Source organism: Molossus molossus, unplaced genomic scaffold, assembly GCF_014108415.1.
Source record: "Molossus molossus isolate mMolMol1 unplaced genomic scaffold, mMolMol1.p scaffold_m16_p_13, whole genome shotgun sequence".
Taxonomy (NCBI): domain Eukaryota; kingdom Metazoa; phylum Chordata; class Mammalia; order Chiroptera; family Molossidae; genus Molossus; species Molossus molossus.
The window spans coordinates 9,084,654-9,155,725 of record NW_023425348.1 but is presented as its reverse complement, the minus strand read 5'-3'; positions in this window follow the sequence as shown (position 1 = coordinate 9,155,725).

Here is a 71,072-nt window from a genome sequence, read left to right as displayed (position 1 = left end):
CTTCGGGTTATACATTCAAGTAGATGGCATAGGCCCTTGTATATTGTTAAGGCATTTTATGATTGACATTTTATGATAAATATCAATCAGAGAGAACCCGTCTCTCTGGGTTCTACGTTTTTAATTCTCGAAGGGGCCTGTGACAAACACTATAAGCTCATCCTTTGGGTTCTTCTCAAAGCCTCCTTGGTGGGTAAACAATGTGTTCACCAAAAGAGTAATGAGACCAATTTTTATCAAATGACATTTTCTTGGCTTGAACCAAAGAAAACCACCCATCTGGTCCATCTGGCCCAGATACTCTGTCCTTCTGGAAAATTCTGAATCACATCAAACTATAAAAATACATTCTTTGCCCTGGCCAGTGCGGCTCAGCTGGTTGGCTGTCACCCTGCACACTGAAGGCTTGCGGGTTGGATTCCCCATCAGGGCACACGCCCGGGTTGCAGGCTCGACCCTGGTGTGGGGCGTGCAGGAGGCAGCGGGTCCATGTTCCACTCTCACGTCTACATTTCTCTCTCTCTCCTTCTCTCTCTCTCTAAACATCAATGTCAAAATCTTAAAAAAAAATACGTTCTTTATTTCACAGAAGAATTCACACCATCTTCCCATGTCTGGCCCTTCCTGGCTCCTTTATTTTAGTGGTAGATGTTCAATGAACATTGGTTTTATTTCCTTGTTTCCCTCTTATCTCTCAGTCTGAAAGTGCCATGAGGCTGGGCCTCCGTGGTTCTCGTTTTTTACTCTCCACCCTCGCCTTACCCACGCACTCCTGTACATACACAGATATGTTCAATCGCACTTATTAAATCAAGTATGCACTCCCCATGTTGGTTCAATGGAAGTGCCCAATTTTAGAGGATTGGCTGTGGTGCCTCTTGCATTGAATTGTGGGGTGTGCTATCCATATAACATTTGGTAGTTGTATCGAATTTAGAGACTCCTGATCCTCAGCCCCCGAGTCCCACCAGTCTGGCTGTCTGATCCCTTCACACTGACCAGGATCCATTCCCCACTGGCCCCTTGGTATGGCCAGGTAACTGAGGACCAGTGGTGTGCGGGAGGCAGCTCGCCCGGGCTAGCAAGAATTCATTGTATGCTTCTCTTCCCAATTCTGCACTCAGCAGTATCATGTTGGCAGCTCGACATTGGCAGTGTGGCCGTATTTACACCATGGAAACTGGCAAACACTGCCAATCGGGGCTTTCGTTTTCCCCCGGGAGCGGGCTGTAAAACATTCACCAGCACACCCTTGCTGCCAACACTCTTCCTGTTTATCTCTTGGCACGACTGGCTTCTTCGAATCCATAAATTTCAGCTCAAATATCACCTCTTCAGAGAGATCTTTTTATCTGAAGTTATCCCCCCTCCCTGTCACCGTCTATTATATCACCCAGTCTTCCCTTCAGAGCATTGATTTCAGCCCGTAACACCTTGCACATGCATTTTAGGTACCGGTCTCCTGTTCGATGTCCTTGCTAGAAATCTTGTCCTGTCTCGTCTTGTTTCCTGATACATTTCCAGCAGCAGTGCAGGCCCAAACTCAGAGTTGGTGCTCAGGAAACATGTTTCTGATGAACGAGTAGAAAGAATAAATGGTTCCAACAGCTCAGACGTCAGGAAGGCAAAGCGTGGTTGTTTGGGTAGTTGTGTGTCTCCCTGTGCACGCGCAGTGTTTCGGGGTCCTTCTCATTGCATTCCCGGGACCTAGCACAGCGCCCAGATTGTAGTAGATGCTCCTTACATTTTCAGGATGAATAAATATGTAAAATTGGGATCATCCAGTTCATTTAGGTTTTCCTGTCACACTCCAGAGAACTCATTCCTCAGCATAGCATGACCGTCCTTCTGAGAACTCAAAATCTCCAAGGCAGGAGTTCTTCACCCCCAGAATGGCTGAAAAGATGGGGGTGGCATCAATTTATCTTATCCAACCTGTATTTTCTTTTCTGACTGGGTCACAGCAATTCATTATGTCACCCTTAGGCAAGCCACCAAACGGGAATGAGAGAGGCCACAACCCCCGTCTCCTCCAGCGGCGGCGGCGGCGATAGCTTCCCTGGCATGGATGAATAGCTGTGAGCCACCTTTGCCCCAGCCTCCTGGGGAAGGCAGAAAAGTTTTCTAAATGTTTTCCTGCCACACGAATCACTGAATTATGCATGAGGCCAAACCCAGGGAACAGCAAATTGTTGTGGGATGGAGCGGGAGGGTTCACGCAGAAAGGAAAATCGAAAGCCGACTTGCTTTCTCTTTGTGAAGGGTTCCCTCGGCTGATAATTAGTGTGGTAGTATCCCACATCTTTAATAGATTATTGACGCCTTCGGCAGTGATCTAACCCCGGTGTCGAGAGGAATTCTGTCTTTCTATTACGCTGCGCCCACTACGCTCGAGCGAGGCAGCTGGACCCGGGGCCTGGGTGACCACCGCCGATCAGTGCGACCCCGTGCGTCTCTGGGCGCTCACATACAAGGTGGGACAGAGGTGCGTGTTCATGAGTTGCCTCAAACGCGGGAGAGGTCATGAGACGTGGGGAGCCCAATGGCGACACAGCGGAGGGTCTTTTCCCCTCATCTTCGGATGGACGATGCCACAAACCCTGCTGGCGTGCGCCTGTGCTCACTGTGGGTTGTGCCACCCACCAAAGGCGTCCGGAGCTGCGCCCACGCGCGGAAATGGCAAAGTCCATCTCTGTCTCACTCTGCACCCACCTCTGGGTGGGCTTTCTCCAGGCATTTCATGACACCTCGGAATCCCCAGCATCAGACAGAGGGATTCGGGTGAGTACGGGTCTGGCGTCTGGGGGTGTGAATTTGGGGTACACAACAAATGCTAAACCATACAGACAGAGACGTATTGAGGTCAGATGCAAGTATATCGGGGGATCCAACCTGCTTCCAAGAGGGGCCGAGGGACAGCGACTAAGCGAGGGACCTGCGAGCCCAGCTTGTGAAATTCAGGACAGTGGGATCCTGTGACGAGAGACCCTGCCTAAAGCCCACACATCCACGTCCGTGTCCACGCGACGGAGAAGAGCATTGGTATTGACGTAAAATTAAGCGACTTGAGGCCCAGGTGTGATCACCTAGAAAGCAGGTGACTCTCATTAAGTTGCTTCACGTCTCTGAACCTATTCTTCCCATCTGTGCAATGGGAACACTTGTGAATGTCCTACACGCCTCACAGGGGGACGGACACAATGCGATGGTTCATAAGGAGCAATGGTAGCCAAGTGCTACGTGAACTGCAGGGGACATCTGCTCCGCCAGCACCCCTCCTTCTAGGAGCAGAGTCCCCACCTTCTGGGCAAAGTTTCTCCGCAGAAACGAACCTTATGGTTTGAATAACGGCGGCCGTGTTGCTACCCCAAGAGTAGGTATTTGGCCAAAGCCAGGCCGTCGTGACAGCCCTCTCTTGTGCTGTCCTGGTTGATCCCGAAGGCCAAGGGGGGCGCTGAGAGCCCTCCCCCCAGGGAGTCAGTCTGGCTGTGAGGAAGAGTGGGCAGCCGGTGCCCAGGGCTGGGCGCTGTTGGATGTGCGGCCCGGAGATGGTTGGTGGGTCTGCCTCTGGATGGGTGGATGGGCGACCAACAACGGGGGAGAAAATGAAGCCAGCACTCAAAGAAGTCGTGGAACACAGAGCGAGTTGTCACAATGTCTCGGCCAGCTGTCCTGTGGGTCCACGCCAGTCCCTCCTTCGTGGCGTGGACGGGCATGATGTCAGTGTCCTTCCCGTACACCGCTCTTCAGCCAAAGCCAGCTGGAGCTGTAGAGTTGTCACAGCCCCAGAGGCTCAACAGCAGGTGGCTTTCGTTGCTCTGGCCCCTGTCCAGGCTGAGCTGAGGTCTTGCATCGTGACCTCTCGGCCTCACAGTTCACAGGGCTCCTTCTCCAAGGCTGTTCGTCCTTCCTTCGCTCCAGAAGTAATCAGAGAGCTCTCCACGTGCCAGGCCCCCTCTCATACCCACGGGTTCTGATATACCCTAAGGGAAACTCACCCAAGCGCCACACCTTCAAGGCAACCGGTCAATGGGTCCAAGCACTTGTCCTGATGTTCTTGATTATTTACTATTTTTTTTTGTAGTGTACTTTTATGTAGTCTTCTTCCAACCCATCGTGAACGGTTATAACTCACTGGAAATTGCTGAGCATCTACCCTCAGCTGGGAACTATTGGGAAAAAGACACGCTTCTGCCCTTGAAACGCACAGTCTTGCTGAGCAAACAGTGCGGAGCTACAGCACAGTCATAAAAATCAAACCTGGCAAGTTATGGGGCACAGATCATCGGGGATTCACACAGCCGGGAAAGGAACGCATCTGACAGAGACGAGGGTGTTAGGGCGGAATCTGTACAGGATGTGACGGGCTGGAATTGTTTTATTTGGCCAGCACATACTTAACTTTTTTAAATTATCCGTTATCCCTTGAAAATCAGGAGATCTCATATTTTTTAAAAATATGGATTTCTGGTTTCTTTTTGACAAATTAGGGCATTTGACAACAACTCCCACTTGGCAAGAACCAGCGGGAACTGAGGAACTGCGGCCCCTTCAGCTGGGCATCCGCTCCCCAGTTACACGTCGCCAACTAGGTCCAGGTAGAGCCTCAGCCCGGTTTCCAAAGGCTTTGACTTTGCCACCTAAGGCTCCATTTGGAACTCAAAATGTCCTCGCGCCCCTGAAGCCTTGAAGAAGGGATTTTAGGACTGACAGGTATCGAAGGTGGATGCCCACCTTGACAGGCACCCAATTTAGCCTTCATATCATTGGCCAAGGTACCCACACCTGCCGGGAGAGTCTGCACTCACTCACCTGCCTCCAGGTGAGCGGGAGCCCGGGAAGGCTGCTGTGCGGGGGCATGAAGAAGACAGAACCCTTCTACAGGTCCCCAGCTACAAACACGCACCCCCAGAGCTTCCTCCTCCTCCTGAGGGCCCACATTTTTTCACTTTGCTGCACTGGACTGCAGATGATACAGGATGGAGTCCTCTGGCGGCTGCAGTGCCGGAGTGAGCACAAGTGTTTGTGAACCTAAGTGAAGCTGAACGCAGAGCCCGGAGTCTGAGCACGGGAGCTGCGTCTGATATCTCAGTTATTGACCGTGTTCCCTGCAGAACCCAGCGCTGGTTAACCCGTTTTCCCACGGCAGGAAAAACCAGCAGAGGCTGGCTGGGACAGGGGAAGGCCCTCCCCTCCAAACGCCCTGGAATGGTTGGAAAAGACAGCTCCTAGGGCACGTGGAAGGTGCTGCCACCCTCTGGCTGGGGGTGGCATCACACCCTGCTGAGACAAGTTGGCACCCTTGGGGGCCTCCTTGTCTCTAAACCAACCACCCTGAAGTTCCAGAATTGCAGGTGAGTCTGGACTGGCTGGGCTTTCATTTGGGTCCTTGGACAAATGTGCGTTCTCTGCTTCCACTGTCTTTGATAAGAAACTTCTCTTGGGTAAACCCAGACACCCCCACCCCAGCCCTGGCCTAGGAGAGACCCACCGTGTAGTCATGGCCGAACGTGCCTCTTCCTCCTTAGACATGCAGCCCACACGTGACAAAGACCCCGGCAAAACGCTAGCAGTCAGAAGCTGCTCTTCATAGACGTCAAGGAGCCGGTACACAGGCCCCCCCACTAATGACAGCCCACATGAATTAGCATATATTTTCTCCAGAAGGAAGCGATCAGAGTGTGTCCCTAAAAGCAATTCATTCTATTTACAGCTTTTCTGAAGCCCCCGAGAGGGAATCGTCTGGGAGCATGCAGACACCGCACTGAAAATAGTGAAAAACATTCCATTTGAAAACAATTTTACCTCGATTTGTCTTCTCCCCCCTTTGTGAGCCAGCCCACTGCTTCTGCTCCGTGCCCTACCGAAGGTGGTGCTCTCCGCGCCTCCTCTGAGGTCACCATGGCGGGAATGATGCTGTAACCGCGCAGTGTGGCCGGGGCCAGCAAGCGGGAGGACGCCCACCTCCCTCGGGGAGCCCCATTCGCAGACCCCCCAAGGGTGGCGAGGGAGGTGGAGGACGGAGGCTGTAGCGGGTATCGGTGCAACATGGATTATTCTCCAGGAGCTAACGCCCGCTCTTTAAAACAGTGACAACACGAATGTCGGGTCCTATTACCCCATCCTCTGGGCTAATAATAAGATTTTGTAACCATGTCAACAGCAAGAGAAAGGGAGCGAGGAATCCCTTTGATTACATAAAACGCCCAGGTGTCTCGTAGAGCACGTAAACCCCTCGGCTGGTGGGCAGTGCGGGGTAAGTAGTAAGCGCCGACTGTATCCACTGCTCCGAAGAGGAAATGTGCAGAATCAATGAATGTTAAATCAGTGTCTGCCTCTGAAGAAGGTAACGAGGAAGCCAGAGATGAGCCACGCCCAAGTGTGGGCAGGCGATCCGCTGTCCGTGGACTCAGGAGACAGAATCGGGGAGTCCCCTTCCCCCTGGTGGGACAGCCCCTGAGCCTCAGGCCCCTCTGCTATAACACGGGGTGATGGCAGCCGGTTCTGCTGCTCCATGAGCTCCTTGTGAGGATGGGATAAAAAACACGTGCCGTCCAAATCAATAGTGCAATCCTTTTAAAACAGAAAAACTGTATGTGAAACACGAAGATAAAACACGAGTAATGGCTGAGCTGCTGTTTTTGGAGGGGTCAGGGCGGAGGTCTCCCCGACCCGCTCAGCTCAGCCCTTCCAGGGTGGTTTCGGAGGCACCGAGAAATCTAGCGCAGAGACCAAGGAGAAGTCTGACATTGTGTGGGCTTCTGTTTTCATGAATGATCATGCAAACTGGCCATTCGTGGAGGTATTGGGGGAACAGAGAGAAGGGAGAGATCAAGGTGGGCGGCAGCACACTGACCCGTAAATGATGGCAAGTGTCGGCTGGGCACAGGGGCGTGGGGGAGGGTTCCAGGGGAGGGTGCGGACGTGGGCAGAGGCATGGAGGTGGGAAGCACAGTGCTCTGCAGGGGCAGGGAAGAACCCAGCTGGCTAGCGCGGAGCCCGGTATACAGTGGCAGGGCGCATGCGGTTATGGCACGGGGGCTGTGGCACACGTTGGGAATTCGTGGGCAGGTCCCAGGAAGGAGCAGGCTGGGAGTCCTGAGGGCGGGCAGCTGGCTCAGCTGCTCACTCGAGTTGGGTTCATTCACTGGCTTGAACAGCCCTTGTTTATTGGAGTCAAATTTCCCTCACCAAGGACCATTTGCTCTACTGATGACAACACTTTGCTGACTCCGATTCCTAGTTATCCCCTCAGAGCTCTCCATGTGTCCTGCCACCAACCTTGTGTGTGGTGGTCCCCAACCTCCTGCAAGCATTTCCCAGAAAGTCTGTGGACTCAGGCTGTCAGGTCTTCCCAGACCCCACGGAGCAGTCTCAGCCGCAGGGCCCCTGTGCCAGTGGGGAGGGCGTCCCCACTCAGTCCCTCCAGCACCCAGCGAGGACGGACCTTCCTGCTCATCTGAGAACACCGTGTGGTCTCGTCGTCTTCGAAATGCTGGACCGCAGCAAATGCTGGGCCTAAAAGCAAAATAATGAAATCAAGCGAAAGCTCCCCAGTTTCTCCGCCGCCTGTCCTTGGCCTGTGTGGCGCGTGACATGCGTGGTTCAGAGAGGAGCAGCTGCAGTACTCACGGCGGGAATGGGTGTTTCAGGCCCGATCTGGAGGCACGGCCAGGGTGGGCTGGACGGCCCGCCCAGGAGCCTGTGGGCGCCTCGGGGTGCAGGAGCGTCCAGACTTGGCACCGGATCCGATGATTTCACCCACGCGGCTTGTGTCTGCTGCCCAGTCATGGGAAAGAACACCACCGTGGGCACAGTAGGGGGGGGGAGGTCCCGAAGGGCAGGGGACGACGACAGGACTATGCCTACTGTCTGGACGGAGGGTTCCCAGCTGCACCAAAGTCTACAGAATCCGAGGAGCACAGAGTGTCTGCTAAACGAGGACGCTGTGTAAATCTGAGTGCTTGGCGGGGAGGGTCCGTGCCCGCTGCAGTGAGTCCTACTGTTGTCCCGATGCTCGTTCCTGTGACGTGCTGTGGCCTTCGGGAAATGGGGTGCATTTTAGCCCCACCCACCACGGTCAGGCTGGACCATGCGGCTCGCTGGGAGCAGTGGGATGGGGACACGCAGAGGCTACCGCCAGTTAGAGGCTATCACCAGTTAGCCGTGTCCGGCCAGTTCTCCTGCGTCTCTCTCTTGATCCTCTACTGTCAGAAGAGGGGCGGCCCTTTCAGCCGAAGCCCCGAGTGAGGAGACACGTGGGGCATGCCCACAGCTGCCAGCGTGCTCGGCGAACGAGAAATAAATGCTGTGGTTGTGGCCACTGAGATCGGAGGGGTTGTCCGTTACCATGGCAAAGCTGGCTAATACAGTTAATGTCAATCACTGATGAGGAAATTAATCACGGCTGCCTTGAGTTAGGCTTTTTTAAACTTGACTTGGTTTTTTAATTGATTGTTGTCATCTTCACTCGGGATGAATAGCATTGATAAATAAGAGGCGTTGCTTGTTTTAATGAACCCTTGGAAGGATGTTGTTGATTTTCACAGAGTCCCCGTATCAGAACTTGACAAGTGCGGTGGCTGGGCTTCTAACTGGATTTCCCTTTGTTCATGGTTAACTAGGTCTAGACATGGTGTCTAGTTTGTTACCCATTGTTCGCCGTCCATTCACCCTGGGATCCTACCTACTTGGTGTGGACAGTGCTCCTTCTACTCTAGTTCAGTGAAGGCCAACGAAGGCCTTCAGATGCCCAGGGCCCTGGAGCGTGTGCCCATCACCCCACTGGGTCCTGCCCACACCCTTCAATGGTTACATTGTTGCTGGAGACTGAATGTATCCTCCCACATTCATAGTGGAAACCTAATCCCGCCTGTGATGGTGTCAGGGGGCGGGGCCTTTGGGAGGTGATCAGGCCATGAGGGTGGGGCCTCACGAATGGGTGGCCGTCTTACTAAGGAGACCACAGAGCTCCCTCACCCCTCTACCCTTGGGACATGAGGATAACATGGCCATCAGTGAACAGAAGGCAGGGTCTCACCAGACACCAGGTCGGCTGCAATCTTGGTCTTGAGTGCAGCCTTCGGGACTGTAAGATACATTTCTCTCGTTCATTCTGTTCTCGCAGCCCAGGGGGACTGAGAAGATGGTTCTGTACCTCTTGAGGACACCGTGAGTCCACAGGTTTGCCAAGGGCACGAAGCTGGTGAGGACCAGGTCCAGACATTAACCTACACTCTCGGCCCAGGGTTCCCTTCACCACCTCAAGTCCACAGATCGGAGGTGCTTTGCATCAGACTCTCGCCGAGGACCCAATCTGCCAGGAGAACAGGGGCATGGGCTCGTGGGCTCGTAGTGGGCGGTGGGACAGAAGGCGAGGCCCTTTACACTTTATACATTTCTATTACGATTTATATTTTATCCCCGGGCATGGCTTCATTTGCATCCCATTCTCAGAGTGAGAAGACAGGAGCTGGAAGCCTGGAGAGGTAACCTCCCTTTCGCGGAGAGCGCCCGGTGTCCTCTCAGAAGTGTTGGTTGCATTAGAAGTAGATGCCTCTGCCAGCAGCTGGTCTCCAAGGTGGCTGGAACGTTTGAAGAACATTCTGCTGCTGGTTCTCCCTAAGCAGCAACAGTGTCATATTGTTAACAACAACAATAATAATATTAATAATTGAATAATGGCTTCGGCATCAATCAGAATTTTACAAACTGCTTTCTTGCAGTCTCTCTCTGCTGCCTGGGAAGGCTTCAACGGGCCGTTTGGATTTGCCCTGCCGCCACTGCTCACTGCCATCTGTCTGGGCCTGGCTCCTTCCCGGAGTGGGGACCTGGCTTCGCTCGGACCGCCGGGCACAGACTGGCCCAGGCAAGGAGGCAGGCGACGATGCGGTGCGCTGTTCACAGGCAGAGGTCTTGTCCTTGCATCCCCATCCTTGTGTCACAAGGTTGAGAGATTCTCTATGTGAGCCTGGAAGAGGGGCCCTGGACAGAAAATCTGTCTGTACAAATGGCATCTGGCCTGGGCGTCGGAGGCACCCCCTCGACACGGGTGAAGTTGTCCTGCTGCTATTGCACAGACTCAGAGACACCCTATCCTCTCCGAAGGCCGCCCCCAGCCACTCTTAGACAGGAACTGGTTTCTGAGGATCCTGCGTGTCCAGGCCTGGCAGGGTTTCATACCCTTCCTGCCTCCAGAAAGATGGGCCCCTTGATGGCCTGGGAAGCTGGGCAGCCACTGGAGAGAACGCTTTCTACTCCTCGCACCTTCGATCGACTGGACTCGCCTAATACCCCTGGCTTGGGGAATAGGGACAGAGATGGGAGTTCCCAGTCTCCTCCACGTGGCTCTCATACAGTGCCAGCTCCGTGGGCCCCAGTGGCTTCTCCCCAGCCAGCTGAATTACCAACACATGTCCTCAGGGCAAGCGGGTTCCAACGATGGATGTGTCAGCCCACACACAACATGCAGCTGTGGGTGGAAGCAACATCTCCCAGCGACGGTCAGAGGGCCCCACAGATGCCGGCCCCGGGTCCTGGGAGGGAAGGGTCTCGAATGGACTTTTCCTCCACCACTCAGTGTGAAGGAGGGGGAGACGGGTGGGCCACCGGGGAGCTCTCTGAATCACCGGGTGCTGCCAGACAGCTTCTCCCGAGTGCTGCTAAGAGGTTACAGACGTCACGGGTCCGGTGGCTGGAGGCAAAGCTAGCAGTCCTGTTCGAGACCTTCCTTCACGCCTGTGTGCTCACCTCCGCAGCTCGGTCCCGGACCTCTGCACCTGGACCATCTCTGCAGGCTGCCTGCTCCACCTTGAGAAGTGCTGGGTCCTCTGCACAGGCTGCTTCCGGGCCAGGCAGGGACTCACATCCAGCCCTGGCCTTCTGAGCCCTCGCCGGTCTGCCTTTTGTGTCGGGACCTGGGGAGTAAGGCAGGTGGCTGCCTGATGTACCGCCTCCTCTCCCAGGGGTCAGCCCTGCCCCCCAGAGGGTGACTGTCCAGATCAGTCCGATTCGGCCTCAGAAGTTCGAATGGAAGCGGTAGGGAGACGAGCTGGTGAGTGAACTGGAGGCTGTAGGAGCCGAGGAGCCAACACCGAGAGTAGCCCAGTTTCCAGAGAGGGGCACCCCAGATCCGGGCAAGGCCTGCCCCTGCAGGCATGCCCCAGAGACCCTGCGGAGGACTCCCATGCGTGTCCTTAAGGGGCTGCATTCCTGAGATTATTTTTTCTGGAAATTATGCACAGAATGCACAGTTGAGAAAACGGCTTTACAAGGCAGAGCACAGCCATTGGCCAGAGGCTCCTCGGACCCCTGCCACTCAGGTTCCTCTTGGGGGCCAGGCTGAGGTTGGTCTCGGGCCCTGCATGAGGGGCAGTGGTCTCCGGGGGCCTCAGGGCTCTGCTCTGGGTCGGCAGCTCTGAGGGAAGTGAGGCCCGCAGGGTGGGACAGGATCCAAGAAGGCACCCCTGTCCCGCTCTGAGCGCAGGAGGTGAGGGTGGTGAAACAGCGATGGGGCTGGGGACGGGGCTGGATGGGCTGCGCGGACAGGATCCCCCTGTCCCGGTCTCAGCTCCTGGCTCAGGCCCAGTCAGACAGTGGAGAGACGGATGGAGTGGGCGCCAACCTCTGGGCAGCCTTTCTAGCCTCTGATTTTTACTTCTCTTCTGATGTCCTCACCTCACCTTCTCTGCAGCCAAAGCTGAGCCTTCCTGTCCCTTGGGGAACACAAGATCTGTGTGCCCAAAACCTCAGTGGGCACAGCGAATGGAGAAGCAGGCGGCTTCCAAAGCCCACCTCCTGCAGGAAGCCCTCCGTGCTTCATCCCAGCGGCACACTCTTTTGACAGAGCACCGGGGAATGTGGGAGTCGGACTGGCCGACCGGGAGCATCAGGACCAGAGCCGCATCAGCCTTGCTCTGTGACATCTTGTGCCTGGCCCAGAGAAGAGGCTCAACAAACAGTCACTGATGAAGGAATACACTCTTTTTCAAAGGCCAAAGTACCCTTCTGTTGAATGAAGTAGTATACAGCTGTCAGTATGTACAAGCAGAGTGATGAACTGGAGGAACGGCAGAGGGTGGAGGACTCTGCACCCTGGCCACCCCATCCTCTGTCACCACCCCGAGGAGTCTCTGCACACTTTGAAGTTCAGGGTGAAGCTCCGCTCTGTTCCCCACGAAGAAACTGGCCCCCAAAGGACAAGTGGCTAGTCTGAGCCGGAGCAGGCTCCCTGGCCTCCTGACCCAGGCTGAAACCGAGCGTACCAGGTGCACAGGGAACTGGGGGTGAACGAGCACTGGGGGTGCGGGAGGGAGGGCCCGTTGATCCCCAGGCTGTGCGAGCTGGCAAGAGTCACGAGCGACACCCGGCGTTGAAGGGTCTGCGCCAAAATAAAGTGTTGTATTTAAATATTCCCGAGTCGCTTTGTGTATTTAAGTCTTAATTCATCTCCTCTAAATCTCTCCCCGCTCCATTAATGTGACGACTTTGACAGAAAGATGAATCACATTGTTAAAGAAGCTCGTGAGCAAATGCACTCACGCAGGCTTCCGTTCACTGGCCCACCTTGCTGTTCCCACCCCTGCCGGCTCGATGCTCCCAGGTCTGGGTCCCTCTGGTGCTGCAGGGCGTGGGACCTGGAGGTCCGAGGGGGGCAGGCAGGCAGTGCACACCCTCTCCTGATCCTTCTCCTCTCCTTTGGAAGAGAAACCTTTGAGCCAAACCCCAGGTGCGGCCAGGTTCGGGCCGGAGAGGGGGGAAGGAGAGGCAGGCCCGCCTTGGGGAGCAGCCTCCAACAGGGCTGTGGAATGGGGAGCCAGTATGGCCAGTGATCGGGCGGGGTCCTCCTCAGGGATGCACGTCTAGGGGGAGGCACCCCTTCTACAAAATTCTCCTCTGGGGCTGCTGCCAAGCTGACACTCGTCAAAATGCTGGCTCGCGCCCAGCGGAGGCGGCCCTGGGAGCCGCATCGGCCCTGGTCCTCCTGAGCCCTGCTTGGCCTCCCCGGCTGGGGACGTACTGCCCCCTTTGCCAAGCCACCCTGATCGATGGCTTCCAGGGTGGCAGTAGGGTCAGTGGTGTCCCTCTCCCTGGAGTCTCAACCTTCTGTAAATCATCGCTCAGGTTGGCAGCCGTTGGTTCGCTCCTGACAGCCGCCTGGGCTGGCCGCTCCCTGTGTGACTCCCTGGGAGGGCCAGCGGCTGGAGGGCTCTCCTCTGCAGCCTCTCGGGGGACCCCACCACTTCCTCACCCACCAGGCCCTCTCCTTAGGTCGTCTGAAGTCTGAGCAGCCAACCTCGGAGCCCAAAGGCCACCCCTGACCGAGCGCTTCACCAGGTGTGTTTTGTTCTGTTTTTTAAATATGTTATTGATTTTTTTTTTAGAGAGAGAGGAAAGGAGAGAGAGACAGAAACATCAGTGTGAGAGAGAACATCGATTGGCCGCCTCCTGCACGCCCCTCACTAGGGATCGAGCCCGAAACCCGGGCATGTGCCCTGACCAGGAATCAAACTGGTGACCTCTCAGTCCAGGGAAAGATGCCCAATCCACTGAGCCACACCAGCCAGGCTGCACTAAATTTTGAAATTGTGCCATGGATATAACTATTTCAGAAAACTATCTGGCCGTAACACACATATGCTCCGTGACTCGCCTTGGTGCACACTCAACAGAAATGAATGCTTCTGTGTATCCGAAGACATGTGCAAGAACGTTCACGGCGACCGGACTCCTCTAACGGGGCCAACATCAAAATAACCCAAGTCCACCAGTGGTTCTACCAGTAGGATGAGCTAGTAAAGTGCAGGGCATTTACACAGGGATTTCACTGCATCGGTGCCGTGCAGGAAGGGGGAAGAATGAGGTGCTGGTCACACGGCACAGGTGTGTGCCGCAAACAAAATGTTCACCCAAGAAAACAAAGACTCAGAAGAGTATATATTGTCCAATTGCATTCGTGTGAAGTTCTAAGACACACAAAACCGAAGGTTGGTGATTAGAGGTCAGAACAATGACTCCTTGAGGGTGGGTGGTCCTGGTGACTGCTGATTGAAAAGAGATACAAGGAAGCCTTTTAAGGTATTGAAAATGTCCTCATCCTGGTCTGGGTGGTGGTTATACAATGTACACATATTTAAAAATTCACTGGCTGTGCGCTTATTACCTGTACCTTTTACTGTATGTAAGTTAAAACCTATTAAAAGCGGTAAAGAAAATGTGGGTCCCAACCTTTTTGCATTAAAATTCATGCCTCGCCGTATTTGTAGTCTATCTTCTGCATATCCAGAATCACGCAGTACTCTTACACTGAGTTTTCTCTCTGTTTTCTGTAATGAAAGCAGCCGATACATTACATCTGTGTTTTCTAACCACACAAAAGAGTGCCCTCCAGAAATTTGAACATATCATCCCCCTCCCTAATACCTGGAGTGAAAAATCACTGCATTAATGTATATTTACCTGTTAGCTCCGAAGAGGTGTCTTGTTTCCCAAGACCATGTCTCCTTAGAGTGAGATTGTAGGATTAGCGGCTCCTAAAGGTAGGGGGCACTTGGGGGGGTGTCATAGAGCATAAACAAGGGGTCCTGTGTCTACGAACCTCAATATCGCTGAGAGCTCTGAATTCAAGGGCTTTTCCCAGAGGAGCAAAGTGTACAGATCAACCCTTACTTGATCTCAGCTCAATTCTCTGGAAACCAGTCCAGGTGCCCTGTGAATTCAGGCGCCTGGAGAGACATGGGGCCAACCCTCGGAACCACTGGCCCGGAGGAGGGGAGAGAGGAGCTATGTGGAGAGAGAAGGCGAGGTGTCCAAGCTGAGTCCAAGGCAAGGCCTGGCTCTCGGGAATAGAGGCAACCCGCATGGGAGACTGCAACTTGCCTACTGGCTCACCCCTTGCTTCCAAGATCTCACGCTAGAATCCTAAGACGAGGACCACCAAGGACATTTTGAACTAGTTTATAGAAGTGTGAGGTCAGCTTTGATTGAAAAGAACAAACCGTAACTGGAATTAGCATCGCAAAAATGGTAATTTAGTAGAAGAAAGAGAATGCACAGTCAGGACTATGGTTGCATCCCCCCCAAAAACTGGAACAAAGGTCCTAAAATCCACCAGGCCTCTCTCGTCATCATTTTTTAAATTACTTTGAGTCTTAGCACTATTGTGTGTCCTCACCTGTCACCGCAGACGAGCATTCGCCACGTGGTAGAAGACAGAGCTGCAGGGAGCCCCTTGGCCCAGCAGCCTCGGCCTGGGTGTGAAAAATCTCAGAGGAGAATCTGGTTGGCTCAGGCTGAGTCAGTTGCCTATTTTTAAAGCCATCCGCTGAGGATGAGGAGAAGGACCAAGCATGTTAAACGGCTGCTCCTGCATTAGACATAGGGGTGGTCAGTGCTGGGCACTAGGGAATGGTCAGTGTCCCTAAAGGCAGGGTGGGACAGAGACAACACCATAAGTATCCTTCACAACAAACCTAGACATCAGGGGACTCTTCCTCATTGTCCAGTTGGAGTCGGAATGAGATGATCAGGGCTTTCTCCTAACGCCGTGGCCATATTTTACCTACTTGGTTGGTGGAGCCTATAGAGTCGCTTCTTTTGTGGGGAGAGCCTGGTCATGGTTTGATCTTGTTTGGTTCCACAGTTCTTCCGTCTGTTTGCCATTCGGCACCGTAACACATCAGTCTTGTTTGTTGGTTAGTTGTTGTTGGTTTTGGTTTGGTTTTTGTTTACAGTTTCTTGGCCGGCTCCAGTCTCCATTCACCCGAAGACAGCCTCCAATTGCCGGACCCTCCCGTCAAAAGCCAGCGGCATGGTGGCAGAAACTCAGTTGCACATCGTTGAGTTGCTGACATCATCTTGATAGGTGAACAGTTTCTTCCTGGGTAAATTGCTTAACTTGAGTCCTATTTGTCTTTAGCTAATAATCAACTACTATTGATATGAAATTCCATCTGCCCCTTCATTGCTCCCCTTCGCTTGATCCTGTACGAGAGGCTCAGTGACATGAAATTGGCAGATATTTATCACAACCCTTTCCTTACCTGGAAGAAACTGAGGCTCAGAGAGGCCAAACAAGTTGTCCAAAGTGATAGATAGCAATAGTGAGGGGTAGATCTGGGATTCAAACCCAGGTCCCCTGATTACAAATCCTCCGTTGGCCTCAGTATAAGATGTTTGAAACAACCAGGTGACTTTCAAGGTTCCTTCTAGATCTGAAATCCCTGATTGGATAGAAAAATAGCAATATTAACAGGAATATTGACTACCATGTAGTCAGTGCTTGCTACGTTCCAGGACTGTTTCATGCATTCTACATATATAGCTCATTGTATTCACATAGTACACATATGAGGTACATACTATTACTGTCTTTGTTGCACATACGAGGAAACCAAGTCATCAGGATTCAATTACCTTGCCCGAGGTCACACTAGTAAGTGGTAGATCTAGGATTTCAGCCCAGACCTTCTGGCTCCAGAGCTCAAGTTCTGAACCCCCACTGCCTTTGAGGCGACGAGCAGTAGACAAAGGGAAGGTCCCTCTGGACCGGCCCCCCACAGCGGGAATGTCACACCCGACCCCAGCGTCACAGGGCAGAGCCTCGCTGAGGTCAGACGCTTCCTTGCCAGTGGGGCCAGGGCTCCGCGGAGGGCACTGCAGCAGCTGACATCTCTGAGAACTGGGGTGGGGGTAGAGGGGTGCAGGACGAACACCAGGGGAAGGCATTAAGCCACGCTCACTGGGGGGCAGCCAGCAGGAAGAGGGGCACAGGCATTGGGGTTCAGGGTGGCTGGGATCGAATACTCACTCTGTGTTTGACTTAGGCTGAGCTGCTCAACACTGCTGAGCCTCGAACTCCGCACCCGTAAAATGGCAATGACAGTACTGCCCCCTTCCTCCTGGGTCTGATGAGAGGGTCACGGATTATGTAATGACACAGCGGCGTCCTCAGCATGGAACACAGCATAATGAGTGCTCAATAACGGTGGCTAGAGCCCTAAGACTGGCTGAAGGGGTCAGAGTACATAGTCACAGTGCGTGGGCTCAGGGCTTTGTCTCGGGGCAGTTTGCTTTCCCAGGGGGGCCGCCAGGTGGACCGCAGCAAGCCAGGAAGACAGCGTTGCTAAGCACCCTGGCTCCTCAGGGCATAGAAATGCAGCTTGAAGCAAGTATCATTCTGTCCAGGAGGAGAGGCCATGGGGCCGGGCAGGAACCAAGATGCCGCGGGAGTGCCCGCACGCAGGGAGGATGCTTCCCTGGCTTCACAGCTGGAGAAGAGAAAGCCGGGAGCTTAAATGAGCCCCTGGGTTAGACTCCCAGCCTGGTCCCTCATGGTTGGCGACCTGGAGCAGGCGTGAGGACAGGAGAAAATGTAGGTGGGCATCGCATTCCAGTGCCTCAGGGGTGGTTAGTGTTGGAGACGTATTTTCCCTAGACCTCCAGGAAGGGCGCCATGTCTGCTGCCCTGCCCCTCCGCCAGGAGAAATAACCTTGCCGAGTCTTTCCCGCGTCTGAACCTGAAGTCCTGAGAGATTCTCTTTCTGCTCTACCCCACGGACACAGGGCCACGCCGGTACAGTTGAAAGTGCACTGCAATTAGAGTCGGTTGAACGAAACTACAGGTAATTCAGTCAACATCTCTGAGCCTCAATTTCTTTATCTATAAAAAGGGGAGGGTGTATTTGAAAGGACGGCTGTGAGAACGAAACTAAGTATCACCGTGAAGAAGGGTGGTCAGTGTTAATCGGCTTTGCCATGAATCTGGAGGGGCAGGCTTTCATTACCTCCCTCCCTCGGACCCCTGTGGATTTCCTCTTCAGAGCCTAACGGGGGCCTTCTCCTGCCTGGATGAGGCGTATCCTTATTCTACTGAGCTGGCGCACTCAGGCCTCAGCTCCTGCATCACACACACACACACACGCACACATGTGCATGCACACACATGCACATGCACGCGCACGCGCACACCAAGGCTATCCCGGACAGAAGTAGCAGCAGGAGGAAATCCCCCTACCCTTTCACTCCATGTCACTTTGTTCTGCCTGCACAGGCAGCAAATTAAAACAAGCACCCCCGTGGCCAGAGCTGCCTGGGCTTCTGCCAGGAGGCCTCTAATAGTAGCCGAGCAGAGAGGCCCCCGTTCGGCGGCCCCGCAGCCAAGAGGCGGCACTTCCCATCGGCAGCCAAACAAGTGGCTGGGAGCTCTGCTGTGTTTATCTGCTGTGGCTTTGGGGTGACTATATATTGTTTCTTGTCCTCTGTCTAAGTGGCTCATCAGAGATGGGGGAGCCAGGGGTGACCAAGCAGTAGAGGAAAGAAAACAGAAAAAGGAATTCTACTTCCCTAGAAACACACACACAGGGCCCCGTCGATGCGCCGCGGCACACAGCAGGGCGGGCGCGCAGTGGTCTTTGAAAGCATTCAATGATCGGTCTGCACCGGCGGAAATGCTGGGGATTGCTTCCCAAAGCCTGTCCAGGGTCTGCACATCCGGGAGCGCACACGCGCTCAGCGGCAAGCAGAAAAACAACAACGGTCTATGTATTTACCTTTGCAAAAGCCAAAAAGGTGTACGTTCTGCCCGGAAATCAATCTCCCTCTCTCTTTCTCTCTTTGTCTTTTGCCACATCCCGTCCTCAACCTCCCACCCCATCTTGTGCGTATGTATTTATTTGTTTCCGACAAAGGCTGCAGGAACAGCCAAAGACGGCACCACCAGCGCAGAAGGAGCAGCGGGGTTGTCTCGATGGAAGTGCCCCCTGTGCGCAGGCAAAGCCCAGCTCCTCGGACTGGCTCCCTGCGGGCCTCCCGGGGGGCGGATGCACCCGATGGCGCGCGGTTACCTGTGGACAGGCATGGAGCACTTTCACGACGCCTCCTCCCTGGAGTCTCAGAACACATGGGGAAAGTGAGGCCCAGAGAGGGTCTGCAGTTCTCCAGCAGCAGAACTGGGCAGCTGGTTCAATCCTCTGCCTCTCAATCCAGGGCTCTTGCTAACTAGACTGTCCGCTGCCCCCCAGGATGTCACATTCCCCGTTGCTGGAAAAACACCACAGTGGGCTTGTGGGTAATGTGCCCAGTCACCCCCAGTCGCCGCAGGCTGCTGGTTCAGCGGACAATGTTCCCTGAGGGCTGGGGGACACGGTGACGGAGGGGAGCAACGGTGATGGAGATGAGGGATGACCGTAAAGATGAGGTGCGGGGATGAGGGCTGGCTTAGGAGGCGAGCGCTCTCGGGGTTGTCTCAGCTTCACCACTCACAGCGTGTGGCTCAGCCAGAGTCACTGCACCCCGTGGTCACTGCACCTCTTTAACTCACCTGTAAAAAGAAAGGCTGAGTCCGGCCAGTGTGGTTGAGCATCAGCCCAGGCACCAAGAGGTCGCCGGTTTGATTCCCGGTCAGGGCCCAGGCCCAGGTTGTGGGCCCGATCCCCAGTGGGGGGTGTGCAGGAGGCGGCCAATCGATGTTCTCTCTCATCGATGTTTCTCTCCCTCTCTCCCTCTCCCTTCCTCTCTAAAATCAATAAAGAAACAAAAATTTTGAAAAACAGAAAAAATTGAACTGGTTCAATAGTCTTCAAACTGGGCTCCGTGGAGCAGCTGGGACTCTGAGTACCCACAAGAGTTTTGGAGAAACGGGGGGAACCCGGGAGTCTGCTTCTACCAGAGCAGCCGCCGTAACAAACTCCACTTTGTGTGTTGTGGTAGGAGCGATCGTTCCCTGTGGGAGCAAAGGACAGGTCTGCGGACGGGTCACAGCGCCTGGATGGGGACTGGGAACCAGGTCAGAGTGGCGGCCAGCTGGGGAGGAGCCAGCAGGGCATGACGGTGGCCCTCATGGCGTCCCCCTCGTGGGCAGGAGTCCAGTGGGTATAATCAGACAGCTACAGAAACTGGATAGGAGAGGCACTTCTCACTGGGGCCCCTGTCCCCACCAACCCTGGCGGAGCGTAGCTCTCTCTGGGGCCTGAGTGGTTTGTAGGTGTTGAAGGAGCCAGCCAGTTCCAAATCTTCAGGCGCAGACACGGTTTATTGAATCCGTATGATGAATGATTTTTTTCCCTTTATTGTGCTTAGAGAGAGAGGAAGGGAGAGAGAGAGAGAGACACCCATGAGAGAGAACATCGATCGGCCGCCTCCTGCACGCCCCCCACTGGGGATCGGGCCCACAACCTGGGCGTGTGCCCTGACCGGGAATCGAACGGGCGACCTCTTGGTACCTGGGCCAACGCTCAGCCACTGAGCCACACTGGCTGGGCGTCCGTATGATGAATGAACCATCTCTTTTGCACAAAAGCACAGGACTGCAGCATTTTGGAACCAAGAAACCTTACAGCTTAGTCAGCCCCACCTCGCCCGCACCTGCAGTCAGGGCTGGGTTCGGAGAGCACGGCTCAGAGCGGATGGGATGGCAGGGAGGGCTGCGTCCAAGCCCGGCCAGGGCCCTGGGGAAGCCTGGACGCAGCGCCGCCCCGAGCGTGGTCTGAACCCCGTTCTCTGCGGTAGATGTGGCTGGGCTGCCGGGAAGGCTGCTGATACCCGCCCTGTTCCCGTGTCCACATGGTGAAGGGGCTTGGTGAGGAAGGGCTTTGGGTCCCCAAAATCATGTCCAAAAGCAAACACTGCTTTCGGCTTCGGAGTTTCTATGTCTGTGTGTCAAATGAGCAAGTGCCACAGATGGCGATGAGTAAACAGTACCGGTCCCACTTACGTATGAGTCACCTGAGGCTCAGAACACCCAGGGACCCACAGCGGGGTCATCAGTGAGCCGGGGGCAAAGGGCAGCGCCCAGTCTCCCCCGCCCCAGCCTGGGCTCTCAGGGTGCAGCCTTCACCCCGCCAAACCGCTCCCGTCTCTGGAGCTCTGTCCTGACCTCCGCAAGTCGTGCTGACCCCTGGGGCCCCTGTCGGAGCTCTGAGGGACTGAGGGCAAACAGGAGAGGGACGTCACAGCTCGGGACTTGCCGGCCCATTGGAAGAGCATTTCCTTGGCCGGCGCTCTAATCCCAGCGCCTGAGTGATGCCCTGAGACCACATCGATCAGGGTCCAGGAAATCCCGGCCCGACCGCAGCCACTGTAACGGCCTCTGCCCGGGTGACCTTCTCCTCGTCAGAAAGTACATCTTTGCTGCAGGCCCAGCTGCGCACATCACCGCCACCAGCCTAGTGCAGACAAAGGCTCTGAAATGGTCCAGGTGATGCAGGAGGAGAAAACCCTTGTCCAGTGTGTGATTCGTCCACACCACCCTGCCGCTGCGCGGATGGCCCTGCCTCTGTCCACCCCCCCCCCCCAGCCGGGCCACTCCTGGCGTGTGACGCAATGCATGGCGGTGACAGGGAGCAGACACGCGTCCTCCTTCCCGAGTGCTCGTGACCCCGCCGGCTGACACTCCTCTGGCTGCACCTCAGGCCTGACCCACCTGGGACCTGTCTTCCTGGATCTACCAGGGAGGTTGTCCCGGCCGAGTGCGGGGGCTCGAGGGGGCGCCAGCACCCCTGGCGTCTGGAGCGTGTTCAGGGCGGGGTTGGGTGTAAGCGCGTGGTCTTATTTTTATGCCTGGAAAGATGCTCAGATCCTCCGGGCTTCAGTCCGAGCCCATGCCAGGCTGGCCACTGGGAAACACTTCCCCTTCCTGGGCACCTTCTTTTTCTCCACAAAATGAAAGAATTGGACAAAGTAATCAGATTCAGATTATCTGATTCTTTTTTTTTTTTTTGCCAGATGATTATTTGTCCTGGGTTAAATGAGGGTAGAATTAAAAAAGAAAGAGAAGAAGAAGAGGAAGAGGAAGGGGAGAAGGAGGAGGAGGAGGAGGAAGAGGAGGAGGAGAAGGAGGAAGAGGAGGAGGAGAAGGAGGAGGAAGAAGAGGAAGAGGAGGAGGGGGAGGAAGAGGGGAATCGAGGGAGGAGGGGAGGAGGAAGAGGAGGGCAGGAGGAGGAGGAGGAAAAGAGGAGGAAGAGGAGGAGGAGGAGCAGTGTAGGAGGAGGAAGAAGAGGCGGGAGGAGGAGGAGGAGGAGGAAAGGGGGGGGGGGGGGGAAGGAGGCTGAGTAGAGGAGGAAAGAGGAGGAAGGAGGAGGGCGGAGGGGGAGGAGGAAGAGGGAGGAGGAGGAGGGAGGCGGAGCGAGGAAGGAGGAAAGGAGGAGGAGGAGCCAATCAGGAGGAGGAGGAGGGGGAAGGAGGGCCAGGAGAGGAGAGTGAAGGGGAGAAGGTGAGAGAGGAGGAGGAAGAGGAGGAGGAGGAAGGAGGAGGAGCAGGAGGAGAGGAAGGGAGAGGAGAGGGAAGAGGAGGCGCAGGAGGAGGAGGAGGAAGAGGAGGAGAGGAGGGAGGAGGAGGAAGAGGAGGAAGAGGAGGAGGAGGAGGAAGAGGAGGAGGAGGAGGAGGAAGAGGAGGAGGAGGAGGAGGAGGCTGAAAGACCTGGGATGAATGATCAGTCCTACACACCAACATATGTGTGTATGGGCTGAGGAAAAAAGAGAATATTTTCACCACTATCCACTTTTATTATGCCTTTCTTTTCATCATTATGTGGTCTTAGAAAGTTTTCTGACCTTTCAGGAGCTACGCTGAGCCTGGGGTTCCAGGAAGCCAGGTCGGGTGAAAAGGGGCTCCCGTTGGCCCGACTGTCACAGGTCCAGGCATGGGCTGTCCGGCAGGGAGAGGGGGAGCGGCACCCGCAGGAGCGAGGCGGGGCAGGTGTGGGAGCCAGGCCAAGGGGCTGGGCGCCGCCCAGGGGACCAGGCAGCCCAGGAGGTCGGGAGGTCGCATCCGGAGCTTTGCAGAGCAGGGGAGGGCGGCTCCCACACGGTCATGGGCGGGGCCTAGCTGGACATCGAGTCAAGTCGATGATGGTAGTTTCAAAGGAGTAATTCTCGACCACTGGCCAGTGTGCAATCTTAGCCAGCCAAGGTCTAGTCTAAGATGGAGGGTCTGTTTAATATAATTATCCAAGAAATCATAAACTGAGCTGAAGAGCCATCTTCCATGATGAAGACTCAAGTGAAAGAATAAACATCAGAAAAGCACAATCATATTTGGATCCTCAAAGGGCTGTTCCCTCCAAGCTTTGGGTTTTAGTCACCTCAGGTGGCAATCAACCGATTCACCTGTAGTTTCCACAGAAAAGATCATGCGTGGGCCTCACTGCAGACCCAGTGACTCCCAGGTGAGCCTCCCTGATGTGCACCCATAGTTCTCCTGGTTTCTTGAGCATGGGGGCCACAGGATGTCACCCACCCAGTAATTGAAGCAACACCAACTACGGGACATCAAAACAACTCCTTGAGAAGTGTGTGATCAGCCAGCAGTTGTTCTAAATGTTCAGTATTTGTTGAATACAGCTTTCAAGACTGCACTGTGAGTTCTGCTACACTGGAATCTTTTAGTGCAGGGCCCTGTCCCAGTCACCGTGTCCTGCCTGGCAGGCGTATTTGTCCAGTGTGTACACGCGGGAATAAACAAGTACACAAGCGTGGAATGGCCCTCCTGTTGGAGAGGGGCAGCAGGTAGAGCCGAGTTCTCACGTTCGAAACCATCGTGCGGTTCCTTGCCGCGTGACTTCTTAGTGGAGGCTCCTTGGACGAGCTGCTGCACCCCTCTGTGCCTCGGTTTCCACAGCTGACAAAAATGGGCCAATGCTTGTGCTCACAGGGCCACGTGAGTGCACTGGTGTGAACAAGCATATGACACGGCCAGTTCATACCATAGCTTCCAGCTACTGTGAATGACACAAAGCTCCACCCGGGACCCTGTGTCAGATACTGGCTCCGTTTCCCTGCTGTGCCCATGCTCCCGGTCACCTCAGAGCCCACCGCCTGCAGAGATGCGCGAGGGGCAGGGACTCTGGCTGCAAAGCAACCTCCCTCGGGTGCCCCTGAGTTCCCAAGACCTCAGCCCAAGCTGTGCTTACATCTCGGCGACCTTGGTAAAAACGGCTCATTTTCCTTTAAACTCATCATCAGACAAAATTTCTTTCTCCCAGAAGCTGTACCCGAGTTTGGGTTGACGTGACACACCGATGCAGCAAGACAACATAATTTGAAGGAGCCCCGTGGCTTTTACATTTGAGGCCGACTGTTTCCAGCGTTTGAGCCAATGCTCAGAGAACAGCTGGGAGATTAGGGACTAACGAAAAGGAAATGATTTCAAATGTCCACCCAGTGCTCCCCGCAAATCCGAGCGCCGCGCCTTGGCAGGTCTCCTCTCCCCTCCCCAGCCCCGCACCCCCACCGATGTGTTCTCCGGGGCGCTGTGCGCACAGCGGCGCCGAGGTGTTTACAGCCCTCTCGCTCTTGGCTTCCGTGCACACTTGTGTGATAAAGGTTTGGCTTTGTTGTATTGAGCAACATCACAGAGCGAGGTGATTCCCCTGTCTGTCTAAGAAATACTGCCAATGTTATATCAGGTGCCACCTCTGTGTCCCATAAGTTATGTCTCCGGTAGCTGTACCGTCTGGGGACTGCAGTGAGCGGTGGAGAAGGAGGAGGGAGCAGAGGAGGCTGTGTGTCCCTGGTCCAGTCCCCTGCCTCCAGGGGATGCATGCCTGTCCCTTGTTCTCCGCAGAGTGCCTGGCCCCGGGGCGGTCCTCCAGCACCCGTTCATTCACTGCCGGACACGAGCGGAGGCCCTTGCTCATCCACGAGCCTCCCCTGGGCACGTCCGTTCTCCCCACTCACGCTTTCTGAGGTCCCTCAGCTCGATTCCAACATCAATCCTCTTCTTCCCTGGTCTGTCCCTTGAGGCCATTCGAAGGGGGCAGGGACCGCTGCCTTCCCCCCACCTCTCAGGGGCACACCCTCGAAGGACTTCAACGTACAGAGAGGCTCCTTTGGCCTCCACAGGGCACGCAGGTAAGATGCCCTGCTGTTACCTTCAGAGCCTGCTAGGGGGGTCAGGGCCCCAGACCGGCTCTGTCTGGTGGGGGCTGGCTGGGCAGAGGCAAACATCTGGGGGCGGCACGGCCTCTGCTTCCTCACCCAGCTCCCCAGCGGCCCCAGTGTCCCCCAGAAGCCGAGCTGAGCAGACAGACGGGAAGGTTTCCGAAGGGGAGGGGAAGCTCTGTGCACAGGGCGTGTGTTTCGTGTTTCTCGTGCTCCTGGTCCCCACGCTCTCTCGCGGAACGCTGGTCCCCAGAGGGGGTGCCTTGGCGGCTCAGCGGAATGCAGCCACAGGAATAAACAAGTTGCACCTCCGTTGGGCATCTGTTTGACTTGAAGATTTGGGGCTACACATTCTTATATTAAAACAGATACATGTTATGGAATTCACGGGAATTCCTGAGATAAAATCTAAGACTTCAAAGAAACATTGAGCTGTGGCCGGGCTATGTCCCTGGCCCCTGGGGGACACTGTCAGGCTCCGCTACCAAGAGGACTTTGGTGGGGGGAACACCTGAAAGACAGGGCCACCCCGCCTCCGAGAGGGCCAGCTCTCCCACAGAGCGGGGCGGGGTGTCGTGGGCTCGGGAGGCGCCTAGGCCAGCGCCCTGTGGGGAGCCCGGGAACCGGGAACGAGGAAGAGGGTGCTCTTGCTGCAGAGGGAACGGGGGGCTCAGGACAGCTCCTGGAGCTTGCTCCTGCTGCTGAAGGACTAAAATAGCCCATTGCTCCCGTCATGGAGATGCATCACCCAGGGGCCTGTCACTTCCCTGGAGGAAGTGGGATGGGTTATTGTTACCGGGAAGGGAGCAACTAACTCACTTCTATTGCAGGAGAGCTTAGTCCCGGCTGCTCCCAGGAGACACACACACACACACACACACACACACACAGGCCCTGTGCACCTACCTGCTGTCCTCCCAGCCGGCCCCACCGAGCTGAGAGCAAATGTGATTAATGGGGCCACCCCAGGGGCCTAGCTGGACGGCAAGCAAACCTGCAGGTACCACGGAGCCAATTTCAGTAACAGGTTTAAAGGAGCCTGAGACGGGAGGAAATCCAGCTGACTCAGCCGCTCCCGCCTCTGGAAGTCCAGAGGGCGCCCCAGGAGATGCGGCGGAGACCGCGCCGGAGGCTTCACGCTCCCAGCTCCGGGCAGGGCCGGCTGGGGGGGAGGCCTCAGGAGGGGGCGGTTGTTTTTCAATAGCCAGTTGACAGGGTTCTTGATCTTGGGCGGTGTCAGAACAAACCACCGCTTTCGATATTCCCGGAGTGTGTTACAGTTTCAAAGCGTTTCCGCCAGCATCACCCGACTTAAGCCTCGTAGTGACTCCGTGAAGTGGGGAAGCAGAGGCTTGGAGAGTTTGCGGGGTTTTTGCCATGAGGCCATTGAGTCGGCCGGAACCTGGCCTTGGTGAGGACCAGTCTGTTCCCCACCCTTCCAGTTGTCATCGGATGGACACCTGAGCGGTCAGGGTACGGATGCTGAAACAGGGGGCCCAGGGGACGACTGGGGAGAGAAGGGAATCCAAGGCCAGGGGGGTCCGGACTTGGTCCTGGGTTTCTCCATGTACTGCCTGTGTGACTTTGGACCATTTCTTACCCTCTCTGTGCTTTCGTAAATGGGGGTGGCATACGCGCATCGTATGAATTAACAAAAGACCGTATGATATGTCTTCAGCACAGTATCTGACACGTACTAAGTTCTCAGTAAAAATGATATATCGCTTTATCACGTTCTGTTTTGAGGATAGAGAACGGATTCTCATTAGCTTGCAGGGGAAGGAGGAAATCTCTCCGGCACCCTCAGAGGTCTTCGGCAGACACTATTAATCTAGAGAAGACAGTAGGAAAAGTCCAAACTCCAGAATGACTTGTCAATAAAACCTTATTTGAACTAGCATCTGCTTATTAAAATACATATAAAACAAAAACAGGTTGCAGACGTCCTGGCAGCCATCTGCCCCTGGGCACGCCAGTCACTGCATTTGGGTGACAGAGGGAGGAGCAGAGACAGCCGGTGGAGGGACCCAGCGGGCGGTGAGGAGGCAGGACCCGCTGCGGGGCTGTGCCAGGCCTCTCACCTGTCCTGTCTGGCCGTGGCATCTTCAGGGGCCCCCTGGGCAGGGTGGGCTCTGTTTTCAGGCCTGAGGCGAACATGTCACCCTAACCCTCCCACGACGAGGGTCTGCATCTCAGGCGCTGCTTTGGGAGATCCGAGAACCACTAGGGAGCTCACAGCAGAACAAGGACCCCCCCCCCCTTTCCCATGAACAAGGCCTGAGAGGGAAAGGGAGCGCCCTCCTGGTCCCCAGCGTCCAGCAGCCACTCTGGCGCCGGGGGTGCTGTCCACAGCGTTAAGGGTGCTCGGGCTGTGGGAACGGGCAGGAAGGTCAGCCCATCTGCGGCGCGTGCCCCGTGCTGCGGGCTGCCCGCCGGCCTGGGGAAGGCGGGAAAGCCTGCCCTTCCGAGGCTGCGAGTCCTTGACCAGGACGCACGGTGCCCACAGAACAAGGGGAGTGTGCGCGGGAGCCCGGCCGGGAGGGTATTGATCGTGTTTAAAATAAGAAGCACACGGAGGAGCCCGGGAACGCCCGCCGATGCACCAGCTGGCTTAGCTGAGGAGTGTGTGAGCCCACCGGGCCAGCTCAGGGCGGGAAGACGATGTTCTCCAGCGACGGAACATCTAAGGGCAAGAGGGACGAGCCCAGGCCCCACCCTCCGAGAGCGAGTGGAGTCCGGGAGGGGGTGTGCGGGGCAGGGGGGCAGGACTGGAGTGGGGAGCAGGAGAGAGTGGGGGTGTGGAAGTCAGGACACTGAGGGGCGCGGGGCCTTGGTGGCATCCAGCATGGAGAGGGGGTGTCACTGTGCTGGGGGTTCGCTGCTCCCCCGAAGGGAATCTTGTGCCCCCTCAGAGCACTGGCTCTGAGCCCTGCCTCTCTCGGGGGTCTCACCACCGGGCACCGGGGCCTCGTCCGGGCAGTTCGGACTGTGGTGTGCGGGAGCGGGGCAGACTGCTCCGGGCCCCGAAGCCTGAACTCGGGCCGCAGGCCTCCCAGGCCGGGGCGCCCAGCAGATCGGCTGGTCTGCGTGTCGGTCCTGCCGGAGAGGAGATGTCCGGGCCCCTCCGTCTGAGTGAGTGTGGCCAGGGCAGAGGGACCACACCTGGGCCTGGCCTCTGGGCCTCTGGCTGTGAGGGACGCAGGTGACCCCGTGGACCACAGCGCCTCGTAGGCACCTGCACTGCGGAGGAAGGGAGGGGGGCCGAGGAGGGCCAGGCAGCTGGACAACTGGCAATTGAGGTTCCTCGGGCGAATTGTTCTTGTCATTTGGGTTCAAAGCTACCGAGTAGTACAGAGAGTGGGCAGGAAGGTATGATCGAAGGAAGGAACTGAGGAAGGGGAGAGAGGGGAGAGGAGGTAGAATTAATCGCCTGTCTGCCTGACATCACTCGACAACGGTCAAGGCACCTCTGTGGGTCAGTGGGATCAGCCTCTTTCTAAAGACAAGGGGACGGGCAGCAGAGATCGCACACAGGACCCTGGACGCTGCTGAGCGCACAGCCCAGGATTCCGCCGGCCGCAGGCAGCGTGCGTACACACAAAGTGGCGTTTTGCGTGCTGACTGGGGTACGTCCGTCTCTCTCCGTGCCCCTCTGCCCTGCTGCCCAGGTCCACGGCCTTTCCTCACACTGACCAGGAGCCCTCTGGTGAGGAAGAAGCAAGCTCAGGAGGTGGACCGCCCTCCATCTCAGAATACCGCGGGGGCGGGGTGACGGGGCGGAAGCACCTCAGGACAGCATCGCCGAGATGCTTGAGTTCCAGGGGCCCACGTCCCAGCTGGTGATGTGGGATGAAGTATCTCATTCCTCTGGACCTCAATTTCAGCGTCTGCAAGATGGGGTTCGCAAGGGTCCCCTCACACGGTGTGCCTATCCCCCAAAGGCGTTCTTACACCACAGCGCACGATCGCTGTTAGGAAGAATCGTATTAGTAAAAGAAAACCTCAGAGGGCTTAATATGTTTTTCTCTTTTTATTTTTATAATGAATAATGGATGGATCTTGAGTGGTGCTGTTTCCAGCACCCGGGCACGGGGAACCGCGAGGCGGACCGGGGCTCGAGGCCTTTGGATGCTTCCCTCCTGGGGCAGAAGTTGGCACCTGAGCAGGGGCAGGGCAGGGAGCCGGCTCCGAGGTAGGAGACTCCTTTGCGGAGTCTCCTCCTTTAAGCGTGGACTTGATCACGCTCATGTCTGCCTGTTTGTAAATGTGTGTGTGAACATGCCCGTATTCATTTCCATCTTTTTTTTTTTTTTTAATTCCTTTTCCTTTTATGTCTCAGTCAATAGTTTTTGGCAATGCCTTTGCAACACCATGAACTGCAGACAGGAAATAAGACCCATCCATTTGTGCTGGTACAAGCTAAAGATTTTCTATAAAGTGCCTACGTTTCCAGGCTGGGGGAATGGATTTCACTGCAGGAAAAAAATGCTGTGAGGTGAGAGAGGTGCCGCAAAGGAAAATATTGGCCACTTTAATGATTTACAGAAGCATGAAACCTCCGTGCCTGCTGAGAGGTCCTATTTCCCTCCTTCCAGCAGGGGCTGGGGCGGGGCTCTGGTTGGAGCTGTCCTGGGAGGGGCCTGGGAAGCCAGGGCGGCCCCTTCCTGAATGTTCCATGAGCTCTAGTGGAGACACTGTCTGACCCAGAAAGGAGGGGCTGGGCAGGGAGGGACGGGTAGAGGTGGGCACACGTTTGGGGTCTTACCTAGCAGTTCTATGCATGGGGTGCAGAACGCCGGCCCCGAAGAGATGCTGAAGAAAGTGGGCTCCTTCACACATGAGAAAACCGAGAGCCCGAGAGGTGAGTGACTTTTCCGAGATCAGCAGACTTATTTATAGACAAACTGGAACTATGGCCCCAACCTTCCAGAGGCCAGTCCCCAATTCTTTCAGCTCCACCCACTATCGACAGCATTATCATTAGTACAATTACCATCACAAAAAGACCGCTGGGGTCCTGTGTACCAGGGACTGCACTAACACTGGACCAACACCATTGTATTCAATTGTCACACCAGCACTGGAAGATCCGTGTTATGATCCCCACTTTATTATTTTTTTATTTTATCTTTTAACCTCACTTGAGGACATTTTTTTTTTTTTTTTTTTTTTGCATTTATCTTCAGATAGAGCGGGAGGGAGAAAGGCAGGGAGAGAGAGAGAGAGAAACATCGATGTGAGAGAAACACATCGCCTGGTTGCCTCCCGCACAACCTCAACCGGGGCCGGGGACAAACTGCAACCGAAGCACGTACCCTTAGCGAGAATCGATCCCAGGACTCTCTGGTTCGTGGGCCGAAGCTCTAACCGCTGAGCCAAACCAGCCGGGGCATGATTCCCACTTTAGATGAGAAATGGGGACCCAGGGAGAGAAATAACTTAGCTCATATGGCCAGAGTTTGAAGCAGCTGCAGACCGAGGCCCAAACCACTGTGTGGCCCGTGTTGCCAAAGGGCAGGCCACGCAGGAGCAGAGAGGAGACGCCACTCCTCCGAAATCCTGCCCAGCCTCACCAACACAGAAACACTCAGAAAGATCTGGCTCGAGCACTTCAGAGCCAGGTGACTCGGGAGCAAAGTTCAAGATGTTTCCATTTACGGTAAACACATGGGAAGCAGCCTCTCTCCCGCACCGTGGCAGTAATTTGAGTGACTTGCAGCCATGAGTAGTGGGAATTGAGCTATTAATAAAGGAAGCCGGCAGAATGATTTACAATCAGACATTAATATGGAGATTTCCATAAACACAATAATTCACACCCAAGCAGTGCCATAAATGTAAAGTTGCATTAACTATTCCAGTTGGCACGGAATGTCACACACAGTGTGAAATTGAACATTCCATTGTACTGTAATAATGGACTAATGGAAAAATGTGTCTTGGGGTTGAGGGAGGAGGGGAAGGGCGGGGCCCTCGGGGACAGGATTCTTTATATTTTAGGCTTGCGTCTGCCTCGTGTGGCAGCCATCTCCAAGCTCTGCTTTTGCCTTCGACTTAAAAAACAACAATAGGCTTTTTATGTTGGAATGATTTTAGATTTACAGAAAAGTTACACAAATATTAAGTAGAAAGAGTATATCCTTCACCCAGCTTCCCCTAGTTTAACCTTTTCTATAATAGTGGAACATCTGTCAAAATTAAGAAATTAGCATTGGTACAATACGACTGTTAGCTCCAGACGTTGTTCGAATTGCACCCATTTTTCCATGGATTTTTTTCTTCCTGTTTCAGGATGCCACATGGCACTTAGTCACCAAACTCCTTCGTGGCTGGGCTGAGACAGTCTGTCTTTGTTTCCTGTAACCTTGACAGTTTTGAAGGATACTGGTCAGGTATTTTATAGAATGTCTCTCAATTGGAGTCAGTCTGATGTTTTCTCATGTCTTGACTGCGGCTGTGGTTTGGAAGGACCACCACAGAGCTGAATTACCTCTCCCATCGCTTCACACAGAGGTGCATTAAATCCATGAGACTTATCCTCGGGGGTGTGACCTGGACCACTTGGGGAAGGTGGGGGGTACTTGTTGGGTTTCTCTACTCTGAAGTCACCATTTTCCCCCTTTCTAGTCTAGTCTGGATTATGTGGAAGCCACGTGCTGAACCCAGCTGTGCTGAGGAGCGGGGCAGGGGGCTACGTTCTGTATGAGGATGTTTCTACATATATTACTTACTTTGTACTGTTTCAAAAATAATTTTAGACTGAACTCTTTACATTGTATTATAAAACTCCCTGCCTTCTTCAGCACATTATTTTGAACATAATTTGACTTTTCAAATTTTTCTGTCCTGAGTATGCTCGAGTCCCCCTCCAAGTGTGTGGCCTGTTCTCAGTTTTTACTCTCCTTGACCTCTCTGCAGGACTCAACACTCTTTCTCATAAAAAAAAGTTTCCCCCGGCCGGTGTGGCTCAGTGGTTGAGTGTCAACCCTGCACCCAGAGGTCGCTGGTTCGATTCCCGGTCAGGGCACATGCCCGGGTTGTGGGCCTGATCCCCAGTGTGGGGCATGCAGGAGGCGGCCAATCATTGTTCTCGCTCATCAATGTTTCTATTTCTCTCTCCCTCTCTCTCTAAGATCAATAAAGAAAAAAAATTTAAAAATAAAAAGTTCTCTCGATTGCCTGCCATTTCTCTTCTACTGTTTCTTCCTCCTTCTATTTCCGACTCAGTGGCTGTTCCTCCCCCCGGCCGCCCGGCCAGCTGTGCTGCTGGGGCGTTTGGTGGTCCTCCCCTCTCCTCCCTCTCCAGCGTTCCCTCGGCTAGCTGGTTCACTGGACGGCTTCAGTCGCCATCGCTCTTCCCGTGACCTCTGACTCGGTACCTCCACCCCCCATCTCTCGGGCCGTGGAGCCTTCATTGCAGCTCTCTCCTGGCCACCTCCACCTTCTGCTGTACATATCTCAAACTCATCATCTTTCCATTAGTTAGGGGGCTGTCTCAGCTGCTTTAACATATGCAAAACAGCAACAACCAAAACACCTATGGTGCAAACCATGTAGGGTTATTTCTCTGTGAAATCTGAGCCAGTAGCGTTCTGGGGTGAGGTAGAGGGTCAGCTTTTCTAGGGCCCCTGGTGTTCCGAGTCTAAGGCCTTGGGTGTTGCCCTTGTCTGCGTGGTGAGAGCTGGCTCTTATTACTATAGCCCTGCATAGACCTCAGGAATAGGAAACGGAGTGATGGGAAACAGGCAGCTCTCCAAGGAAAGCCCTGGACCTCTCTCTGCTCCCATCCCCACGGTCGGAACTTACTCACACGGCGACACTCAGTTGCAAGGGAGACTGGGAAATAAAATGTCTAGCTGAGTGGCCATCTGTACAACACAGAGGACAATGGATATCGGGATAATTGACAGTCTCCAAAACTGTCATTTTGCTCTATTCTGATTCCTGTAACTCCTGACTTACCTCCTGCCTTGTCTTCTTAAGATTTGTGATTAGATTGTTAATATTTACCAGTGCTCGTTCTAGTCACCATGGCTGGACACTCGGATATCCTTGCTATTTCCCCTTAACAACGTCCCTCATGTTTAAGGTCTTCTCTCCATCCTTACCAACCCTACACAAACTCAGACATTCATCGTCTCCCATCTGAGCTCTCATAATAACTTTATAAATGGTCTCCCTGCTTTCGACTCCTTGTTCCTCCAAACCATCGTTAGCATGGCTGTTGACTAATCTCAGGCAACACAGCTCAGCTCCTCAGCACCATTCATGAGTCCTCAATGGCTCCCTACTGCCAACTCAGCCGAGTCCCGATTCCTTGGTCTAGTCCTCCAAGCCTTCCACTGGCTCTCCCAGATGCTCACTCACTCTCTTCTGCACCTGCTCCTTGGCACACCTCCACCCCACTCCCTGTTACTTTGTCATCATAGTAAAATAGCAGCTAACTGCATTGGCTGCTTGCTCGGGGTCAAGTCCTGTTACACACATAGTCTCATTAAATCCTCACAACAACCCAGTGAGATAAGTGTAAGTGTAACTGTTTTTACGAGCGAGGAGCGGAGGCCCAGAAGAACGAAACCAGTTGCCTGCCCTTCTATAACCAAGGATGGGACAGAGCAGAGATTCGCACTCTGACCCACATGAACCCAGAGCCTGTGTTCCTGTCCCTGGACCACACCATCTCCCACCCAGGACCGTTCAAGGCACTCTTTCTACCGGAAATACCCTTTTTCCTTGACAACTCCTGGCAAAATCTCGTTCGCCTATCAAGGCCTGCCCTTAAGGGCACCTCTTTCACGAGGCCGTTTCTGAATCGCACGCTGGACGTTGCGCCTCTTTCCTCTGACTCCCGTAGCCAGGTGCCTGTGCCCACACCTAGCATCTCCGACCTCATATTCCAGTGCTACGTAGACATGTCTCACATGTTCCAAGCTCAACAATATTATTGGAAAGAACCATTCGATTTTCGTCCCTGAAGTGGAGTATTTATGACTTGACCTCAGCCCCTATATCTAGATACAGTATCCAAAATACTTCTCAGATCTAAGTCCTCTTCCTTCACTATTACTGCTTCTCTTCTGCCTGCCCTCGACAGGTTTCTCCGGACCTCGTACTTGTTCTTGAAGATGTGTCCCTGACCCACTCCCCATGTCCTCACCCCCAGCTGCCAGAGTCATCGGTCCTTATCAGTGGCTTCCGTGTTCAATGCCATGCACCCTGAGCACCCCAGCCTGGCAGAGAAGACACTCAGCAGTGGGAACCATGCCCACCTTTACTTTCTAGCCTGTACCTGTTTACACAAATACTGCAGTCACTACGCAAATCTTCATACTTCCATGCTTTCCTGTGCTGTTCTGCCTTGCTGACATGTCTTTGCCAGCTTGTATCACCTTGGTGAACTCTTACACCAAGAATCATCTTGGGCAAGACACACTTAAGACAAACGTCAGGAGCATTTCCTGAACTCCACGTTAGGCTAGCTGGCTCATCTTTCCTCTCGCCGAATGTTCCTATCTTATCATGATCAGTTGCGTCTCTGTCTTAGTTGTACGTTTAGTTGAAATGATCTATGTGGATGTTTGCTCACCGATCCTTTTGTACTCCTTTGGAGACCAGGGGCCATGCCTGGGCCATCTTTGTCTTCCTTGTGTCCAAGTCAGTACATAGATAAGATATTCAAATGTAGTGGTTTGTTTTCATAAAAGTCCATTATTGTATTATGCCTTAATAGAGTGATGGCACCAGGCTTGCTGAAGTTCTTAAGGACTGTCGCCAGTATTAAAGGACCCCATCTTTCTGTGTTCTCTGCAGCCTGTCTACCATTTCAGACTATGGTGCAAAAATCTGCCTGTGTGGCTTTCCTCCCAAACAGGACTTCATAGAAAACTATTGTCACCGAGGACTCTGAATATGAATTAAAAAACCCCAAGATGAGTATAATCGTATTAGAACAGGAGTATTTTATCAATGTTGTAGCAACAGCAACAATTTTTCCTGATTATGCTTTTGGCCTCATTCAGGTTCTTGGTATGTCCTGGAGACATGAGGCTCAGGTAAGGAGCTGTGGTCTGGGACACATCATACACCACTCTGCTCCTTCTCTGAGTGGGACTAAAAAAAGCCTGAGTTAGACCAAGACTATTCTAAACATACTCTCTTCCATGCACATATTTCATCTAACTTGATCCCCAGAAGATCCCTTTGCAGCTGATGTATTATCTGAATTTTACAGATAATGAAAGAGACACATTGAGGTTAATGGGCACATCTAAGGTCACGCAGCCAGTAAGTCGCTGAGTCATGCCATGAATCAGGTGTCTTCACTCAACATCCAGTGTTCTTTCTTCTCTCCCACACTTGACTCCACATAATTTTCCGGTGGGAAATTCTATGTCGCCAACCCAATGCTTTTTCAAACGGTCACTTGCACTCCACTACTTGATCAAAAAGTAAATTTAACAAATAGCACGCATCGTTTGGAACAGAATAAGTACGAAATAGCAGAGAGTGAGTATTGCCCATAAAACGTTCATCCCAAGTTACAATATGTTTTCCTTACTCTGGGTCATAGTTTAAAAGCCCCACCCAGTTGAAAGTGTCTTTTAACCACCTTGTCTACCATGAAGTTGACAAAGTGGCCTTCTTGCTAAATAGGATGGGTGTGTTTTGGTTTCGTTGATTCTTGGTGGAATTTGACATCTACCTCTTCTTTCACCATCACAAACGCTTGTCTCCCTTGGCCTCCTACCCCCGCCCCTTCTCCCGGTACCTCCCCGTCTTCGACGGCCCTCATTCTAGCACTTACACATTAGTATTCCCAGGAGTTCCCCGAGACTCTCGTTCCTCCTGTTCTCAGAAGACAGAGCTCCGAGGAGAGAGAGCAGGGAGAAAAGAGAGTCCAGCGCCATCCATCATCCAAAAGCCAATAACCCCCGGATCAATTCACTCAACCGCAGCTCTCGCCCACACTCAGACTTACAACCTAACTCTCCACTGAACGGCTCCTCCTCCATGTCCACAGGTCTCTCAGAATCAACAAGTCCAAATGAGTTCATGATTGTCCCTTCAAACCGACTGCCCTGCCCGTGTCAGTGAGGGGCACCGCCATCTGCCCATCACTCAGGCTAATAACCCGGGAGTCCTTCTTGGCTCCTCGCTTCCTCTCATCCACAGCATCTAATCAATTGCCCGTCCTGTCAATTCTTCCTCGCTGCACCTCTCGTAATTGTCTGCTCTGCCACTTGTGTAGTTCACAGCCTCATTACCTCTCATTGAACACAGCCTCCGTCCCCTCGCTCCTCCTGTCAGCCTTGCGCAAAGCTGCCCCAATTTCAAAACTGAACTGACCACGGTGCTTCTTTATGTAAAACCATCCCGTGGATTCACTCCAGTGTGGACTGGGTAAAGATCATACTTTTCAGCATTCCCTTCGGCCCCTCCCATTCTTCTTCTGCCTCGTAGAGCCTCCGCCTGTCCCCCGACCTGCCCCCTCATGCCCCCTCTGGGCTGCAGCATCCACCTGCTAAAGTTCTGTTTCCGGTTGAACTCTATTGCAGCTTCCTCTGGAGGGTCCTCTTCTTCGGGCTCACCTCCTGCCGATCCCTGGGTGCACCCAGAGCTCCAGGACAGTCCCAAAATAGGTTTTGCCTTTTAGGTCACAAGAAGTTGTCATTGACTAGTTGCATTTCAGCCTCTGGCCCTCTCCCGTGAACATTTCAAGACCCAGAATCACGTGTTATCTGCTTTCCTATGCCGGAGGCACCGGCATATCGTAGGGGTTCGATAATGTTTGTGAAATAAATGAAGTCTTCTTTCTGCTGTTTACTGGCTGTTACTTTGAGCGATTCTCTTAACCTCCCAAGCTTCATTTTCTCCATCTCTAAGTGGATAGAAGCGGGAGGTTATCCGGTTCGCCCACGCATCAGGCCCTGCACTGTGGCTTTTTATACATGCTACTCGAGTCTTACCGCATGCCTCGTCTTATGAGTGATAGAAGCTGGTCCCCATCTCAGGTAAGGTAAGGGTAAGGGAGAAGTAACACACTTTGCATGGCTGGATGGCTGGTGGGGCACTGCCAGGGTTTGAACTTACGTCTGTCAGGCTCAGAGCGCTTTTCCATTACACCGAGCTGCCAATAGAATGGAGAAGAGGCTATCGACCCCGCTGGGATTCAGTGTGATAATGTATGTGAAAGCACTTTGTAAACTGCTAAACGCCATGAAAATGTGAAATGATATTATTGTCATTAAGATCTGCCGTGGTCTGCATACCGTGGTCAGAATTCTCTGGATATCGGAAATCATTCCGATAGAGCTGGCTGCAAAGGCCTGTGGGAATCAGAAACCGCTCCGGGTTCTTTCTGCAGAATACTTGCTCCCTGCTTGTAGATGCAAATAAATGGCAGCAACGCAACAGGAGGCCAGCGGAGCGCGAGGATGCTGTGCCCGGGGAGGAACCACCCCGGGTGCGCTCGTCACTGACAGGGCTGCCCCGGTGACGCGGTTGTGTCCTAGAATCTTCAGGCAGACGTGTGTGGCAACATCCCATTTGGAATCTTGGTGTCCTGCTTAGGGTCGCGAAGCGCGCTGCTCTTAGCTGCTGAGACCGGTGTGTGACTCGCGCTGGGTGCCGTCCTACGGATGCTCTCTGGGTGGAACGGCGGTGATCTCTGGCATGCCTGTGTCGGGGAGACATCAGGGAACCACCAAGAGAGGCACGATACACAAACAAAATGCATTGCACTTACCTGGCCTAAAGTCCCCCAAATCCGTCTGGAGGCTCCTGGAAACAAGAACAGCCCCGCAGGGCACGTTATTGGCCTCCGCTTTCGGCCCATGAGAATGACTGTCTCCTGCGGATGGGACGTTGGTAAGTAAGACAGGCATGTATCTTTACTAATCAGGTGAACTGCCTGGGCCAAGGAAGGTTCGCGCCTTCATTTTCCCTTCCATCGTTCGAACGCTACTTAATTTTATCTCACACCATTGCTTGTTAATCTCTCTCTCTCTCTCTCTCTCTCTCTCTCTCTCTCTCTCTCTCATTGCTGCAAAGAAACACGCTCTAAGCCATCTGGGCAGATCATGGGATGCTGTGACTTACCGCCTACTGACCCCGGTGTGGAGTTATTCCTCAAGCACGGTGCCCAGAGTCTGTGAGCTCACCGTGGCCCCTGACATCCTTTTCTCACATTAATTTTTAAAAAGAGGGAAAACTTTCCGGCGCTCCTCTGAGAAGGCTGTGGAGAGAGCTTCAATGACATGTGGAATCAACTCTTGAAAAAAATGTGCTTTGTTTCTTAGGAACTATAAAATATGATTTCCTGGCATGAATGACGACTCATCCAACCCTGTATTCCAAAGCAAATGCCTCCCCATGGGGTGTCTTCAGAGTCGGCCTCTGGGGGCTCAGCTCTGCCCACACATGGGAGCCCGCGCCCCGTCCTGGGCTGCAGCAGCGGGACTCAGGGTGATTGGCCCCAGGCATCGCAGCTCCGGAGCGTCCCCAGTATACTGACAAGTTCTATGTCCACCTCGGACTGTCATTGACACCAAAGTAGATAAATGCATGTCCAGGTTCATCAACAACGTGTTTGGATATCAACTTGTTCCAAATTTCTCCTAGGACAGAAACTCCGCTCGCTTCTTTTCCCTCTTTTTTGTCAGAAAAAGGGGATGATGGGTCATGGACCAGGTGGTGTTGCCCTCGCTGTGCGGCCGGAGGCTGTCAGACTAAGTAGAATACACTGGCTATCACGTTCGTCCTACGACTCAGCATCCTGGCTTGCATGCCTGTTACCATTTTATTTTTTATTTAAAAATATTTTGTTTTCTTTATCGATTTTTAGAGAGAGGAGGGGAGAGGGAGTGAGAGATAGAAACATTGTTTAAAGAACATCGATTGGCCGCCTCCTGCACGCCCCCCACTGGAGATCGGGCCCACAACCTGCGCATGTGCCCTGAATGGGAATCGAACTGCAACCTCTTGGTGCAGGGTCGATGCTCAGCCACTGAGCCACACTGGCCGGGCCCTGTTACCATTTTAAAGGCAGGAGTGGGGCCTAATGCACCACTTGTCCCTGGCTGAGCAGTTCCTAAGAGTGGAATTAGAACACTAGACTCCTGAGTCCCTGCCCCAGCCCTCTACGCCGGCCCAGACTCCTTCCAAACACGTAGCGCTCTCTGGTCCTTTCGTTTCTACTTTTTTCACAATTTCTGTTGTTTCAGGAGCTAAGGGCATCTGTGAGAAGCCACATGATGTAAACCCAGCGCCTGCGTGTGGCCCCTGAGATGCTGCAGTGCGCAGATAACAATGCTGAGCGGAAGCTAATGGCCCAGCGTGGCTCCCGGCAGTGTTCCGAGCTACCTACAGATCCACCGCGGTGTTCCTCACGGAGATGACAGATTGACTGTAGCTCACTTAATAAAATAACATTTATGGGGATATCTGCACAATTAGAGCACACTTCAGGTCAGAAACACGCTCCAGCCAAAGCTCCCTCCCGTGCCTCCCCCTGCTTTTGGACGCTGCTGTTGCTCAGAGATTGAGGCTGGGGTACAGGGAAGGTACCCCAAAAGAATTCAGAGATGCTCCCCAGCGCTTAGGAGAGCCTTCTGCCTATCCTGCTCCTGTGACGCTCCCGCAGCACATCTGGGTCCCTGGGTTTGTTGGAACATCACTGCTGACAGCCAGACAGCTGGATTCCGGCAGCAACACCTGGTTTCGACTTACAAAACCCTGTGTATGGCCCCCCAGCTCCCTGGGTCTCCCTTTTCTCACCTTTAAAAGCCAGGAGTTGGGTTAATGATCTCCAACAGACTAGAAGTAGCTTGTTTATTTGGGGTCAGTCACTCAACAATCTCGGATGAAAGCGAAATGTTTGGTCAGCATGGTTTGGGGGATTATCTCTGGATTTCATGGCTTTGAACTCCATCTGACTGCGGTCTCTGCTTCCCGTCGCTGGTCACCAGATAACATCTAAAGCTGCCTGCAGTGCCTCCGTCCCCAGACATGGAATTCAACACAGGTGGCATGTTGCCCCCAAAGTCCTGTCTGTCCTGAAAATGTCTACCATTATTTGCTGTAAAAAGGTCCTGAAGACAGAATTACTAATGAGGCAAATAGGGGATGATGTCACTCTATTGAGTAGCAGGCCGGGTAGGTTTAGGGTCATGTGGACAGAGACAGGGTCACACTGCTCAAGCGTTTGTGTAGCGAGCCCAGCCTCGGTCATCACACAGGCATGCTGGTGTCGCAGTGACCAGCTGGGAGTGGGCTCCTTATTTTCACCATGCCAAATACCCACTCTGCTGAGTTTCTTTCCCCACGAGCTTGTGTTTTCAACGGATCTGACTCGCTTCACAGATTGTTTCCAATCACCAGGACACGGCGCAAGTTGCCAAATCGGTGGTTTCTATTCCCTTCACTCCAGGGAGGTGGGAGGGGGGAGCCCGGTGACTCATCTCGTGCTATCAGTCGTGGGGTGGCCCCTCATTACACCCACCTCCGTGCGGGGCGCTGTGCTGCAGACGTGGAAATAACAGACTCCGAGAGACAGACACATCCACCCACACGCTCACCACGTCAGGGAGTTGTGGTCGGGACACAGCAAAGCTCAAAGGACTGGCACCAGCCAGTTAGTGTAAATAGCCACTAACCAGGAGAACTTGGGACCATTAGTACTGAAAAACGCCAGTCTCCTCCATGTATCTGCCTGTCTTCCATGTCACTTCTCTGTTTGGGACGGTAAGCGTCCCCTCTGACCACCTGCTCTCTCTGACTGACAGGCGGCGGGGGGCTGGCCCCGATGAGCTCCGCGGAGCCAAATCAGAGCTCTGTGGAACGGGGCAAGACTGCAGCCAAGAGTGTAACCAGGCAGAACATTGGTCACTGAGTCACAGAGCCTCTCCACGCGGGGCCTGGAATGGTTCTAGGAAGCAGAGTTCGTAGAACTGCACCTGCCAGGCTGGATAGAGGGAACCAAATGTTGAAAAGGGTGAGCAGCAGAGGGGTCCCACAGCATGCCTGTGTGATGACCTCAGACACTGGCCGAGAGGCTGAGTGACACCGTGCCCTTCACCTGGGGAGGTGTGCGTGGGGCCAGGGCGTGGGCTTGAAGGTGACGGTGAGCACACACACCGGGAAGAGCAGCAAGTGTCTGACGGGTGTGGACGCGGGGAAGAGGGTCCAGTGCCCTTCACATCTGGGCTCTAAAACTGCCATCTGAGGCCACGCCCCCAGACACACCCTAGCTCAGCATCACCAGCTGACACCCCAGCCATACCTGTAGCACCTGGCTGATCACTGTCCACGACAGCCTGCATCTGCCCCCTCCCCCCAGTTCCCCACACCTCCTGCCTGCTACTTTCTGTCCTCCTGCTAAATCAATAACAAAGACCTCAAAGTGCTGCCTAGTTTCTCTGCTGGTGCTCGCTCCCCTTAAGCCCCTCCCCTCCCCTCTCCAAGCCTTACCCAAGCGCCCAAGCTCAGGTCTGCACGGGCAGGACTGGCCGGCCTCCTCGCAGACAGCCTGGCTCAGCCCGCTCAGCCTGCCCACGTTGGCTGCTGCAGACACTGCAGTCCGAGAATCACTGTGTCTGGGGAAGGCCATTAAGACAGTAACAATGTATACTGTGCAGTGACCCCGGGGGCACCAGATTTCACCTTGTTAATGATCTCTTTGAAATAGCTATGAGGACGTGGAGAGAGACACGGATCAGAGGCCCTGCACTGGGTTGTTCGACACACGGCTGCATTCGCTATGTTTGGGCAACTTTCAGGAATCACTCTCATGCAAATGGGGACAGGTCCTCGGAGACCCGCTCAGCCAATTAAAATGCTCCTTGGGAGCGCCCTGAAGGCCCAGTCACTGGGCAGACCTGCAAGCAGTTAGCCTGGCAAAGAGAAAGCTCAGGACCGGGCGTCTGCTCCACACGGAGGAGCGGCTGTTCCAGTAGCAGGTCGTGCTTGTTCCCCTCCAATCAGGACCCTCGGAGGAAAGTCACACCTTCAGCACACACCCCGGGCCTGAACACCGGCTGCACACGCTGCCCCGGAAGCCCGCTGTGGTCTACCCACCGGTAGATGGTAAGCTCCCGCTTAACTCTTCTCTGTTGTGCAAAGAGAACCTGCCCAGACTCGATGCCTTGTTATTGGTAACAAACCACTTGCTGTGTACTCACAACAGGTGAGACAAGCCGTGTGTTCTGACACCTAGACCGAGGACGGCTGCTGGGGGGGATGGGGACCAGCAGCTGATGCACTGGGAGGGGTACACAAAGGCGTAAGACCTGAGGACTCCTGGGTGGGAAGACCCACTAAGCACTCAACAACTCAACAGACGTTTAATGAATGGCTGCCGGGTGCCGGACCTGCCGGGTGCAGGGCGTGCCGGGCTTTGACGAGAGTAACGGGCATCTAGCACTATCTTCAGGGAGGCACCGAAATGGGTACAGCTGCTGGTCCGAGGTAGTTCACCCCTGTTTCCTTCCTTCCCTCTCCCAGCTCTTCGGGATGGTTTTGCAACCTCAGTTTCAGGACTACAGAATGTGCGAGTCTGAGCAGACACCCCACCACCTGGCTCGGACCCTCCCCTGCCTGCCCTTGGTCAGGGGTTCTGCTGGTGTAGAGGCTTCGTGCTGCGGCCCGTCGGGAACATGGCCTCGCACAGTCCCTCTGTGAGGGGGACTTGTGCCCTCACCACCATGCACTGTCAGTGTGAGCAGGCTGTCGGGGCCCAGATCGGGCTGCTAGCCCCCCTAGAGCATAGTAATGTTACTTCTTAGGACATTAGCCCTGGCTGGTTTGGCTCAGAAGTTAGAGCATCAGCCTGAGGACCAGAGTTGCGGGTTCAATTCCAGTCAAGGGCACGTACTTCAGCTGTGGTTCAATCCCCAGCCCTGGTCAGGGTCAGGAGGGAGGCAGCCAATCTATGTGTCTCTCTCACATCAATGTCTCTCTCTCTCTCTCCTTTCCCTTCCTCCCACTCTATCTGAAAATCAATGGGAAAATATCTCCTGGTGAGAATTAAAAAAAAAAAAAAGACATTAATGGCCCAAAGCCTCATGTAGTCATCCTTCTGAAGGAGGTGTGCCCCTCCGTGGCGGACCAGGAGGGTCTGCAGGGTGAGACGTTGCGTGTTTTAGAAGAACTGCTACGAAAACACGGGCCACTCGAAGCTAGAAAACACCTTCACCCACCTGTGCACGTGGTGCTCAGCTCGTTTGGTCCAGCCGGGTCCTCCCTGACACGACAAGACTCTGCCTGCTCTCTGAACCTGGAGTACCCCCAAGCCCGGCCTGTGTGAGCACGGCTGTCTCTCCTACCTCCTACGGTCTTCCCTTCGCGTACCCCGTTCTCCCACGCCGGAATCCGCCTCGTCCCTCGTCCCCTGTCCGTCTATCCTCTCTGCCCGACTGGCCCCCGACTTGAACCCAGAGCGGTCGTTTCAGCTGCTCGCCCCCCCTGGTGGTACTCTCCTCACCCATCATTCCCCTGGTGCCAAGACCCAAATGCAGCCCAGTTTCATACCACATGCTGCTGCCCTGCCAACTGCTGTGAGAAAAATCACGGACTGGAGTTTGGTGGGCGGGCCTCCTTCCCTCGGGGCTTTGACCGAACCCCGTGGCTCTCCCCACACCCCACGGAGCTCATTCTCTCGGACCTGCTGGTCCTCCCGGCCTCCGCGGACCAGTCCGCCAGGGCCCTCCCAGCCTGGGCGGGGGGACAACACAGACGGGTCCCCTCACAGTCCCAAGGACTAGCGACCCAAGGCCCCGGTGCCGGCAGGAAGGTTTTATCTGAGGACCGTCCCCTTGGCTTGTAGGCAGCCAGCTTCCCCTAGGGGTGTCTGTGTCCTCCCCTCCTGTTCTTATAGGACTCCATTCACACTGGGTTGGGGCCCACCCAGATGGCCTCCAACTTTACCTTAATCACCTCCCTAAAGGCCCACATTCTGACGTCCTGGGTCAGAGCTTGAGCATATGATTTGGGTGAGTGGGGACTGGACACTGTCCAGCCTGTGACACTCACCCTCGAGGACAGCCTTGCCCTCTGTGGACTGGGAATCAACGCAGTCAGACGTATTTCTCGCACCTTCCCTGCCCTCAGGTCATTTCCGAACATTCACACACCTCCTCCCTTTTCCCTCCCCCGCACTGAGTTCATCTGAACACTGTCTTCTCCGGGGAGCTTTGCGGGTCCTCGGGGCTGCACAGAGCCTGCTTTCCTCCGGGTACCACTGCGTTTTGCCCAAAGAATGAAGAAAGCTGTGTTTTCGGGAAGCCTACCACACACTCATCGCTGTGCTCAGCCCTGGAGCTCCCTGCTTTCCCGGCCGATGGTAGTCACAGCTCCGTGGGGGGCATGGTCGAGGATAAAACCGAGGCCCTGGGAAGTTGGCTTCTTCCTCACCCCGCGAGTAAGGGATCAGAGGTGCTATTTAAAACAGGGGTGTCTCTCCTTTACTCCATAGATGTTTCCGTTCCAGAACCTAAGACGCTTCTGCAGGGATCATTTCTCTCCAGACCTCACAGTCCTGGAGGGAGTGGCCAAGCTCTGCCCTCCCCGTATGCCCAGTGCCCTGGCTCAGAGCCTCGCACAGAGAGGCCCCTAATCTCTGCATGCTGAGTGGGTGAATGAACAGATCCTCTTTATTAAAACTAAACTCTCTTGACCCCACTTGTGTTCTTGAGCCCTTCTCATCCTCTGAGCCCTTCTCCATATATTATTCCCTCTCTCTTTCATCTTTAATTTCTTCCTCTCCGCTGGCTTGATTCCCTCTGCCTGAGGTACATCTCCCCTACATGTCTCCTACTTCTAAAGACATTCTTCTCCCCCCTGCCTCCTCAGCTAGCAGACTGTCACCGTTCCCCCTTTCCCCTCAATCTAATTGAGACAGACGCCTCCGTCCCTGGAGAGTCTCATTCAGTAGGTCTATTGTGAAATGTCGGCATTTTTTAAGGCTTTGCGGGTGCCAGGTGAAGGGAACGCCAGTCTACGCTCTGGGCCCCCAATTCCTCACATCTTTATTCCTTGCAAATGGCTTTCACTCTCTCATCACCAAAACCACTCTCTCTAGGTCTTCGAGAATGTCCCAACTGCCACATTCTCCTTGCGCCTCTGAGGATTCATCTCTGAGGGCCGTGCTGAGAATCTCTTCGGTTTTACTGCAACCCTCACCCTGGACCTCTCCATAGGAGCCCCTGTGCGCTGGGCTGGTGGCTTGTTCTCTGTCCATGTACCAGATGGAGTGCTCCCCAAGGCCCGGTGCCTTTCCCTGTCCTCTCTTCCCTTCCACTTCTCTTCCTGCACAGTTTCATTCACTTCCCTAATTTCAATGATCAGTCTATGCAGATGATGCCTAACCCTACATCTCAAACTCCAGCCTCTCTCTGTAGTTCCAGACTCATTTGTATGTGCCTTAGAAAGAGCTCCACCTGATCGACCACCCACCTTACAGGTGGTATTCTGTCGCAAAGTATCCCAAAGCAAAGCTTGATAGGAGGACTGGGCGCAGGTCATTTATGTGGGAGGTGATCCCAGGAAGCAGGAGTGAGGGAGCAGGGAGATGGACAAGGATGTGGGAGTCCCTGCGAGGGAGCAGGAGCAGGAGCAGGGAGATGGACAAGAATGTGGGAGTCCCTGCGAGGGAGCAGGAGCAGGAGCAGGGAGATGGACAGGGAGTGGGAGTCCCTGCGAGGGAGCAGGAGCAGGGCGACGGACAGGGAGCGGGAGTCCCTGCGAGGGAGCAGGAGCAGGGCGACGGACAGGGAGCGGGAGTCCCTGCGAGGGAGCAGGAGCAGGGAGACGGACAGGGATGCGGGAGTCCCTGCGAGGGAGCAGGAGCAGGGAGACGGACAGGGATGCGGGAGTCCCTGCGAGGGAGCAGGAGCAGGGAGACGGACAGGGAGTGGGAGTCCCTGCGAGGGAGCAGGAGCAGGGAGACGGACAGGGAGTGGGAGTCCCTGCGAGGGAGCAGGAGCAGGGAGACGGACAGGGAGTGGGAGTCCCTGCGAGGGAGCAGGAGCAGGGAGACGGACAGGGAGTGGGAGTCCCTGCGAGGGAGCAGGAGCAGGGAGACGGACAGGGATGCGGGAGTCCCTGCGAGGGAGCAGGAGCAGGGAGACGGACAGGGAGCGGGAGTCCCTGCGAGGGAGCAGGAGCAGGGAGACGGACAGGGATGCGGGAGTCCCTGCGAGGGAGCAGGAGCAGGGAGACGGACAGGGAGCGGGAGTCCCTGCGAGGGAGCAGGAGCAGGGAGACGGACAGGGATGCGGGAGTCCCTGCGAGGTAGCAGGAGCAGGGAGATGGACAAGGATATGAGAGTCCTTGCAATGGAGACTCCTCAGGGTCAGTGCCGGAGGCAATGCGGACTCCATCCCCTGGCACCTCCTGCCCACTGGTCAGAATGCTTTCCAAATTGTTCTCCTGGAGGACTGAAGGTACAGCATCCATCCCATTCCCCATTAGTGGAGAGTTGCCCAGGGCATTCTCTCCCCCACACACTTAGGCTACCCGTGTGGGCATGTCAATCAAGCGCCTAGGTTTTGGAGAAGGCCCTGGGGCACAAAGTGAAAAGAAGCACCAGGGAGCCCTGGAGGTGAGATGCCCCCACAAGGCGAGGCCACGTGGAACTCTGCACCACAGCTTTGCTGCACCCAGAGGCAGATCAGGGCAGAGTGACACCTTCCGCATCCTTGCTCCCAAGTCAGCTCAACCAAACAGCAAAATACAAAACTGCAGAGCCATTTTCAACCTTGTTCCCCTTGTTAGAACCATGTCCTATTGATCCTAACCAGACTTGCTTTTCAATATTGTTTCCTCGTTGCTGTCTTGCCATGATGGCCCTAGTATCAGCTCTTAATTGCCATCTCGTAGACGGTCTCATGTTCTATTCACGGTCACCTCTCCTGCCCATGTCCCCCCACCCAAACTACCGTAACAACTGATGCCGGAGTGGTCTTCCTGAAGGTCAGTTTCGATGTCATTAATCACCAACAAACCTTTGGTGGCTCCCAGTGAATGGCCAAATATGTCCAATCTTAAACCCGGCATCCGGTGCCATTTTTGCTCTGAGCCTATGTAATTGGAACGAAAACTTTATACTTCTACCCGAGTTTTCTCTCCAGAAGGATGACTATTTCAACCATGCTGCCATATTTTCTTCATTTACATCTTTGTTCTTTTCTTTAAAAAAAATTTTTTAGAGACAGAGAGAGAGAGAGAGAGAGAGAGAGAGAGATTGATTTGCTGTTCCAGTTATTTATATATACATTCATTGGTTGCTTCTTATAGGTACCGGACTGAAGACTGACCCCCGACCCTGGCGTACTGGGATGACACTCGGACTAACTGAGCTACCCGGCCAGGGCCTCCATCGTTGTTCGTTTCTTTCCCCGCCTATAAATTGCCGGACCCCCCAAGGCCCCGTGCACGTGACACTTCCAAGCCCCTGTTGCCTCCTCCACGACGCCCAGAGGAACCTTCACTCCCCCTCCCCTGACCTCCCAGCACAAATCTCTCCTGGTTCGTATCTTCCGTTCCCCGCATTTTTCATCGCGCAGTCACTCCTGAGCTTGCCTTGCTCCTCAAGCAGAGTGTGTCCAGGTCTCCGGGGTGGGGACAGTCGCGGCCTCCTCTCTGACTCTGCTGGGGTATCAAGCCCAGGGTCATGCCCAGCAGCCGAGGAGGGAACAGTCAGGAGAGGACGAGAGGAAGACAAGCGCCTCTGCTCCCCGCTGAGAAACAAGCCGCACAGAAGAACCGATGTCACCAGCCAAGTGAGGCCTGGCATAGGCCAGGTAGCTCACCCCTCCAGCGAACCCCGCCTCCTCGAAAATAACTTCACTGCTGCTCAGGATCTCACCGGCCCTGGCGCCGAGCGCCCACCTGGTCGGCCTCCTTCTGCCGAGACAGCTGTTCCCGGTGTCCGAGGAAAGGTGTGTGGACATCAGCTGCGGGAGCTGGCAGAAGGGAGGCTACCTTCTCCTGGTTCCAGGTGGCAAAGGTGAAAACGACATAAAGGAACCGTGCCAACTGTTGCCACTCTACCCCTAAGCTGTGTCAGCATCCTATTCATAAAAACCAGGTGCAGTGAAAAAAATCCGTCAATCAAACGTTGCTTTGACTACGCGACGCCAGACACATGGGATCACGGAAGTGCTGGTCGTGCCGAACTGTCCGATGGATTGAATTAACCGGTATGTTTGTGACGACGTCGATGGGTTTTAACAAAACCACCGGCTCTTCCTGCACCACGGCGCGGTCAGCTGCTCGCCCCAAATCCCCAGGTTTCTCAAGTGACTGGTTGACACGGTCAAACAAGAGGCCTGCCCCACTCATCGATGGCGTGGCCAAGTCACCTGGTGCTTTGGCTTTGCGCCGAGCAGGCCTGTGTCACAAACCAGCCACACTTAATTAAACCAGCGGTCAGAAACAGTCCCTGGCTCCTCATTTCCCGGGCCCCGTGCATGGCAGAGGGCCACACACAGAGCCTGTGGGATTCCTCAGGAGCCGTGGCAAATCGCAATCAACTACTTTCCCTCCTCACTTCATGTTCCCACTGGACAGGAACCCACAGGCTCCGACATTTATTGCTCCCCACAAACTGGCTGAGAAGCCCTGTAGGGACAGCCCTGGGCAAAGTGCAAAGGAAGTGGATGTCAGCTTCAGAAACGTCTACCTATCCCTCCGATACCACCCTCTCTCACTAGATCCCCCGCTCCAGCTTCGTATCCCCCAAAGCAAGGTCACCTGCTACAATGTCTCAGCCTCATGTCCCCTGCCACCCCTCTCTCCGGCCACCAGAATGTACCGACCCCGTGTTACATGTGTCTACCTCTTCACGTGTCCATTCAGCAACTTGAGGCATGGGCTCCAATGGTGCCCGCCGCGCTGGGGCAGGGATGCACACAGGAATGTAACTCTCAGGGGCGTAATACCTTAAGGTGAAGGGGTGATCCAAAGGGCGGGAATTATAGGTACCACGGCAGGCTCATGGGTGAGGGGGTCACTCTGTGGGGGCAGACAGGACTAAAATGAGTCCCTAAAATCAAAGAGGGAGGTGATCAGTCCTTTACGCCTGCTCTGTCCATCAGAAGCACGGTCTTTCTCTTGCCATTCAGACAAATTCCGTGCAGCATGAGAAAGATGAAGATCCCCAGCCTCAAGGACGTTATAACTGATGGAATCCTGTGCCTCACTCACCTTATAAACTGAATGAAGGACAGGACCATCCGGCAAGCGGATTGGTCTCCGGTCCCCCGCCCCGGGAAAGCAGAAGCGCCACTCGGCCGGGCGCAGTCCCGCCGCGCGTCCGCGCACGGTGTTCTATTCATCTTGGAGCCCACGAGTCCACCATGTGATTGATGGTGTTCCACTTGATAGGGAACGAACGAGCAATGATTTGTCATTCGCCATAAAGTAACTGCTATTTCATCTGCTCCCATTCCCCGGCACGCAGCTCCGGTTGTTTGCTCTATGCATCAATTTATAGTTTATCCTAAGACTAATGACGCTGCGCTGAGGAGGCAAGGTGGGGCTCTGTTTTGTGTTCTACCAGTAGAGGATTACATTACTGATTGATCGGACGCAGTTGTCTGAGGCAGAAACATTTTGAATTGATACCTGGATTTGGACTACAATCAACTTCCTTGACAATTGCCTCTTGGTGCTGAATAGATTAAGGACTTGCAGCTTTCTAATAGGGCCTCGAGGAGATTTGGACAATCCCTGATAGAAGCGAGCAGCTTCCTGTGGTGGGTGGGAGGCAAATAGATCATCCAAAAGGCCGGCTTGAGCTTACTGGAGCCCGAGAACATGCTCTCAGACCCCACAATTCCAGAGCTGAAATGCAGCAGCAACATGGTCTGCTGGTAACCAGCTCTCCTAGGGACAAAAGGTCCAGTCTGTAGCACTTGCCAATTTCTATGGTGTAAGTTCTCCCACCGTGACCAATTTCAAACTACCAGTGTGACATCACCAAACGCAGATTTAGGAAGCGGTAGGCACCATGAGCTCATGAGCTGGTGCAAGCCACTCGACACCCTGCTGGACAACAGCTGGTGTTGACCATGCACTGTCCTGTTCTAGGGACACGGAGGTCCAGAGGATGTAACTCATTCAAGATCGCAGCTAGAAAGATGCTGAGTCTCCTTATCGGAAGGTCTCCCTTCACATCGTCTCCAGGGAGCGCAGAGCTGGCTGTTAACTCCTGTCTGATCCCACAGCTCAGGCTCCCTGGTCACCAGAGTCCACCTTCCGGCTACACATCTGCCGTCTACACCTGGTTTGTCCTGTTCTTGCCACCTAACCTGCTTTGGTGGGGAAACTCAAGCCGGCCCCTGAACTCCCTCGGCAATGTCTTCAGCCCTCGGAACTCGAAGGGAAAGGATGTAAACCTCCAGGGCGACTCCTGCTTGGAGTCTGCAGAAGGAACAGGATGACCCGAGCAGGTCCCAATCACAATGGGACAAGGAGCCAATTCAACAACCGGTTTGGCTGAAAAACTGAATCACTTCCTCTTTGGATTTGTTTTCTCTCTCCTTCTCATTTTCTACCCACTGTCTCTGCTAGTTCATTTCCTTCCTGAAATTCTAAAGCAATGCAGGGGGGGGGGCGTCGAGGGAGGGGTGGCCCACCCGGTGCTCTGGCTGCCAGGCTCCGCCCCCAGAAACGGTGGGGCATTAATGGTTGTTAATATCCACAGAGGAGCGGCTAAGAGGCCAGCAGACAATTACCATGCATTCATCATATCAACTGGTCGTCAGCTCCTCTGCAGAGTGTCCTGCTGTCCTGAAGTGGGGAGTTGGAAGGAAGAGGAAGAGAACCAACCACCCTTCTCCACGCCCCCCCCCCCCACTGTGCTGGGGCTTGGGCCAGACTGCAGGGCACAGCGGCTCCTGGCGCCCCGTGGCTCTCTGTCCCAAGATGAGCAGGAAGTTGCTGGGCACATTCTGGATGGCAGAGAGCAGTGTCAAGGAGGGTGGCTGCCAGCCCAGGGCGGCAATGCCAGGCTGTCCTCTGCCAGCCTCCTGTATTCAGAATCCAGCGCCACAGCGGCCGAGGCTGAGGGGGGCAGGCCAGGGGGAGAGGACCACAGACACCGCCGGTGACGTCCAGCCCTGAGAGGGGCTGTATTCGGGACTGCTCCAGAGACCAGATGCTTTCTGGTGATGCAGAGAGAGGAGGTCACCCAGCCCACCGGGTGTCTGGGGCACCCTGCTCCGCAGTCCAGCCCCAGGAGAATGGAGCAGCCTGGCTTCTGGGGACTCCAGATCTGGACAGCGATGGCGAGGAAGAGATTCGTGCTGTTTTCTCCCCCCTGGCACTGGCTTGACTGGCAGCCTGGGCAAGGAAGAGCCCTGTGAATGCTCCCTGGGGTCCGAGCTGAGCTCATTACATCAAACCTGCCGGTCGCCAGCTCTGTGAGCTGTGAAGCAAATGTTTATCCAGCACTCGGTGCTGTTGGAGCTATTGAAGGGCTCAGGGTGCTGAGCCGCAGGCCGGCGCTGCGTCCAAGGCCGCGCTGGCACCAGACGAGGTGGGCAGGGCTGGGCCTGGCACCTCCGGCCTCCGGGCTCCGACTCGGCTGCAGCAGGGCCAGGGGGACACAGGTCTCCTTCTCGTGCGACAGTTCCCCTTTCATCTCAAGCCCCTTCCCCTGCTTTCTTCTATTTCTCTCATGTTTCTTCCCTCTCGATCTCTGTCCTCTCCCTTCTGTTTTTGTTTCTTCCTCCTCGTGCGTTTCCTTTTCCTTCCTTCGTGTCTCTTTTCTCTCATCATTTCACTGTTCCCGTCCTCGACCTGGGATCGGCCTGTGGTTCCCTTGTTATCCTCTAACAGGCACGGTTCTCTCCTGTGGAGACAGCGTGAAGTTCATGAAATGAATCGACGAAACAGTGAAGCAAAGCCTTTACCCCCCCACACGTACATGCGAGGAACTCAGCATCGTGGGACTGCGGCGGGACTGGCCGGGGAAGGGACGGTGCCCAGCAGAGGTTCCCAGAGCTTGCTCGTTTATTTTAATGCTCATCCGAGGGTATTTTCTCATTGAGGTTTAAATGGGTGGACGGCAGGGAGGGAGGGAGAGAGAAACATCAATGTGAGGGACACATCGATTGGTTGCCTCCCACACGGCGGCTCGGGGATCGAACCGACCCAGGTGCAGGGACTGGGCATCGGAGCCCAGATTCTGGGTCTGAGGGCCTGTGCTCTAACTCCTGAGCCGGCGCCCGGGAGGCGTCCCCGAACGGCTGTAACCGACACGCCAGCGTCCTCCAGCTCCGAGCACTTCGCGCAGTCCTGGGATTGAAAGGGTCCTGGAGACGCGGCGGAGACCCCGGCACTGGCTTCCACAGGGCCGCTCTGTTTTGAGACAAGTTAAGGCAGTGGCGAGGGGACAGAGCGTTCTGCTGGATAAGGCCGAGGAGTGGCGTCCACAGCCAGGGACCCCCCACAGTATTCCTCAGTAACTGCCATGAAGCGAGGGCTGTGTCCCGGTCACCCTGCGGCATGACAGACCGCCCGAAACAGCAGCTTAAGAAATAACCATCGTCTGGCTCACAAACCTGGGAGTTGCCTGGGCTGGGCCCGCAGTTCTCGCTGGGACTCCGTGCAGTCGGGAGGTGGCTGGGACAGGGCTGTCTGGAAGTCGTCTTCCTCCCACACGTCTGCAAACCGAGGCTCCCGGCATCTTGCCCTTCCCCTGGGTCTCTCGGCAGCTCAGCGTGGCCGGGCCCTTCTGTGGCAGCTGGCGGCCCCCAGAGCAAGGGTCCCAGACACCGCAGACACTGAAAGCCTGCTGGAACCCAGCCTTGGAAAACACATGGCACCCCATTTGCTCCCTCTGTTTCTGTGCGGCAGCCCCGAGTCCGCCCAGGGCCCTCCAGGGGAGGAGCCTAGACTACCTTTGGGGAGGCAGTGTCACGAGAGGGTACAGACAGGTCTGAAAGCCACCGCCACCTGCTGCACAATTCCTCAGGCTCAGGTGGCGTCCAGTCCTGCTGAGAAGCACTGCAGCCAGGCTGCCTGGGCTCCGTCCGCCTGTCCATCCTGCCGGCAGTGTGATGCTGGGCAGCTCCTGAGTGATCTGTGTCTCGGTTGCTTCGTCCGTTAAACGGGGATAACACTTCCCGAGTCACGAAGTTGCTGTAGGATTAAATGAATACATGTTAAGTACTTAGAACAGTCTGTTATATTATTCGCATTCCATCGATATTAGCGATTATGATTCCCATCTTATAGCTGAGAAAATTGAGGTGCAGGAGGCTCACGCTCGGCCCTGGCACAGAACTGAGATTTGAACGACAGATTCTCAGGCCAAAGCCTTCCTGAGTCCCTGATAACAGCACCTTCTGGCTCCTCTGCCTTGACGTCCCCAACCCTCGCGTCCCTCTAAGTACAGAACGTCAGAATGCACGGGCCCAGGCCTTGGGCAAGGTCCCACCCAGGAGCTAAGCTCTGGATTGTGACCATGTAAGTCCAGCCACAGAGGCCATGGATGGGGGAGCCGGGCCCTTCCTTTGTCCCTGCACATTCCTGACCCTTAGGGGCTGAGAGAGCAGACAGGTAAGAGGAGACAGTCCAAATACAGAGCAAACAGTTTCCAGTGGCCTGTGGGGGAGGGGGCTACTGGACCTGCCTCCCTGCCTCTGGAGTCCTGGCTTCCACCTCTGTAAAGGGCACTGCTCTGCCCATCCGTGTTCGCTGTGTGGACACACGGGAGCCCGAGAGTGGACGTCCTGGTGTGCTGCCAGCCCCCGGCCCCGCGCCAGTCATGGACTCCGCCCAGCAGAGAACGAGGCAGCTGCCGGATCCACCGCCCCACTTTGGACCAGCTGGGGGCAGGCCGCGCGGCGCCGACATGAGAGGCTGGCGCTGCAGATGATGTGGCCTGCGAGGGAAGCTGGGCATGGCTGCAGGCTGCCTGTGCGCGTTTGGGCAGGTGTGCACACTCAGACGCATGCAGGCTGTGCACTAATGAACGTGCCTCACTCACACGCATGCACGTGTGCACACACGCACACAGCTCCTCTCCAGCTGCCCCAGAAGTACCTCAGATACTCCCCAGACAAGCAGTCAGATGGGCCAGCCCTGACCTCTGGAAGCTGACCGGCGGCTGAGCTCCCCAGGGCCCTTCTGGGAGATGGTCCATCTTGCTTTGGCTTCTCGAATACGCAGCTCATGAGTGCCAGCTGCCCAGCGGCCTCCAGCCCCACACGGTGCCCAGGCCCATCTCCACATGAGTCTCCATGTACTCAAACAGCCTCTTCTTGATCCCTGATAATCTCCCGGCTTTTCCTCCTTTCTTCTTCCTTCTGCTTCTTCAGCTCCTCCTCTGCTGCTGTCTCTCCACGGAAGCCTCCAGAAGAGCATGGGAGCCCCTTCCCCGAGCCTGGAGGCAGATGCTGCTCCCCCCCCCCCCCCGGGAAAGGGCAAGGAGGGGGAGGGGCAGGGAGTGGCTCTCGGGGCGGGCGCAGGAGGGAGCATCCGAGCTGAACGGGAGCTCTGCTTGCCAATCCCACGTCCGAAATGTCAGACAGCACAGGGAGAGCCCGTTGGAGGACAGGGCAGGGGTGGGGTGGCTGGCCCTTTCCCTCGCCTGCAGGGGAGGCAGGTCCGGGGAGTTCTGACCCCCAGCCTGCAGCTGGTCCTGTCGGGGGCAGGACTTTTTCTCCCTCAGAGGCGCTGCTTCCCCCAGGACCCCCAGCAGCCTGGCCACGGGGGTGGCCCGGCCCCCCAGGAACACTGAGGCAGCACTCAGAGGCGCTGTTTCCCCCAGGACCCCCCAGCAGCCTGGCCACGGGGGAGTCCCGGCCCCCCAAGAACACTGAGGCAGCACTCAGAGCCGATGCACAGGGTCTCGCCCGGATGAGCCTCACCGCCCTTCACCGGGGATATTCCAGACGTGTCAAGTCACTGTGGTCCCACGAGCAGACAGGCAAGTCCACCCGGTTCTCAGAGAAGGACATGAAAGTGTCCTCAGCGAAGTCCCACCCGTCCGAGGTGGGGGGACAGTGATCAGTTACTGTTTGCCAAAAACTCTCCACTCACTTCTCCTGGCAATCCCGAGCTCTTCACCTGACCCCTGCTGGGCAGGCCCCAGCTGTAGGGCAGGGCGGGAACCCCGCCCGGGTCCCCCCAAGTCCACTCCTCCCTGGGGCTCTCCAGGACGCCCGGCTGCTGGTCTGACGTAAGGAAAGTACCCCTCCCCCACCAGTGGCACCAATAGTCTGCCCAGTTGGTCCTGCCGCACCTCTGCAGAATTGGCCCTGTTCTCACTGTTGCGCTGTTACCGTCATTGTTACCATCTCAGCACTCAGGAAAGGAGGCTTACCAAGCTTAAGGGGCCCCTCGGCCCCAGGGCTCCCAGTGCTGGGCTGGGCACTGCATGATGGCAAAGAGCCGGAAGCTCCCCAGGCGGCCAGGGGCTGGCTTGTCGCTCTGGGCTCACGGGCCAGGAGCCTCACTTGGGAGTCCACAATGATAGAAGCTGGGTTTTGTCCAAAGCTGAGACAGACCAGCTGCCGTGAAGCCAGGTCATTCAGAACAAGGGGATTGAAGGGCCAGGGCGGCAGCCAGAGCCATTGTGTCCCTGCGGCACACGGACACACGCTCAGCCACTCACACACACAACCCTCTCTCTCTCTGGCTAGGCCGGAGGCCCTTGGTTCTCTGCGACATCTCTGTTCTAGGGGATTTGGGTCAGTACAATGTGTGAGTGAGAAAGTCCAGAGAGCATGGGTAAGGCTGACAACCTCCAGGGAGATGCTAACGTCACTGCCGCTTGACCTCCTGGGCATAGCTGGCGTGGGCTTTGCAGGTGACTGTGCGTGACGGTTGACTGGCCACTGCCAGAGTCTCCCCAGGTGTTGGCTCTAGGACCCCTCAGCTCCCCCTCCATGTGACCACAGACCCCTTCCAACCTCAGAAGAGCAGGCTGTAACGGACCCAGGGGGGGTTCCCTGTGAGGCCCCGATCATTGAACCTCGTTTAAACTCGCCCAGTAATGGGCTCTCTGCCCATCTTTCTCCGACACCACCGACCAATGTGTGGGCGTATGGGATGGACCAGGGCCAGCCTGCTGTGAGCTCTGCATTCAGTGGTCTGAGAGGCCTCTGCCCCCAGCTAGCCCACTTCAACTCCTAGAACCCCATGGGGTGGTGCTCCTCTGGGTTCACAGTTGCCCCCACATGGCTGGAAGGAGAGAGAAAGGAGGAGAGGAGGGAGCAAGGAGGGGGAGAACGTCCCTTGCTCTCACTTTTCGCCTGCCTCAGCTGGAACTTGGGAGTTAGCTGCCGCGGCCGGAGCTGCGGCAGCCTCACACGGGAAGAGGCACAGACGGGTCACGTGAGAGCAGGTTCGTCTCTGCCCAGTCGGTGCCTCTGGCGGCGGGTCAGCGCTGTGGCTGAGCGGGTTGGGGCATCAGATGACCTTGGCTTTGAATGCTAGCCTTTCCACGTTCTCCGAGCCTCAGTCTAATCCCCGAAACGTGGAGATAATCACACCACTCCGCCAACCTCGTGAGTTTGTTGAGGACTAAGTGAGATCATGTATGATATTTGGCACAGATGTCCACTAAATAGCCATTGTTATTGTTAAGCCAAGAAAGCTGCCATTTGGGAGAGATGGGTGACCATTCTGAAACGTTGATGACGTGCTAGGCACTGCTAGGAATTTCCACATGTCAGCTCGTTTAATTCTCAACAACCTTGGGAAGCCGCTACTATTATTTGCTCCATTTGATCGTTGGAAAAGCCGAGATGAGAAGTTTAAAAAACTTCCCAAGTACATGCAATGGAAGATTATCCAGCCTTACTACGAAAGGAAATTCTAACGCGAGCTACAACGCGGATGAGCCTTGTAAACACAGGCGAGTTCGCAGAGACGGAACGTGGCAGGGAGATTATCGGGGCGCTGGTGGGGGAGAGGGGTTGTTGTTTGATGGGTATCGAGTTTGTTTTGCGGGGTGAAGAATTCTGGGGGATCTGTGTACAACTACGTGAATGTACTTAACACTCCTGAACTGCGTACTTTAATATGGTAACATGATACATTTTGTTACATGCATTTTATCACAAGTATAAAGAGATATGTTTCATCTTGCTTTAAAAATGGGATCGCATTGGGCTCTGTGGCCACGGGCATTCAGTACAGACACATGGACCACAGGGCTGAGCAGGCTCGCTCCCGCGGGGACAGCACATCCGTGTGCCTTGGGCACACACGCGACAGTTCTCATGTCTACATTTCCATGTTTTATACAGTAGCGCGTATTTTCACATGAAAATAGAGTTCTAAACAATGAGAGATTTAAAAAACTTCTTTATTGATTTGAGAGAGAGAGAGAGATTGATGAGAGAGAAACATCGATGGGCTGCCTCCTGCATGCCCCCCACTGGGGATCGGGCCCACAACCTGGGCCCGGGCCCTGACCGGGAATCGAACCGGCGACCTTCTGGTGCATGAGTCATGCTCAACCACTGAGCCACATCGGCCGGGCAAAAATGAGAGATATTTAAAAAGTAAAGGTAATTATATATATATATTTTTTAAAGTCTTATTGAGCCCTGGCCAGTTTGGCTCAGCGGTTAGAGCATCGACCTGCGGTCCCGAGAGGCCCGGGTTCGGTTCCCGCTAAGGGCGCGTACCTCGGTTAGAGTTTGTCCCCGGCCCTGGTTGGTCGTGCGGGTGGCGGCCACTCGATGTGTCCCTTTCACATCGATGTTTCTCTCTCTCTCTCTCTCTGTTCCTGTCTCTCCCTCCCACTCTACCGGAACGAAAAAGGAAAAATGTCCTCGGGTGAGGATAAAAAAAAAAAAAAGTCTTATTGAAAACACAACCCCCGAAAATCCTGTCTGAGAGAAGCCAGCTAATTTCCGTGGCAAGGCCGGGACGCACCCCAACATCTGAGGAAGGAAGGTAAACGGTAGTTTGCTCACAACGGTCCCCTCATTGCGTATCCACCCCTGTTCCGTGACACCAGTGTTGAGGTGTTTACTGTGCAGGAGAGGAAGCGGGGTGAGAGAGACTCTGTGACTTTCGACCATTCCATGAGCAGCAAGCTTTAGGAGCTGGGTCTCCAACCTGAAGTGGCCTCCGGTGACTTTTGGGCAGTTGAAGTTGTCCCGTGGGCTGGAGGCAGAGGAGGAGGATTCTAGGAGAAGGACAGTTAGCAAGAAGAGGAAGTCAGGACAAAGAGGGCAGTCATCCATCAGAAACAGGGGCTGGAAGGGAGGGACACAGACCGGCGTCTTGCAGGCTTGTGGGGTGATCTGGGCAAGGGAGAGCAGTATGGGGGGCTGGCGCGGGGACCCGAGGCAGTAGGCAGACGACAAGCATGCGGGTGGGACTCTCCTGGGCTAGTGGGGCTGCAGGAGCAGCTGGTGAGCCAGACAAGTGTTTCCGGGCGAGGATAATAGGACGCCCGTGGGGAAATTGAGGAGAAGGGTTCAGTATAGGAGTGGGTACCTTTTGTCTATACCACAGAGCTTCCGAAGGCTGATTTCCAAGCCTCATCTATGTAGGTGCGGGAGGTCTGGACTGACGCTATCCTGGGGGGGCTGCGGGCACCTGGCTGCTGGGAGAGTCAGGAGGGGTAAAGGGTCTTCGATTTGGGTGGGGCAGGACCACAGAGGCGCCGGGGTCCCAGCTGAGAAAGGAAGGGATGCGTGGAAGGGAGGGACTGAGTGGGCTCCTGTGCCCAATCCCTGGCACCTGGGCTGCCCCGGTGAGAACACGTGCGGTGAGTTAGAGAACCAGGCGGGAAGGGCTGGTCCCAGGACTCCCCGCTGCGCTGTCTTGGGACATTCCTTCAAGTCGCTGGGTCTTAGTGACCCATCTGTGATGTGGGGGGAGCATACCTACTTTCTTGGGTTATCAGGAAGCTAAGTGAAGTTGTAGGTATCAGTGATCAGACCTAGTGCCCGGTACCCAGGAGTGAGTGTCCTCAGCAGCTGGTCCAGGCTTTCCCACCCTCCAGCTCTTGCTGCTCTGCCTCCCACGGAGACAGAGGGCCTGGACCAGAGGCGCTGGGTCCGGGGCTTGGAACGGTGCACAGCAACCCCTCCTGCTCACGCACACCTGTGGGGCGGTGTGGGCGGCCGAGGCGAGGCCCTGCAGGGAAGGGAGGGAGGCCTTCGCAGAGCACACCTGTGGGGCGGTGTGGGCGGCCGAGGCGAGGCCCTGCAGGGAAGGGAGGGAGGTCTTCGCAGAGCACATCGCCATGTAGGCAGGACGGACTCCGAGATCTCGCAAAGCGCATCTCTCTCCTCCCCAACACAGGCAGCTGGGTTCCACCCCCTCTGGCCCTCTAACGCAGAAATAAATGCAGGTTCCGAAACTGTGCCCTTGACATTGAAAACAGGCAGTGTGGGCCCTCTTCACGGCCCAGACGCCACGTGCCCCGCCCGGGGCCCCTCCCACAGCTGCCGCCTTCACACACATGGACGGTCCTCTCGCAGGGGCGCTTGGGGCAGAAGTGGCCGGGCAGCCGCAGGGTAACCGACAGCAGGACCCCTGGGCCTGAGATTGTGATCCCCGAACACCAAGGCAGTCTCACAGGGAGAGCGGGGGACGCAGACGCCTCCCACCAGCCAGAGCTGGCTGATCGCCACCAGGGAGAAGGGCAGAGACACCTTCCGCATCCCTGCTCCCCAGTCAGCTCCGCCAAACGGCAAAGTACAAAACTGCAGAGCCACTTTCAACCTTGTTCCCCTTGTTAGGACCATGTCCTATTGATCCTAACCAGACTTGCTTTTCAGTACTGTTTCCTCGTTGCTTTCTTGCCATGATGGCCCTAGTATCAGCTCTTAATTGCCATCTCGTAGACTGTCTCATGTTCTATTCACGGTCACCTCTCCTGCCCATGTCCCCCCACCCAAACTGCCGTAACAACTGATGCCGGAGTGGTCTTCCTGAAGGTCAGTTTCGATGTCATTAACCACCAACAAACCTTCGGTGGCTCCCAATGAATGGCCAAATATGTCCAATCCTAAACCCAGCATCCGATGCCATTTTTGCTCTGAGCCTACGTAATTGGAGCGAAAACTTTATACTTCTACCCGAGTTTTCTCTCCAGAAGGATGACGACTTCAACCATGCTGCCATGTTTTCTTCATTTACATCTTTGTTCTTTTCTTTAAAAAATGTTTTTAGAGAAAGAGAGGGGGGGGGGAGATTGATTTGCTGTCCCAGTTATTTTTATATACATTCATTGGTTGCTTCTCATAGGTTCCGTGACTGAAGACTGACCCCCACCTTGGCGCGCTGGGACGCCAGGTAACAGGTGTGCCCTGTGCCAGTGAAGACTGACTTGTTTGCCCAGAGCTGCCTGCAGAGGGGAGGGGAGCAGGTGGGCTGCTGGCTGCCTGGCTCAGTGTTGGATGCCACCCGATTGGAGGCACTGGCTTTCTCCCCGTCGGACCCCCTGGGGCTACACAGGGGGGAGAAGGGAGATACAATGGTGTCCCCTAAACAGCGCTCGCCTGAAAGAGCGGTGGCAACCCTTGATGAGTTTCAGGCGGCGCATCCACTCCGAGGTACTCCTGGCCAGGTCGCTGCCCAAACAGGTTGGAAGAGGGGATGCAGGACGGAGGACAGAGCGGCAGGAGGGAGAAGGGGAGCGAGCTGCAGGAAGGGAGCCGAGAGCGGGGTGTGCAGCTCTGAACCCAGGTCGGCAGCAAATGCTTGCTCACGGTTATCTGTCTGCCGCTGTGCTGGCATCGGGCACGCAGGCGAGCGCAGGTCCTGCCGAGACCTGGCAGAGGGGTGCCGTGTGCAGACAGTTCGGCAGTGAGAGCTGCTGGGCTGGGTGCCCCGGGAGCGGACAAAGGAGCGGGGAGAGGACGGAAGGGGGAGCAAGAAGAGCCACAGAGAGCAGGTGGCGCATAGGGGACACTTTAAAGAAAGCTCTGGGTGAACTGGAGTTGAAGTGTTGGGGTGATGTTGGAACAGGGGAGGTTAATGGAGGACATTACAGGAAGAGAAGGTGCTTCAAAGAACAAATGGCGCAGTGCCCTCCGGGCTGAGCGGGCGGTCCCAGGGTGGTGCTGGGAGCCGAGACCCGCGCAGAAGTCAGCGGCCGGAGCCAAGATGGGGTCAGCACCCTCAGACGCAGGGCCTTTGTCTGGGAGACCAGCGGTTATTAAGCAGAAGTCTGGGGTGATCGACTGCTGTTGAACCATGCTGTCACCCCACTAGGCCCACACATCATCAAGAGCGAGCAGCAGCATTTGGAGTTTATAAGTTTATTCCCCTCCGGGCGACCTTTGAGCGCCCCGGCCCCCCCTCTCCACCTCAGCCCACAGCCTTCCACGGAGAGGCAGCAGAACAACCCTGCTCCACAGACGGAGGCACAGCAGCACGGAGAGGGACTTGCCCACGCGAGCTCTGGGTGTGATTTGAACGCCGCTCCTCCACCCAGCCCCTCACCCATCGCTCCGTCACCAGACAGTGGGTGAGAACCACTCACCACTGAACCGGCCACGGGGACGGAAGGATCCGGAATGGCTGACAAACCACCGAAACCGGGGGACGGAAGGATCCGGAATGGCTGACAAACCACCGAAACCGTCCATGTCCCGGTCATGTTGCCGAAAGCTCCCACAACCGTGCAACGTGGGTATTCGTTTCCCAGGAGAAAACAAGCTCGGAGAGGGTGAATAATTCACCGTCACTCACTAGTGCGGGGCTGAGCTGGGATTCGAAGCCAGGTCGAGCTGCCCGACACCCCTCAGAACAGCGAGGCTGCTGGGGAGGGCGAGGGGGTTGAGGACGGGGTGGAGATGGCACCCCAACATCGATCCAGTGCCAAGGGCTGGAGTCTCGGTTCATTCCACCCTATGATGTATTCGTTAGAAATGAGGGGATCGGGGGGACCACGCAGTTGTGTTGGTTTTGTCTTGTGATTTTTTAATCTCCGAGCTGTCCCCAGGTGCTTACCTGGTAAATTTGCTCCGCGGAGAGGCAGGTGAAGGCAAGCACTCGGCCCGGGCCGTGTCACCCAGCCGGCCGCTAGCCGCCGTGCAGAGGACCCTGCGGAGCCTGCAAACCGCGTGGGGGAGCCGGAGCTCCGGGGGCACAGCCTCAGCATGCAGCTCACAGCCCTACCAAGGGCCCCGCTGAGACAGGGCCAGGGCTCGCCCCAGCGCCCGCCGGCCCCCCCCCCCCCCCCCCCCGCCAAGGCCGTGCGGTCGATGACACACCGTTCAGGCCTTACCATCAGTGAGAGGCCCTCCCCACAGCGCACCCTTCACACTGCACCAGCCCTGGTCCCTGCTCGACTGCAGAGCATCACCCGGGGCCCTGCCCCGCCACCCATGCCATCCCAGCCGAGGTGCCTCCCGGGTGGCCACGGGCAGGTAGGCACAGACTGGGAGGCACGCTTTCTGAGGGCGCCCTGCAGCCTCGGGAACTAGTGAGCACCTCATCACTGGAAGCATCCAAGAAAGTCCAGAAAGACTTATGCACCGAAGCGTGTACACGCCCAGGGCACTGATTCCAGAGACCCGCTGGTCTAAGTGGGAATTCTGGCTCCACCGTGTATTGGCTTAACTTCCTCCGGCGGCCCTCTCACAGGGCCAAGCACATGCCTGTCACTTAGGAAAGTGTACATGAGTGGTGATCACAAGATGAAGGGGCGGGTGGGAGAGACGGCGTGGGAGGAGGCGGGGGGGAGGCGGGGAAGAGGAGAGGAACCCTGAAGTGAGGAGCGGTGTTGGGGTCTGCCCCATAGCCTACACCACCTTTTTCTTTTCTTTATTGATTTAGAGAAAGAGGAAGGAAGAGGGGAAGAGAGATAGAAACGTCGATGAGAGAGAACATCGAGTGGCCGCCTCCTGCACACCCCCCACTGGGGATCCGACCCACAACCTGGGCTTGTGCCCTGACCCGGAATCGAACCGGCGACCTCTTGGTGCATAGGACATACTCAACCACTGAGCCACACTGGCCGGGCAGCCTACACCATCTTGATAGCCCTGCCCCTGCGTGAGGCCCCGATAGAAGACTCAGAAGCCACCCCATTAGCCCACAATAAAGCCACGCAACCCCTCCTGCCTCCGTGGTGAGCCAGCTTCTCGAAGCACCTCTCTCAGAGCTGGGGACGGTAGCATGCAGTCCAGCCAGAGTTCTGCTAGTTGTTAGCACTTTGCAAACTGACTACTTGGCCACCAGGACAGTGGCATCGGAAAGCCCTCCCGGTGAGTCTCAGTGGGAAAGAGATGTCCCTAAGGCGTGCCCTCTGCCCTGGGCTAAGTGTCAGAGTCCCTGCTCCCCCTGGTCCCCCGCTCCCTTGGGACAGGCCTGCCATCTGCTGCAGAGTGACTTCTGCCGAGGTGCGTGTGCTTTGAAGTGGGAAATTGAAAGCGTGTGATTCATACAAGGAACCTGTTCGTTCACAGCGGAAAATCACTTGGCTAGTGGTCCAAAAGGGTGATGTAGAAGGCTGGAGGGGTAAACATGTAGCACCTTTTCTCAGAGTCCAGACCACCTCAAAGCTGAACCAAGAGCCAGAGGAAGGGAGGCCCAGACATCACCGTTTCTACTGATTACAGTGAACGAGGGTGCGGCTTGGTCTGGCCAACACGACGCCCTCATACTCCTGACGGAGCTGACCCACAACATTCAGCCCTCCTGGCGGGGTCAGAGCCTCCCCACTGACCTCACCACATGGCCAGCAGAGATCGTGTGTCCTCTGAAGGTAAGCATACCACAGGGGTGTGGGAGGGAGAAAGAGTGGGCCACCCATAAACTCATGGTAAGTGTCCCCACTCTTGCTGAGTGATAAAGAGGCTGCGCGGAGCCAGGAGTGTTCATCTAGGGAACCGGAGAAGGCGGGACTAAGATCCCAGCTGTCTGTGTCCCTAACCAACTGGACTGGACTTCAAGCCTCCGGTCAGCCGGGGGTGTGGGAAGGAGTGGGCCGACTCCCGAGGCTGCCCCCGGCACCCACGGCCCTGGGGCCATTGTCAGACAGAGCTGGTTTTGTTCCCGTGAGGCCCTGAAGTGGATCAGAACAGCACATTGATTGAACCGAGTCCAAATCTGCACCCAAGACTGCAAGTTCAGCGCTTACTCTTTCCGATCCAAACTTATGTCCAGCCCCCTGGCCCAGTAGAATCCTTGGAGGTTCTGTGATGAGATTTAGTAGCAGCATGAAAATACTTCAATAATCAAATGCATAAAGATTCTGCATTTTTATTTATTTTTTCTTTATTGATATTAGGAGAGAGAAGAAGGGAGAGGGAGAGAGAGATGGAAACACTGATGAGAGAGAACTGATTGGCCGCGTCCTGCACGCCCCCCACTGGGGATCAGGCCCACAACCTGGGCATGTGCCCTGACTGGGAATCAAACTGGTGACCTCTTGGTGCAGGGTCGACGCTCAACCACTGAGCCACACCGGCCGGGCAGGTTCTTTAATAGTAAGTGCCAAATAAGATGCCCAAATTTAGATGTACACCGTTCCCATGACCAAATTCCTACAGAAAATGTAGAGGTGAGAATCCCACAGAGATTAAGGTCCACAATCAAAGTAGCTAGCCCCTGTGGATGAGAGTCCAGGGGAGCCCAAACTGCACAGGTTGAATTCACGTGGAGAGAACCGGGGGGCGTCCCCCTTCTTCCCTTGGCTCAACCTCAGCCAGGGGCTTTCTCGGCGTCTGAGCCGAGGGGACTCCCCGAGGAGCTGGACCCCGAGTTGTCTGTCTCTGGAGCATGTGGGTGCTTCCTTACTTCCTCGGAGATGAGGTAGTTCACCCCTAAATCTCTCGTGCACCCTCTTGTATACAAGCCCAAAGAACTAAGAGCATGTCAAAGCTCTGACTCCAATAAAATTTAGAAAACATGACAGCATGCCGTCCTTAGAACAGTTGTCTCGGGCAAAATCATCTTCCCAGCACCTGAGCACAGTCTGGCTCAAGTACAAAGCACAGCATCATGGTCCCTGAGGGGGCAGGACAGCAGAGTTGGTCTTCTTGCAGCCTCAACAGGAGCCCCGTGTGCATGCCCGCACCCCGGAGTCCACCCCCTGCACCCTCCAAACACCGGGGCTGACCACGGCACCCTACTCGGGACATCCCTGCTTCTCCCTCCCCACGGAAGTCACCACACCCCCGCTGCTCACGTCCCTGAGCCTCCCCAGCCAGAACAACCTCCCACACCAGGGTCCAGCACCTGAGGTGACTGAGTGCTACATGCTCCGCTGACACATGACAGGTGCATCAAGAAAGACTCACCTGCCCCGCTCCCGTGGCCTCCCTCGTACCCATCCTAGGGTGTTGTAAACTGAGGGCGGAGACTGGTGGGGAGGGCAGGAGGAAAGCCCACCTTTACCTCGCTGCGGATGACCGCAGGCAGGGGGCACAGGGTCGCAGCCCTGGCATCTGACAGGCCAAGTAGCTGCAACTCTAAATGCAGTTGGAAGCTCTGAGCACTCCTTGGGATCGTGCGGGCTCAGCAGGAGTTGAGTCTAAATGTTAGTTAACATGTCATCAGACATTTCATTACTGCAAGAGGTGTTCATCCAAGTCATGGATCCCCCCAGGTATGTGTCCAGGGTGGAAGAAACACGCCCCTTGAGTAACTGAGTGGGCCGTGGGGAACAAAGGATTCACTCCGTGACTTCACAGCGCACACCAAGCTTGCGCAGAGGGCGGGCGCTTGGTCCACGGCGCTTGGTCCACGGCGCTTGGTCCACGGCGCTTGGTCCACGGCGCGGTGCAAGGCTCTTGTGCAGGTTCTTCCCTCTGTGACTTGCAGCAGGCGCTCGGCAGCACAGTCCACCTCCGGCCACTCGACAGTGAGCCTCTGCGAGCAGGCGTCTCCTTTACCTCGTTCTTGTGTCCAGTCGGAGTGTCTGGAGCGTGGCAGACTTTCAGCAAACACCTGAGGCTAAAGGAGGGAGGAAAGAGAAGGATGGCGTGGGGGACGGGGGAGCGCTCAGAGCATCCGAAAGACGAGTGTGCAGCAGACCACTGGTCTTCAGGGGACCAGACAGCAGGGAGGCTAAAACTGGGGGGCGGCCTCCCCATTCTGCAGTGTGTTTCTGGTCTTTGACTACTTTGCCACAGACTACTCTTTGGTCTAGACCTGCACGCAGCTACCTTGCCTCCGGCCATTGGTCACTCAGGTCAGACGAGCAGAAACGCCGTTGGGCTAAGGGAGCGAGGCTGGGAGAGGAGTCCGGAGTTCCTGGTACGAGGCCTGGGGGCACGGCTGGAACCCCCAGTTGCCTCGTGCAGTAAGTGGGGATGGTGATGTCCTCTCTGCCAAGCTCTGAGGTTGTTGTGAGGACTGTGTGGAAAGAGAAGCTTTCATAAGTGAATGCCAGGTGCGGGCACCCGTCCAAGGCGTCAGCTGCCCTGCACAAGGCTGTCACAGCACAAAGCGGCCGGGCTCCTCCTCTGGGCTCTGGACATGTCCCTGTCGGGGTGTGGTGAAGGCCACCAGGACACGCTGGGTCCCGCCCTCCCTCTCTCCATAACTACAGAGTCCCCCGTCCGATCTACTCTCCTAAGGAGAGAAAGGTCAGCTAGTAGACGCAGAAAGTGGGATTCCGATGCCTCCCCTTTCAACACCCCACCTGTTCTCCTCCTGCCCCTTTGCCCTCACGCTCCTTCTGTCGGATGGGCTCAGGCGGTCCCTTCCACGTTATTCCAGCCACGTTATTCCAGCCACGTTATTCCAGCCCTCCTGGCAGTTGCTACGAAGTAGCACCAAAGCCTCTCTTGATGCAACTTCTCAAATCTGTGTGTGTGTGTGTGTGTGTGTGAGAGAGAGAGAGAGAGAGAGAGAGAGAAGGATGGAGATGGAGGTGAGGTGGAGGTGGAGGGAAGAGGTAGAAAGAGGAAGAGAACAAGAGGAAAAAGAAAGAGGGCAACTTGACATCTCTATATATTTTTAATTGTGTAAATTCTACATGCTCATTGTAACAAGTGAAATAATAAACACATTTTTTAAATATTTTTTCTTTATTGATTTTAGAGAGGAGAGGAGAGAGAGAGAGACATAGAAACATCAATGAGCCCTGGCCGGTTTGGCTCAGCGGTTAGAGCGTCGACCTGCGGTCCTGAGAGACCCGGGTTCGGTTCCCACTAAGGGCGCGTGCCTCGGTTGCAGTTTGTCCCCGGCCCTGGTCGGTCGTGCGGGTGGCAGCCACTCGATGTGTCCCTTTCACATCGATGTTTCTCTCTCTCTCTCTGTTCCTCTCTCTCCCTCCCACTCTATCTGAACAAAAAATGGAAAAATGTCCTCGGGTGAGGATAAAAAAAATTAAAAAAAAAAAAAGAAACATCAATGAGAAAGAACATCGATTGGCCGCCTTCTGCATGCCCCCCACTGGGCACTGGGCCCACAACCTGGGCATGTGCCCTGACTGGGAATCGAACTGGCGACCTCTTGGTGCAGGGTCAACGCTCAACCACTGAGCCACACCGGCCGGGCTACACAGATGTGTTTTTAGGCGAATGGTCTAACCTTGCCTCTCAACCCCAGTCTATTTGAACTTCAGCCCTCACCAATCCTCAGCTTCTCACCTGACCCCTCATCCCCTCCCATGGACTCCAGTCCACACACACACACACACACACACACACGCCCCACGTTCTCATCCCCCGTCTCTGCTGCCCCCCCAATCTCGCCCAGACGCATCTGTCCATCCTTTCTAGCAGGCAAAGCCCAGGACACGTCCACGGCTGCTCCGCAGAGCTGCTTGGTGTGTCCTTCGCTTCGCAGTGCTGACGTAGCCGTGGGGAAATGCCCCGGCAGCCACATGTCCATCCGACGGAGTCCCTTCCCCGAGGAGGAGCCTCCCGGGTGCTGTCAGGGAGGTCGTGCAGCGGCCCTGGGGTAGGCCCTGAGACAGTGGCTCGGAAACGCGTCTGAACATTTCTGGAAGGAACAAGCTCTACGTCTGTGTAATTTCATCATGTCCTGGTCCCAGGGGCACCGATGGACACCGATGGGGTTATTCAGGGTCATGAGTGGTATTATCAGAGGAGACCCACTGAGTCAACAGAGTCCGCGTGTGACTGTGGAGTGTGGTACTGACTGTTCGCTGGCGGATGTGCCATCCGTTTGAGGGCCCAGAAACGGTGCGCAGCCCGTCAAGGCGCTGGGACCTTGGAAGGGGGTCCTTGAAGCGCGGTGTCTGCCTCGTGGTGCTGGCTGCCCTGGCCGAAGGGAGGGCTTCATCAGCCACCCTTCTGCCATTTCCCTGGAAGGAAACAGTGCCCACACCCAGGGCCCCAGAAGGAGCCGCAGGGTCAAGCGCGAGTGATGAATAGAGGCGACTGATAAATCCCACAAATCCACCCCTTTCTGCTTCAGGCTTCTTGTATCATCTCCACAAAGACCAGATGCTGCACATGTATTGTGGGAGGTGACCGAGAGGTGGATTCTAAGTAGGGGCCTCCTGGCTGGTAACTGTGTGTGTTGTCTGCCGGCTATTCTCTCTCAGCTGCTTAGGAGACCTCCCAGTGACAGACCAAAGCCATACTTTTCGTGCAGGACCATGGGAAGGAGTTTCCAAAGGCTCTCCCTCCTACAAGTCGAGTCTCCAGCCACAGGTCTGCGTCTCGGTCCCTTTCCCGCCCGTGCCCCAACCTGCCCAGTGTCCACCCAGTTCCTGGCCCTGGGCCACGCCTTGTTCTCTTTACTATGGAATGTCTTTTTTTTTTTTTTTTTTTTTATCCTCACCCGAGGACACGTTTTCATTCTTTATTCAGATCGAGCAGGAGGGAGAGAGAGAAACATCGATGTGAAAGGGACACATCAAGTGGCTGCCACCCGCACGACCAACCAGGGCCGGGGACAAACTGCAACCGAAGTACATGCCCTTAGTGGGAACCGAACCCGGGTCTCTCCATACCGCAGGCCGACGCTCTAACCGCTGAGCCAAACCGGCCAGGGCTGCTGGAATGTCTTTTTATATCCCCACCCCAATTTAACTGTTTGATGGTTCATCTTTTCCTTCATTTTCTGAAGGCTTTGAATTTTGGACACTAACCCTTCACTGAATCTATTCGCTGTCAATCTGTTCTTCCCATCTGCGGTCCGTCTTCCTTCCTTCCTTCCTTCCTTCCTTCCTTCCTTCCTTCCTTCCTTCCTTCCTTCCTTCCTCTCCCCCTCCCTCCCTCTCTCCCTCCTTTCTTTTCCTTCCTTCCTTCCTTTCTTTCTTTCTTTCTTTCTTTCTTTCTTTCTTTCTTTCTTTCTTTCTTTCTTCTCCTTTTTTTGTGGTATGTGCCCCTAGCAGGAACAAACCCAGGACTCTCTGGTCCACAGGCCAATGCTCAACCACTGAGCCAAACTGGCCAGGGCTGTCTTTCCACTTTCTTGAAGCCATTGTTTCGGTGAACATACATTCTTAATTTTAATGTAGCTAAATTTATCAGTCCTTTAATTCATTATTAATGCTCTCTGTGTTTGGTTTAAGAAACCGTCCACACCTCATCGTCCCAAAGAGAGCCTTCTAAAAGCACTCAAGTTTGACTTTTCACATTTGAGTCTTTAGCTTATGAGGAAATGATTTTTAGGACTCACGCATTAGCATCGGATTTTACTCGTTTCTCATAAATACAGGCAACCACCCGGCCCCAGCATTAAGCTGTCCTTCCTCTCCCCTGATCTGCAAGTGGAGGTGGACCCTGGGTCCATCCTGAAGCCCAGGGGAGCAGGGCTAGATCACCAGCCCGAGGTCCTTGCCTCGGCTGCCCCCACACCAGCTTACAAACCCACCCCCGTCTTCCACCTCAGACCCCATCGCTAGCAGTCCAAGGAGACGGCCAGAAGGAGACTCCTGGCAGCCAGGAGGGAATGGTCAAGCCTTGCAAAGCCCCTTCAGGGAAGGCCCCTTCCCGGACTAGCTGACGCCAGTGGAGTACCGCAGATCTAACCAGGTGAGGGAGCAGGGGCTTGGACTGATGTAACAGGTGCAGGGAGGAAGGGAGAACGTGCTCAGTGGTTGAGAAAGGACTCCTGTCCCTCATCATTTTAAAGGACCTACTAGTTGATATCGGGGCCTCTGCTGAGTGCTTGAGACGTAAGGGTGAAGCAGAGCCCGCCCCCCTTGGCATTCCTGCCCAGTGCCCCCCAGACTGGCAGCTGTTACAGCGGCTATGAAGCTAATCCTTAGCCCCACGCATTTGCCTTTGTTTTCCGAGTTCAAGCTCCAAGTTAATTCAGAGCAGAAGACAGTTACTTAAATCCAGATATTTTATCTTAATGGGGTAATTCCCATAATATCATACATTAAGATGCCTGATTTCAGCTGCCACCCAACAGGCAGCGGGGACGTGGCTTCGGATCTGCTTTATCACTGCGTGTGCATATGTTCCCATTTTGTTTATGGCACATGAGAGCCTGTCACCGAACTGGCTTCACATTCACAGTGTGGGGAGAAGGAGCCGCGGGAGCCCGGCCTTTACACAGGAAGGTGCTGTGTGTGCTGAGTGTGTGCGGGCATGTGTGCGCTTCCCGTGTGTGTGCTTGCCCGTGTGTGCTGAATGTGTGTGCATGTGTGTGCTTCCCATGTGTGCATGTGTGTGCTTGCCCGTGTGTATGCGCTGAATGTGTGTGCATGTGTGCGCTTCCCGTGTGTGTGCTTGCCCGTGTGTGCTGAATGTGTGTGCTTCCCATGTGCGCATGTGTGTGCTTGCCCGCGTGTGTGCGCTGAATGTGTGTGCATGTGTGTGCTTCCCATGTGTGCATGTGTGTGCTTGCCCATGTGTGTGCGCTGAATGTGTGTGCTTCCCGTGTGTGTGCTTGCCCGTGTGTGCTGAATGTGTGTGCTTCCCATGTGCGCATGTGTGTGCTTGCCCGTGTGTGTGCGCTGAATGTGTGTGCATGTGTGTGCTTCCCGTGTGTGTTTCCCGTGTGTGCTTCCCATGTGTGCATGTGTGTGCTTGCCCGTGTGTTTGTGTGCATGTGTGTGCTTTCCCACGTCTGTGTTTGCTTGCCCATGTGTGTGTGCTTCCCGTGTGTGTGCATGTGTGTGCCTGCCTGTGTGTGTGCTTGCCTGTGTGTGTGCTTGCCCATGTGTGTGTTTGCTTGCCTGTGTGTGCATGTATGTGGGCTGTGTGTGCATGCGCATGATTGCCTGTGTGTGTGTGTGTGTGTGTGTGTGTGCGCGCGCGCTCGCGCGTGTATCTGGCCAAAAGGAGGGTGGAGGAAGAGGAGAGGATAGAATTTCCCACCCCACCAAGG